The sequence below is a fragment of the Gymnodraco acuticeps genome, unplaced genomic scaffold (assembly GCF_902827175.1).
Source record: "Gymnodraco acuticeps unplaced genomic scaffold, fGymAcu1.1, whole genome shotgun sequence".
NCBI classification, from domain to species: domain Eukaryota; kingdom Metazoa; phylum Chordata; class Actinopteri; order Perciformes; family Bathydraconidae; genus Gymnodraco; species Gymnodraco acuticeps.
In genome coordinates this window covers 4,120,088-4,192,176 of record NW_022991064.1, presented here as the reverse complement: position 1 = coordinate 4,192,176, position 72,089 = coordinate 4,120,088, and the positions used below count along the sequence as shown (strand labels likewise).

The 72,089-nt window shown below is 40.4% G+C and overlaps 4 protein-coding genes across 4 annotated transcripts; 3 read left to right on the top strand and 1 right to left on the bottom strand.

The window, feature by feature from the left end:
• The first annotated feature begins 36,088 nt into the window (after positions 1-36,088).
• On the top strand, positions 36,089-40,579 carry LOC117559986 (glutathione S-transferase A-like). The gene is made up of 6 exons (XM_034236750.1): positions 36,089-36,355; positions 38,037-38,102; positions 38,239-38,344; positions 38,836-38,951; positions 39,040-39,128; positions 39,541-40,579. The coding sequence occupies exons 1-6, from the start codon at positions 36,188-36,190 to the stop codon at positions 39,671-39,673; spliced, it is 678 nt and encodes a 225-aa protein (XP_034092641.1). The 5' UTR covers positions 36,089-36,187; the 3' UTR covers positions 39,674-40,579.
• A 3,082-nt stretch (positions 40,580-43,661) lies between these two features.
• On the top strand, positions 43,662-46,762 carry LOC117559992 (glutathione S-transferase A-like). The gene is made up of 6 exons (XM_034236756.1): positions 43,662-43,915; positions 44,022-44,087; positions 44,303-44,408; positions 45,204-45,322; positions 46,248-46,333; positions 46,465-46,762. Exons 1-6 carry the CDS (start codon positions 43,748-43,750, stop codon positions 46,592-46,594), a joined length of 675 nt encoding a protein of 224 aa, XP_034092647.1. The 5' UTR covers positions 43,662-43,747; the 3' UTR covers positions 46,595-46,762.
• Positions 46,763-55,208: 8,446 nt separating this feature from the next.
• Positions 55,209-59,906, top strand: LOC117559966 (plasma kallikrein-like). The gene is made up of 9 exons (XM_034236709.1): positions 55,209-55,393; positions 56,206-56,362; positions 56,747-56,856; positions 56,953-57,115; positions 57,783-57,901; positions 57,992-58,124; positions 58,282-58,388; positions 59,119-59,278; positions 59,451-59,906. Exons 1-9 carry the CDS (start codon positions 55,333-55,335, stop codon positions 59,551-59,553), a joined length of 1,113 nt encoding a protein of 370 aa, XP_034092600.1. The 5' UTR covers positions 55,209-55,332; the 3' UTR covers positions 59,554-59,906.
• A 5,540-nt stretch (positions 59,907-65,446) lies between these two features.
• On the bottom strand, positions 65,447-69,683 carry heyl (hes related family bHLH transcription factor with YRPW motif like). The gene is made up of 5 exons (XM_034236713.1): positions 69,204-69,683; positions 67,147-67,213; positions 66,974-67,057; positions 66,789-66,870; positions 65,447-66,556 (listed from the first exon to the last, which is right to left on the bottom strand). The coding sequence occupies exons 1-5, from the start codon at positions 69,281-69,283 to the stop codon at positions 65,853-65,855; spliced, it is 1,017 nt and encodes a 338-aa protein (XP_034092604.1). The 5' UTR covers positions 69,284-69,683; the 3' UTR covers positions 65,447-65,852.
• Between the last annotated feature and the right edge of the window lie 2,406 nt (positions 69,684-72,089).

The window sequence follows — 72,089 nt, the reverse complement described above, 5'->3', positions numbered from 1 at the left end:
ACATCGGCATGTGACCCAAAGTCCTATGCGATGTGACCCAAAGTCATCCGTATAGGACTTTCTGTTTTCTTAATGCTTACCTGGTAGAGAATAGGTAAAGAAACAGAAGAAAACAAACCCTATTCTCCAATACTTACTTTGTGCAAACGTCGGCACATGATAAATTCCCTTCTCACATTTTGTAGATAGAGATGGTGCACGTCCTCAAGAAGGCAACATCCCGGCCAATGAGTTCTGTTTTCTTAATGAACTATCTGCCAGAGAGATAGTTAAAGAAACAGAAGAAAACTAAAATATATTATATACATTACAAACACTTCAATACCGTAGACATGACTGCGGAGCGATTTGTTGCTAAGGTGTCTTGCTCAAAGGACACATCGGCATGTGACCCAAGGTCCTATACGGATGTGACCCAAAGTCACATCCGTATAGGGACTTTCTGTTTTCTTAATGCCTTACATGGTATAGAATAGGTAAAGAAAACAGTAGAAAACAAACCCTATTCTCCAATACTACGTTGTGCAACGTCGGCACATGAACAATTCCCTGTCTCACATTTTGTGAGCAGAGATTGAACATTTGAAACATATTAATTTACAAACACTTCAATACCGTAGACATGCCTACTGGGAGCGATATGTGCTAAAGTGTCTTGCTCAAGGACCACATCGGCATGTGAGCCAAAGTCACATCCGCATAGGACTTGTTCTGTTTTCTTAATGCTTACCTGGTAGAGAATAGGTAAAGAAACAGAAGAAAACAAACCCTATTCTCCAATACTTACTTTGTGCAAACGTCGGCACATGATCAAATTCCCTTCTCACATTTTGTGAATAGAGATGGTCACATCTCAAGAATGCAACATCCACCAAGGAGTTCTGTTTCTGAATCAACTATCTGCCAGAGAATAGGTAAAGAAACCACAAGAAACTCAGAATATATATATTTACAATTACAAACACTCAATACCGTAGACAATGACTACGGGAGCGATTTGTGTTTAAAGTGTCTTGCTCAAAGGACACATCGCATGTGACCCAAGTCACATCCGCATAGACTTTCTGTTTTCTTAATGGCTTACCTGGTATAGAATAGGTAAAGAAACAGAAGAAACAAACGCCTATTCTCCAATACTTACTTGTGCAAAACGTTGGGACATGATAATTCCCCTTCTCACATTTTGTGGAGCAGAGATGAACATTGAAACATATTAATGTACAAACACTTCAATAACCGTAGACAATTCTATGGGAGCGATTGTGCTAAAGTGTCTTGCTCAAGGACACATCGGCATGTGAACCCAAAGTCAATATCCGATAGGACTTTCTGTTTACTTAATGGCTTACCTGTAGAGAATAGGTAAAGAAACAGAAGAAAACAAAGCCTATTCTCCAATACTTACTTTGTGCAAAAAACCTTTGGCACATGATAAATTCCCTTTCTCACATTTTGTGAGTAGAGATGGTCACGTCTCAAGAAGGCAACATCCGCCAATGATTTCTGTTTTTCTTAATGAACTATCTGCCAGAGAATAGGTAAAGAAACAGAAGAAACTAAAATATATATATTACATTACAAACACTTCAATACCGTAGACATGACTAGCGGGAGCGATTTGTGCTAAGTGTCTTGCTCAAGGACACATCGGCATGTGACCCAAAGTCCTATGCGGATGTGACTTTGGGTCACATGCCGATAGGACTTTCTGTTTTCTTAATGGCTTACCTGGTAGAGAATAGGTAAAGAAACAGAAGAAAACAAACCCTATTCTCCAATACTTACTTTGTGCAAACGTTGGCACATGATAAATTCCCTTTCTCACATTTTGTGAGTAGAGATGGTCACGTCTCAAGAAGGCAACATCCGCCAATGATTTCTGTTTTCTTAATGAACTATCTGCCAGAGAATAGGTAAAGAAACAGAAGAAAACTAAAATATATATATTACATTACAAACACTTCAATACCGTAGACATGACTGCGGAGCGATTTGTGCTAAGGTGTCTTGCTCAAGGACACATCGGCATGTGACCCAAAGTCCTATGCGGATGTGACCCAAAGTCACATCCGTATAGGACTTTCTGTTTTCTTAATGCCTTACCTGGTAGAGAATAGGTAAAGAAACAGAAGAAAACAAACCCTATTCTCCAATACTTACTTTGTGCAAACGTCGGCACATGATAAATTCCCTTTCTCACATTTTGTGAATAGAGATGGTCACGTCTCAAGAAGGCAACATCCGCCAATGATTTCTGTTTTCTTAATGAACTATCTGCCAGAGAATAGGTAAAGAAACAGAAGAAAACTAAAATATATATATTACATTACAAACACTTCAATACCGTAGACATGACTACGGGAGCGATTTGTGCTAAAGTGTCTTGCTCAAGGACACATCGGCATGTGACCCAAAGTCCTATGCGGATGTGACCCAAGTCACATCCGTATAGGACTTTCTGTTTTCTTAATGCCTTACCTGGTAGAGAATAGGTAAAGAAACAGTAGAAAACAAACCCTATTCTCCAATACTTACTTTGTGCAAACGTCGGCACATGACAAATTCCCTGTCTCACATTTTGTGAGCAGAGATGAACATTTGAAACATATTAATGTACAAACACTTCAATACCGTAGACATGCCTATGGGAGCGATTTGTGTTAAAGTGTCTTGCTCAAGGACACATCGGCATGTGAGCCAAAGTCACATCCGCATAGGACTTTCTGTTTTCTTAATGGCTTACCTGGTAGAGAATAGGTAAAGAAACAGAAGAAAACAAACCCTATTCTCCAATACTTACTTTGTGCAAACGTCGGCACATGATAAATTCCCTTTCTCACATTTTGTGAATAGAGATGGTCACATCTCAAGAATGCAACATCCACCAAGGATTTCTGTTTCTGAATCAACTATCTGCCAGAGAATAGGTAAAGAAACACAAGAAAACTCAAATATATATATTACATTACAAACACTTCAATACCGTAGACATGACTACGGGAGCGATTTGTGTTAAAGTGTCTTGCTCAAGGACACATCGGCATGTGACCCAAAGTCACATCCGCATAGGACTTTCTGTTTTCTTAATGGCTTACCTGGTAGAGAATAGGTAAAGAAACAGAAGAAAACAAACCCTATTCTCCAATACTTACTTTGTGCAAACGTTGGCACATGATAAATTCCCTTTCTCACATTTTGTGAGCAGAGATGAACATTTGAAACATATTAATGTACAAAACACTTCAATACCGTAGACATGCCTACTGGGAGCGATTTGTGCTAAAGTGTCTTGCTCAAGGACACATCGGCATCGTGAAGCCAAAGTCACATCCGCATAGGACTTTCTGTTTTCTTAATGGCTTACCTGGTAGAGAATAGGTAAAGAAACAGAAGAAACAAAACCCTATTCTCCAATACTTACTTTGTGCAAACGTCGGCACATGATAAATTCCCTTTCTCACATTTTGTGAATAGAGATGGTCACATCTCAAGAATGCAACATCCACCCAAGGATTTCTGTTTTCTGAATCAACTATCTGCCAGAGAATAGGTAAAGAAAACACAAGAAAACTGAAATATATATATTACATTACAAACACTTCAATACCGTAGACATGACTACGGGAGCGATTTGTGCTAAAGTGTCTTGCTCAAGGACACATCGGCATGTGACCCAAAGTCACATCCGCATAGGACTTTCTGTTTTCTTAATGGCTTACCTGGTAGAGAATAGGTAAAGAAACAGAAGAAAACAAACCCTATTCTCCAATACTTACTTTGTGCAAACGTTGGCACATGATAAATTCCCTTTCTCACATTTTGTGAGTAGAGATGGTCACGTCTCAAGAAGGCAACATCCGCCAATGATTTCTGTTTTCTTAATGAACTATCTGCCAGAGCATAGGTAAAGAAACAGAAGAAAACTAAAATATATATATTACATTACAAACACTTCAATACCGTAGACATGACTACGGGAGCGATTTGTGCTAATGTGTCTTGCTCAAGGACACATCGGCATGTGACCCAAAGTCCTATGCAGATGTGACCCAAAGTCACATCCGTATAGGACTTTCTGTTTTCTTAATGGCTTACCTGGTAGAGAATAGGTAAAGAAACAGAAGAAAACAAACCCTATTCTCCAATACTTACTTTGTGCAAACGTCGGCACATGATAAATTCCCTTTCTCACATTTTGTGAATAGAGATGGTCACATCTCAAGAATGCAACATCCACCAAGGATTTCTGTTTTCTGAATCAACTATCTGCCAGAGAATAGGTAAAGAAACACAAGAAAACTCAAATATATATATTACATTACAAACACTTCAATACCGTAGACATGACTAAGGGAGCGATTTGTGTTAAAGTGTCTTGCTCAAGGACACATCGGCATGTGACCCAAAGTCACATCCGCATAGGACTTTCTGTTTTCTTAATGCCTTACCTGGTAGAGAATAGGTAAAGAAACCGTAGAAAACAAACCCTATTCTCCAATACTTACTTTGTGCAAACGTTGGGACATGATAAATTCCCTTTCTCACATTTTGTGAGCAGAGATGAACATTTGAAACATATTAATGTACAAACACTTCAATACCGTAGACAATTCTACGGGAGCGATTTGTGTTAAAGTGTCTTGCTCAAGGACACATCGGCATGTGACCCAAAGTCACATCCGCATAGGACTTTCTGTTTTCTTAATGGCTTACCTGGTAGAGAATAGGTAAAGAAACAGAAGAAAACAAACCCTATTCTCCAATACTTACTTTGTGCAAACGTTGGGACATGATAAATTCCCTTTCTCACATTTTGTGAGCAGAGATGAACATTTGAAACATATTAATGTACAAACACTTCAATACCGTAGACATGACTGCGGAGCGATTTGTGCTAAGGTGTCTTGCTCAAGGACACATCGGCATGTGACCCAAAGTCCTATGCGGATGTGACCCAAAGTAACATGCGTATAGGACTTTCTGTTTTCTTAATGGCTTACCTGGTAGAGAATAGGTAAAGAAACAGAAGAAAACAAACCCTATTCTCCAATACTTACTTTGTGCAAACGTTGGCACATGATAAATTCCCTTTCTCACATTTTGTGAGTAGAGATGGTCACGTCTCAAGAAGGCAACATCCGCCAATGATTTCTGTTTTCTTAATGAACTATCTGCCAGAGAATAGGTAAAGAAACAGAAGAAAACTAAAATATATATATTACATTACAAACACTTCAATACCGTAGACATGACTGCGGAGGGATTTGTGCTAAGGTGTCTTGCTCAAGGACACATCGGCATGTGACCCAAAGTCCTATACGGATGTGACCCAAAGTCACTATCCGTATAGGACTTTCTGTTTTCTTAATGGCTTACCTGGTAGAGAATAGGTAAAGAACAGAAGAAAACAAACCCTATTCTCCAATACTTACTTTGTGCAAACGTCGGCACATGACAAATTCCCTGTCTCACATTTTGTGAGTAGATTTGAACATTTGAAACATATTAATGTACAAACACTTCAATACCGTAGACATGCCTACGGAGCGATTTGTGCTAAAGTGTCTTGCTCAAGGACACATCGGCATGTGAGCCAAAGTCACATCCGCATAGGACTTTCTGTTTTCTTAATGGCTTACCTGGTAGAGAATAGGTAAAGAAACAGAAGAAAACAAACCCTATTCTCCAATACTTACTTTGTGCAAACGTCGGCACATGATAAATTCCCTTTCTCACATTTTGTGAATAGAGATGGTCACATCTCAAGAATGCAACATCCACCAAGGATTTCTGTTTTCTGAATCAACTATCTGCCAGAGAATAGGTAAAGAAACACAAGAAAACTCAAATATATATATTACATTGCTAAAGTGTCTTGCTCAAGGACACATCGGCATGTGACCCAAAGTCCTATATGCGGATGTGACCCAAAGTAACATGCGTATAGGACTTTCTGTTTTCTTAATGGCTTACCTGGTAGAGAATAGGTAAAGAAACAGAAGAAAACAAACCCTATTCTCCAATACTTACTTTGTGCAAACGTTGGCACATGATAAATTCCCTTTCTCACATTTTGTGAGTAGAGATGGTCACGTCTCAAGAAGGCAACATATGCCAATGATTTCTGTTTTCTTAATGAACTATCTGCCAGAGCATAGGTAAAGAAACAGAAGAAAACTAAAAATATATATATTACATTACAAACACTTCAATACCGTAGACATGACTACGGGAGCGATTTGTGCTAAGGTGTCTTGCTCAAGGACACATCGGCATGTGACCCAAAGTCCTATGCGGATGTGACCCAAAGTAACATCCGTATAGGACTTTCTGTTTTCTTAATGGCTTACCTGGTAGAGAATAGGTAAAGAAACAGAAGAAAACAAACCCTATTCTCCAATACTTACTTTGTGCAAACGTTGGCACATGATAAATTCCCTTTCTCACATTTTGTGAGTAGAGATGGTCACGTCTCAAGAAGGCAACATATGCCAATGATTTCTGTTTTCTTAATGAACTATCTGCCAGAGCATAGGTAAAGAAACAGAAGAAAACTAAAATATATATATTACATTACAAACACTTCAATACCGTAGACATGACTACGGGAGCGATTTGTGCTAAGGTGTCTTGCTCAAGGACACATCGGCATGTGACCCAAAGTCCTATGCGGATGTGACCCAAAGTAACATCCGTATAGGACTTTCTGTTTTCTTAATGGCTTACCTGGTAGAGAATAGGTAAAGAAACAGAAGAAAACAAACCCTATTCTCCAATACTTACTTTGTGCAAACGTTGGCACATGATAAATTCCCTTTCTCACATTTTGTGAGTAGAGATGGTCACGTCTCAAGAAGGCAACATATGCCAATGATTTCTGTTTTCTTAATGAACTATCTGCCAGAGCATAGGTAAAGAAACAGAAGAAAACAAAAATATATATATTACATTACAAACACTTCAATACCGTAGACATAACTACGGGAGCGATTTGTGCTAAAGTGTCTTGCTCAAGGACACATCGGCATGTGACCCAAAGTCCTATGCGTATGTGACCCAAAGTCATATCCGTATAGGACTTTCTGTTTTCTTAATGGCTTACCTGGTAGAGAATAGGTAAAGAAACAGAAGAAAACAAACCCTATTCTCCAATACTTGCTTTGTGTAAACGTTGGCACATGATAAATTCCCTTTCTCACATTTTGTGAGTAGAGATGGTCACGTCTCAAGAAGGCAACATCCGCCAATGATTTCTGTTTTCTTAATGAACTATCTGCCAGAGAATAGGTAAAGAAACAGAAGAAAACTAAAATATATATATATTACATTACAAACACTTCAATACCGTAGACATGACTACAGGAGTGATTTGTGCTAAGGTGTCTTGCTCAAGGACACATCGGCATGTGACCCAAAGTCCTATGCGGATGTGACCCAAAGTCACATCCGTATAGGACTTTCTGTTTTCTTAATGCCTTACCTGGTAGAGAATAGGTAAAGAAACAGTAGAAAACAAACCCTATTCTCCAATACTTACTTTGTGCAAACGTCGGCACATGATAAATTCCCTGTCTCACATTTTGTGAGTAGATTTGAACATTTGAAACATATTATTGTACAAACACTTCAATACCGTAGACATGCCTACGGGAGCGATTTGTGCTAAAGTGTCTCTCTCAAGGACACATCGGCATGTGACCCAAAGTCCTATGCGGATGTGACCCAAAGTAACATGCGTATAGGACTTTCTGTTTTCTTAATGGCTTACCTGGTAGAGAATAGGTAAAGAAACAGAAGAAAACAAACCCTATTCTCCAATACTTACTTTGTGCAAACGTTGGCACATGATAAATTCCCTTTCTCACATTTTGTGAGTAGAGATGGTCACGTCTCAAGAAGGCAACATCAGCCAATGATTTCTGTTTTCTTAATGAACTATCTGCCAGAGAATAGGTAAAGAAACAGAAGAAAACTAAAATAGATATATTACATTACAAACACTTCAATACCGTAGACATGACTGCGGAGCGATTTGTGCTAAGGTGTCTTGCTCAAGGACACATCGGCATGTGAGCCAAAGTCACATCCGCATAGGACTTTCTGTTTTCTTAATGGCTTACCTGGTAGAGAATAGGTAAAGAAACAGAAGAAAACAAACCCTATTCTCCAATACTTACTTTGTGCAAACGTCGGCACATGATAAATTCCCTTTCTCACATTTTGTGAATAGAGATGGTCACATCTCAAGAATGCAACATCCACCAAGGATTTCTGTTTTCTGAATCAACTATCTGCCAGAGAATAGGTAAAGAAACACAAGAAAACTCAAATATATATTACATTGTTAAAGTGTCTTGCTCAAGGACACATCGGCATGTGACCCAAAGTCCTATATGCGGATGTGACCCAAAGTAACATGCGTATAGGACTTTCTGTTTTCTTAATGGCTTACCTGGTAGAGAATAGGTAAAGAAACAGAAGAAAACAAACCCTATTCTCCAATACTTACTTTGTGCAAACGTTGGCACATGATAAATTCCCTTTCTCACATTTTGTGAGTAGAGATGGTCACGTCTCAAGAAGGCAACATATGCCAATGATTTCTGTTTTCTTAAAGAACTATCTGCCAGAGCATAGGTAAAGAAACAGAAGAAAACAAAAATATATATATTACATTACAAACACTTCAATACCGTAGACATGACTACGGGAGCGATTTGTGCTAAGGTGTCTTGCTCAAGGACACATCGGCATGTGACCCAAAGTCCTATGCGGATGTGACCCAAAGTAACATGCGTATAGGACTTTCTGTTTTCTTAATGGCTTACCTGGTAGAGAATAGGTAAAGAAACAGAAGAAAACAAACCTTATTCCCCAATACTTACTTTGTGCAAACGTCGGCACATGATAAATTCCCTTTCTCACATTTTGTGAATAGAGATGATCACATCTCAAGAATGCAACATCCACCAAGGATTTCTGTTTTCTGAATCAACTATCTGCCAGAGAATAGGTAAAGAAACACAAGAAAACTCAAATATATATATTACATTGCTAAAGTGTCTTGCTCAAGGACACATCGGCATGTGACCCAAAGTCCTATATGCGGATGTGACCCAAAGTAACATGCGTATAGGACTTTCTGTTTTCTTAATGGCTTACCTGGTAGAGAATAGGTAAAGAAACAGAAGAAAACAAACCCTATTCTCCAATACTTACTTTGTGCAAACGTTGGCACATGATAAATTCCCTTTCTCACATTTTGTGAGTAGAGATGGTCACGTCTCAAGAAGGCAACATCCGCCAATGATTTCTGTTTTCTTAATGAACTATCTGCCAGAGCATAGGTAAAGAAACAGAAGAAAACTAAAATATATATATTACATTACAAACACTTCAATACCGTAGACATGACTGCGGAGCGATTTGTGCTAAGGTGTCTTGCTCAAGGACACATCGGCATGTGACCCAAAGTCCTATGCAGATGTGACCCAAAGTCACATCCGTATAGGACTTTCTGTTTTCTTAATGCCTTACCTGGTAGAGAATAGGTAAAGAAACAGTAGAAAACAAACCCTATTCTCCAATACTTACTTTGTGCAAACGTCGGCACATGATAAATTCCCTGTCTCACATTTTGTGAATAGAGATGGTCACGTCTCAAGAAGGCAACATCCGCCAATGATTTCTGTTTTCTTAATGAACTATCTGCCAGAGAATAGGTAAAGAAACAGAAGAAAACTAAAATATATATATTACATTACAAACACTTCAATACCGTAGACATGACTGCGGAGCGATTTGTGCTAAGGTGTCTTGCTCAAGGACACATCGGCATGTGACCCAAAGTCCTATGCGGATGTGACCCAAAGTCACATCCGTATAGGACTTTCTGTTTTCTTAATGCCTTACCTGGTAGAGAATAGGTAAAGAAACAGTAGAAAACAAACCCTATTCTCCAATACTTACTTTGTGCAAACTCTCGGCACATGACAAATTCCCTGTCTCACATTTTGTGAGCAGAGATTGAACATTTGAAACATATTAATGTACAAACACTTCAATACCGTAGACATGCCTACTGGAGCGATTTGTGCTAAAGTGTCTTGCTCAAGGACACATCGGCATGTGAGCCAAAGTCACATCCGCATAGGACTTTCTGTTTTCTTAATGGCTTACCTGGTAGAGAATAGGTAAAGAAACAGAAGAAAACAAACCCTATTCTCCAATACTTACTTTGTGCAAACGTCGGCACATGATAAATTCCCTTTCTCACATTTTGTGAATAGAGATGGTCACATCTCAAGAATGCAACATCCACCAAGGATTTCTGTTTTCTGAATCAACTATCTGCCAGAGAATAGGTAAAGAAACACAAGAAAACTCAAATATATATATTACATTACAAACACTTCAATACCGTAGACATGACTACGGGAGCGATTTGTGTTAAAGTGTCTTGCTCAAGGACACATCGGCATGTGACCCAAAGTCACATCCGCATAGGACTTTCTGTTTTCTTAATGGCTTACCTGGTAGAGAATAGGTAAAGAAACAGAAGAAAACAAACCCTATTCTCCAATACTTACTATGTGCAAACGTTGGGACATGATAAATTCCCTTTCTCACATTTTGTGAGCAGAGATGAACATTTGAAACATATTAATGTACAAACACTTCAATACCGTAGACAATTCTATGGGAGCGATTTGTGCTAAAGTGTCTTGCTCAAGGACACATCGGCATGTAACCCAAAGTCACATCCGTATAGGACTTTCTGTTTTCTTAATGGCTTACCTGGTAGAGAATAGGTAAAGAAACAGAAGAAAACAAACCCTATTCTCCAATACTTACTTTGTGCAAACGTTGGCACATGATAAATTCCCTTTCTCACATTTTGTGAGTAGAGATGGTCACGTCTCAAGAAGGCAACATCCGCCAATGATTTCTGTTTTCTTAATGAACTATCTGCCAGAGAATAGGTAAAGAAACAGAAGAAAACTAAAATATATATATTACATTACAAACACTTCAATACCGTAGACATGACTACGGAGCGATTTGTGCTAAGGTGTCTTGCTCAAGGACACATCGGCATGTGACCCAAAGTCCTATGCGGATGTGACCCAAAGTAACATCCGTATAGGACTTTCTGTTTTCTTAATGCCTTACCTGGTAGAGAATAGGTAAAGAAACAGTAGAAAACAAACCCTATTCTCCAATACTTACTTTGTGCAAACGTCGGCACATGACAAATTCCCTGTCTCACATTTTGTGAGTAGATTTGAACATTTGAAACATATTAATGTACAAACACTTCAATACCATAGACATGCCTACGGGAGCGATTTGTGCTAAAGTGTCTTGCTCAAGGACACATCGGCATGTGAGCCAAAGTCACATCCGCATAGGACTTTCTGTTTTCTTAATGCCTTACCTGGTAGAGAATAGGTAAAGAAACAGTAGAAAACAAACCCTATTCTCCAATACTTACTTTGTGCAAACGTCGGCACATGATAAATTCCCTTTCTCACATTTGGTGAATAGAGATGGTCACATCTCAAGAATGCAACATCCACCAAGGATTTCTGTTTTCTGAATCAACTATCTGCCAGAGAATAGGTAAAGAAACACAAGAAAACTCAAATATATATATTACATTGCTAAAGTGTCTTGCTCAAGGACACATCGGCATGTGACCCAAAGTCCTATATGCGGATGTGACCCAAAGTAACATGCGTATAGGACTTTCTGTTTTCTTAATGGCTTACCTGGTAGAGAATAGGTAAAGAAACAGAAGAAAACAAACCCTATTCTCCAATACTTACTTTGTGCAAACGTTGGCACATGATAAATTCCCTTTCTCACATTTTGTGAGTAGAGATGGTCACGTCTCAAGAAGGCAACATATGCCAATGATTTCTGTTTTCTTAATGAACTATCTGCCAGAGCATAGGTAAAGAAACAGAAGAAAACTAAAATATATATATTACATTACAAACACTTCAATACCATAGACATGACTACGGGAGCGATTTGTGCTAAGGTGTCTTGCTCAAGGACACATCGGCATGTGACCCAAAGTCCTATGCGGATGTGACCCAAAGTAACATCCGTATAGGACTTTCTGTTTTCTTAATGGCTTACCTGGTAGAGAATAGGTAAAGAAACAGAAGAAAACAAACCCTATTCTCCAATACTTACTTTGTGCAAACGTTGGGACATGATAAATTCCCTTTCTCACATTTTGTGAGCAGAGATGAACATTTGAAACATATTAATGTACAAACACTTCAATACCGTAGACAATTCTATGGGAGCGATATGTGCTAAAGTGTCTTGCTCAAGGACACATCGGCATGTGACCCAAAGTCCTATGCGGATGTGACCCAAAGTCATATCCGTATAGGACTTTCTGTTTTCTTAATGGCTTACCTGTTAGAGAATAGGTAAAGAAACAGAAGAAAACAAACCCTATTCTCCAATACTTACTTTGTGCAAACGTCGGCACATGATAAATTCCCTTTGTCACATTTTGTGAATAGAGATGGTCACATCTCAAGAATGCAACATCCACCAAGGATTTCTGTTTTCTGAATCAACTATCTGCCAGAGAATAGGTAAAGAAACACAAGAAAACTCAAATATATATATTACATTGCTAAAGTGTCTTGCTCAAGGACACATCGGCATGTGACCCAAAGTCCTATATGCGGATGTGACCCAAAGTAACATGCGTGTAGGACTTTCTGTTTTCTTAATGGCTTACCTGGTAGAGAATAGGTAAAGAAACAGAAGAAAACAAACCCTATTCTCCAATACTTACTTTGTGCAAACGTTGGCACATGATAAATTCCCTTTCTCACATTTTGTGAGTAGAGATGGTCACGTCTCAAGAAGGCAACATATGCCAATGATTTCTGTTTTCTTAATGAACTATCTGCCAGAGCATAGGTAAAGAAACAGAAGAAAACTAAAATATATATATTACATTACAAACACTTCAATACTGTAGACATGACTACGGGAGCGATTTGTGCTAAGGTGTCTTGCTCAAGGACACATCGGCATGTGACCCAAAGTCCTATGCGGATGTGACCCAAAGTAACATGCGTATAGGGCTTTCTGTTTTTTTAATGGCTTACCTGGTAGAGAATAGGTAAAGAAACAGAAGAAAACAAACCCTATTCCCCAATACTTACTTTGTGCAAACGTCGGCACATGATAAATTCCCTTTCTCACATTTTGTGAATAGAGATGATCACATCTCAAGAATGCAACATCCACCAAGGATTTCTGTTTTCTGAATCAACTATCTGCCAGAGAATAGGTAAAGAAACACAAGAAAACGCAAATATATATATTACATTGCTAAAGTGTCTTGCTCAAGGACACATCGTTATGTGACCCAAAGTCCTATATGCGGATGTGACCCAAAGTAACATGCGTATAGGACTTTCTGTTTTCTTAATCGCTTACCTGGTAGAGAATAGGTAAAGAAACAGAAGAAAACAAACCCTATTCTCCAATACTTACTTTGTGCAAAGGTCGGCAAATGACAAATTCCCTGTCTCACATTTTGTGAGCAGAGATGAACATTTGAAACATATTAATTTACAAACACTTCAATACCGTAGACATGCCTATGGGAGCGATTTGTGTTAAAGTGTCTTGCTCAAGGACACATCAGCATGTGAGCCAAAGTCACATCCGCATAGGACTTTCTGCTTTCTTAATGGCTTACCTGGTAGAGAATAGGTAAAGAAACAGAAGAAAACAAACCCTATTCTCCAATACTTACTTTGTGCAAACGTCGGCACATGATAAATTCCCTCTCACATTTTGTGAGTAGAGATGGTCACATCTCAAGAATGCAACATCCACCAAGGATTTCTGTTTTCTGAATCAACTATCTGCCAGAGAATAGGTAAAGAAACACAAGAAAACTCAAATATATATATTACATTGCTAAAGTGTCTTGCTCAAGGACACATCGGCATGTGACCCAAAGTCCTATGCGGATGTGACTTTCTGTTTTCTTAATGGCTTACCTGGTAGAGAATAGGTAAAGAAACAGAAGAAAACAAACCCTATTCTCCAATACTTACTTTGTGCAAACGTTGGGACATGATAAATTCCCTTTCTCACATTTTGTGAGCAGAGATGAACATTTGAAACATATTAATGTACAAACACTTCAATACCGTAGACAATTCTATGGGAGCGATTTGTGCTAAAGTGTCTTGCTCAAGGACACATCGGCATGTAACCCAAAGTCATATCCGTATAGGACTTTCTGTTTTCTTAATGGCTTACCTGGTAGAGAATAGGTAAATAAACAGAAGAAAACAAACCCTATTCTCTAATACTTACTTTGTGCAAACGTCGGCACATGATAAATTCCCTTTCTCACATTTTGTGAGTAGAGATGGTCACGTCACAAGAAGGCAACATCAGCCAATGATTTTTGTTTTCTTAATGAACTATCTGCCAGAGCATAGGTAAAGAAACAGAAGAAAACTCAAATATATATATTACATTGCTAAAGTGTCTTGCTCAAAGACACATCGGCATGTGACCCAAAGTCCTATGCGGATGTGACTTTCTGTTTTCTTAATGGCTTACCTGGTAGAGAATAGGTAAAGAAACAGAAGAAAACAAACCCTATTCTCCAATACTTACTTTGTGCAAACGTTGGGACATGATAAATTCCCTTTCTCACATTTTGTGAGCAGAGATGAACATTTGAAACATATTAATGTACAAACACTTCAATACCGTAGACAAGTCTATGGGAGCGATTTGTGCTAAAGTGTCTTGCTCAAGGACACATCGGCATGTGACCCAAAGTCCTATGCAGATGTGACCCAAAGTCATATCCGTATAGGACTTTCTGTTTTCTTAATGGCTTACCTGGTAGAGAATAGGTAAAGAAACAGAAGAAAACAAACCCTATTCTCCAATACTTACTTTGTGCAAACGTTGGGACATGATAAATTCCCTTTCTCACATTTTGTGAGTAGAGATGGTCACGTCTCAAGAAGGCAACATCCGCCAATGATTTCTGTTTTCTTAATGAACTATCTGCCAGAGAATAGGTAAAGAAACAGAAGAAAACTAAAATATATATATTACATTACAAACACTTCAATACCGTAGACATGACTGCGGAGGGATTTGTGCTAAGGTGTCTTGCTCAAGGACACATCGGCATGTGACCCAAAGTCCTATACGGATGTGACCCAAAGTCACCTCTGTATAGGACTTTCTGTTTTCTTAATGCCTTACCTGGTAGAGAATAGGTAAAGAAACAGTAGAAAACAAACCCTATTCTCCAATACTTACTTTGTGCAAACGTCGGCACATGATAAATTCCCTTTCTCACATTTTGTGAATAGAGATGGTCACATCTCAAGAATGCAACATCCACCAAGGATTTCTGTTTTCTGAATCAACTATCTGCCAGAGAATAGGTAAAGAAACACAAGAAAACTCAAATATATATATTACATTGCTAAAGTGTCTTGCTCAAGGACACATCGGCATGTGACCCAAAGTCCTATATGCGGATGTGACCCAAAGTAACATGCGTATAGGACTTTCTGTTTTCTTAATGGCTTACCTCATTTCAAACCTTTATTTATCCAGATAAATCCCATTGAGATCATTGAACTCTTTTGCAAGGGAGACCTGCTCAAGTAGGTTCCACATGAAACATAAAAACATTAACAGAACAACAAAAGGACATCTTACATCATCATCACAGGGATTACAATTTACATAACTATCCACATGTACAGGTACCAACAGCTTCCGATTGAGTAGCATCCAACCGAGCTTTAAAAACATTTAGTGGCACCAGATTGCTCAGTTTCCATTTCAGTTGCAGACTATTCCAAGACAGTGGCGCTGCACATCTAAAAGCTGTCTTCCCTAAGACAGTCCTAGCAGTTGGCACATTTAATAAAACTACAGCATGCAAGTAACATGGCTTTGTAAATAAAAATGTACCAGTGACTGAGCCTCCGTACAGTTAGTGAAAGCAAACCAGCCCTTGCATACAGGGTACAGTGATGCGTTAATGCTTTACAGTTTGTCACAAATCTTAGCGCGCTGTATACGCAGCATCTAACTTGATCAGGCAATTGTCAGGTGCATTCATATAAATCAAATCACCATAGTCCAGCACAGGTAAAAAGGTCACAGTGACTAGCCTTTTCCTGGCCTCAAGCGAGAAACAGGACTTATTTCTGTAAAAGAAACCTAGCCTAACCCTCAGCTTTTTAAGCAGGTTATTGACATGAAGTTTAAAAGTGAGACAATCATCAAGCCAGATACCAAGGTATTTGTAACAGGCAACAACTTCAAGTTTTGTTCCTTGTGTAGTTACAATATCTAAAACATGCTCTGGTGTCTTTTTAGCTTTAGAAAAGAGCATTACCTTGGTTTTCTCAATATTTAAAAGAAGCTTTCATTCAGAGAGCTGAGTCTGAATAATGTTAAAAACAGTCTGTAATTTAACACCAGTCTCCTTAATGGAGGGACCTGCACAGTACATCACGGTATCATCCGCATACAAATGAAAAGTAGCTTCATCCACATTTTCACCTAAACTATTGATGTAGATGGAGAATAAAAGTGGACCTAAAACAGAACCTTGAGGAACACCATTAGCAATATTTAACCACTCAGAAGACAGCCCATCAAAGTGAACACATTGGGACCTTTCAGAGAGGTAGTTTTCAAACCACCCCACTGCATGGCTGGACATGCCTATACTGGCTAGCCTCTGCTTTAAAATGCGATGATCGACGGTATCAAACGCTTTGGACAGGTCAATAAATAGAGCTGCACAACTCTGCTTATTGTCTAAAATACTCGCCACATCATTCACCACTTTCATTGTCGCAGTGATGGTGCTGTGTTGCTTTCTGAAGCCTGACTGATGTTTAGACAGGATGTCATTTGTACATAAAAACACCTTTACCTGCTCACTCACTAGGCGTTCGAGCACCTTAGCCAGAACTGATAATTTTGAGATGGGCCTATAATTATTTAATAAAGTGGCCTCCCCACCTTTTAGTAGAGGCAGGACATACGCTGACTTCCACAATTTTGGAATTGTGTTAGTGCTGAGGGAGAGGTTAAAAAGAGTAGTGAGCGGTGGAGCAATACAATCAGCAGCTATCTTTAAAAAGAAAGGCTCTAAATTGTCCGGGCCAGCCGGTTTCTTAGGATCTAACTTGGTTAAAACTTCACGAACAACATCAACAGTAAAAGGAGTAAAACTAAAAGGGTTTTCCAAAACACCTTTTTCAGAGTTACAGACTGTGGTGTTCACAGAAGCAGAGTTAGTGACAGAATCAAACAGAGAGCCACAAGACACAAAATGCTCATTAAAACAATTTAACATAGTGGCCCTGTCCGATATAGAGCCAGATGCTGTGGTAAGGCACGGAGGTAGCTCATTACGGATATCACCGGTGGATATCGATTTTATGGCTTTCCAAAATTTTCCAGGATTATTCAGATTCTTTGTGGTAACTGACAGATAGTACTTTGATTTAGCACTTTTGATTTGCGATGTTAAGCTATTTCTTAGCTGCCTAAAATGCAGCCATTCTACCTCTGAGCCTGATTTCCTAGCCTTTGCCCAGGCCTTGTTTCTCTCATATAGGAGACTAGACAGCTCAGCAGAAAACCAAGGATTGTCTCGTCCCTTCACTCTAAAAGTACGCAGGGGTGCATGTCTATCTATAATTTCCATAAAACCAAGATAAAAATAAGACCATGCAGTTTCTACATCAGGACACAGATCGATTTTACCCCAATCAAAATCAAACAGATCATGCACAAAACCCTGCTCCACAAAATGTTTTTTGTCTCTCTTACTGATAATGCGAGGTTTAACTTTTAGGACCTTAGTGTCCCTAATTGTGGCTACAACACAGTGATCACTCAGATCATTCGCAAATACTCCCACAGATGAGTATTTATGGGGAACATTAGTTAAAATTAGATCAATTAGGGAGGATTTATTTGGGGACTTACTGTTAAGGCGAGTAGGACTGTCAACAATCTGAGTAACATTCAAAGAGATACAAAGGTTTTTAAAATCCTCTGACACTGCAGTTAACCAGTCCCAGTTAAAATCACCAAGCAGTACTATTTCCTTGTAGTCTAGTTGAGATACAAGTTTTGCCAAAGAAGATAAAGAGTCCTTGACAGCTGAGGGGGGTCTGTAGCAGCCCACCACCATGACCTGTTGCCCCTTTGCTACTTCAATATTTAAAGCTAAAAATTCGAGTTGTTAACTAATAGATTTGGAAACCATCTTGGTTACACAAAACTTATTTTTCACATAAATGGCAACGCCACCACCTTTTTTAGTACGGTCGGTACGATATACACTATAACCATTTAAGTAGATGTCAGAGGCCAAAATAGATTTATCTAGCCATGTTTCTGATAAGACAATGACATCAGCATCAGTCGAGCTCCCCCAAATGCGGACAAAATCTAACTTGGGTAACAGACTGCGCACATTTAAGTGAATGAATCCCAACCCAGATCTAGAATTAAAATCAGCAGGAGTAGCGATCTGACTACTACTGCTGCTGGGCGGTCCAGGGTTTAGTTGTACATTCCCTGATAGTAATAATAACAAAAAAACCAAGCACTTTTTCCTCTTAACCGATATACATACATTGTCATCTGCTTTAAAGTCACCAGTAAACTCTGCGAAAGTGAGATTAGAGCTCAAGAAGCAGTCCTGAAGAACCATCATAGCAGGCAAGTGAGCAAGACAAACATTTGTCGAACTGAATGTCTGTGACAAGGCAACCAGTAATTGTCTGTGTAACACATCCGAACCTTTACAGGGGATGTCCACTGCGGGCGGTAGAACAGACCTGAATCCAGTCGACTTCTCAGGATAACGAGAGAACTTCTCATTGTCCAAAATATCTAACAGGCATAGCAGAATCACGATATGGGCCATTTCCCCAGACCAGAACAGCATCCGGATAGGCGCGCAAGCAGACCCGAAACGTGGAGGCGCTCCGGTCTCTCCGCGATATCCCCGTGGTAAAACGTCCTCGGCACCGTAGAGCACGACAGGTGGAGCAGGTGGATACAGGCCTCCGCTACAGCAGGTGTAAAGCAGGCCGCAGCCCGAACGCGAAGCCGCTCCGTCTCTCCGCGACTTCCCGGGGAAAAAACCTCCACAGCAGCACAGAACAGGTGCACAGGTGCAGACTCCATTAAACACACCGTTTCTCTCTCCGTCAAACTCTCAATCTGAGATACCTGGTAAAGAATAGGTAAAGAAACAGAAGAAAACAAACCCTATTCTCCAATACTTACTTTGTGCAAAGGTCGGCAAATGACAAATTCCCTGTCTCACATTTTGTGAGTAGAGATGAACATTTGAAACATATTAATGTACAAACACTTCAATACCGTAGACATGCCTATGGGAGCGATTTGTGCTAAAGTGTCTTGCTCAAGGACACATCGGCATGTGAGCCAAAGTAACATCCGCAAAGGACTTTCTGTTTTCTTAATTGCTTACCTGATAGAGAATAGGTAAAGAAACAGAAGAAAACAAACCCTATCCTCCAATACTTACTTTGTGCAAACGTCGGCACATGATAAATTCCCTTTCTCACATTTTGTGAATAGAGATGGTCACATCTCAAGAATGCAACATCCACCAATGATTTCTGTTTTCTTAATGAACTATCTGCCAGAGAATAGGTAAAGAAACAGAAGAAAACTCAAATATATATATTACATTACAAACACTTCAATACCGTAGACATGACTACGGGAGCGATTTGTGCTAAGGTGTCTTGCTCAAGGACACATTGGCATGTGACCCAAAGTCCAATGCGGATGTGACCCAAAGTCATATCCTCATAGGACTTTCTGTTTTCTTAATGGCTTACCTGGTAGAGAATAGGTAAAGAAACAGAAGAAAACAAACCCTATTCTCCAATACTTACTTTGTGCAAACGTCGGCACATGATACATTCCCTTTCTCACATTTTGTGAATAGAGATGGTCACATCTCAAGAATGCAACATCAGCCAATGATTTCTGTTTTCTGAATCAACCATCTGCCAGAGAACAGGTAAAGAAACAGAAGAGAACTCAAATATATATATCACATTGCTAAAGTGTCTTGCTCAAGGACACATCGGCATGTGACCCAAAGTCCTATGCAGATGTGACCCAAAGTAACATGCGTATAGGACTTTCTGTTTTCTTAATGGCTTACCTGGTAGAGAATAGGTAAAGAAACAGAAGAAAACAAACCCTATTCTCACAATACTTACTGAGTGCAAACGTCGGCACATGACAAATTCCCTGTCTCACATTTTGTGAGTAGAGATGAACATTTGAAACATATTAATGTACAAACACTTAAATACCGTAGACATGCCTACGGGAGCGATTTGTGCTAAGTGTCTTGCTCAAGGACACATCGGCATGTGACCCAAAGTCCTATGCGGATGTGACCCAAAGTCATATCCGTATAGCACTTTCTGTTTTCTTAATGGCTTACCTCATTTCAAACCTTTATTTATCCAGATAAATCCCATTGAGATCATTGAACTCTTTTGCAAGGGAGACCTGCTCAAGTAGGTTCCACATGAAACATAAAAACATTAACAGAACAACAAAAGGACATCTTACATCATCATCACAGGGATTACAATTTACATAACTATCCACATGTACAGGTACCAACAGCTTCCGATTGAGTAGCATCCAACCGAGCTTTAAAAACATTTAGTGGCACCAGATTGCTCAGTTTCCATTTCAGTTGCAGACTATTCCAAGACAGTGGCGCTGCACATCTAAAAGCTGTCTTCCCTAAGACAGTCCTAGCAGTTGGCACATTTAATAAAACTACAGCATGCAAGTAACATGGCTTTGTAAATAAAAATGTACCAGTGACTGAGCCTCCGTACAGTTAGTGAAAGCAAACCAGCCCTTGCATACAGGGTACAGTGATGCGTTAATGCTTTACAGTTTGTCACAAATCTTAGCGCGCTGTGATACGCAGCATCTAACTTGATCAGGCAATTGTCAGGTGCATTCATATAAATCAAATCACCATAGTCCAGCACAGGTAAAAAGGTCACAGTGACTAGCCTTTTCCTGGCCTCAAGCGAGAAACAGGACTTATTTCTGTAAAAGAAACCTAGCCTAACCCTCAGCTTTTTAAGCAGGTTATTGACATGAAGTTTAAAAGTGAGACAATCATCAAGCCAGATACCAAGGTATTTGTAACAGGCAACAACTTCAAGTTTTGTTCCTTGTGTAGTTACAATATCTAAAACATGCTCTGGTGTCTTTTTAGCTTTAGAAAAGAGCATTACCTTGGTTTTCTCAATATTTAAAAGAAGCTTTCATTCAGAGAGCTGAGTCTGAATAATGTTAAAAACAGTCTGTAATTTAACACCAGCCTCCTTAATGGAGGGACTTGCACAGTACATCACGGTATCATCCGCATACAGATGAAAAGTAGCTTCATCCACATTTTCACCTAAACTATTGATGTAGATGGAGAATAAAAGTGGACCTAAAACAGAACCTTGAGGAACACCATTAGCAATATTTAACCACTCAGAAGACAGCCCATCAAAGTGAACACATTGGGACCTTTCAGAGAGGTAGTTTTCAAACCACCCCACTGCATGGCTGGACATGCCTATACTGGCTAGCCTCTGCTTTAAAATGCGATGATCGACGGTATCAAACGCTTTGGACAGGTCAATAAATAGAGCTGCACAACTCTGCTTATTGTCTAAATTACTCGCCACATCATTCACCACTTTCATTGTCGCAGTGATGGTGCTGTGTTGCTTTCTGAAGCCTGACTGATGTTTAGACAGGATGTCATTTGTACATAAAAACACCTTTACCTGCTCACTCACTAGGCGTTCGAGCACCTTAGCCAGAACTGATCATTTTGAGATGGGCCTATAATTATTTAATAAAGTGGCCTCCCCACCTTTTAGTAGAGGCAGGACATACGCTGACTTCCACAATTTTGGAATTGTGTTAGTGCTGAGGGAGAGGTTAAAAAGAGTAGTGAGCGGTGGAGCAATAAAATCAGCAGCTATCTTTAAAAAGAAAGGCTCTAAATTGTCCGGGCCAGCCGGTTTCTTAGGATCTAACTTGGTTAAAACTTCACGAACAACATCAACAGTAAAAGGAGTAAAACTAAAAGGGTTTTCCAAAACACCTTTTTCAGAGTTACAGACTGTGGTGTTCACAGAAGCAGAGTTAGTAACAGAATCAAACAGAGAGCCACAAGACACAAAATGCTCATTAAAACAATTTAACATAGTGGCCCTGTCCGATATAGTGCCAGATGCTGTGGTAAGGCACGGAGGTAGCTCATTACGGATATCACCGGTGGATATCGATTTTATGGCTTTCCAAAATTTTCCAGGATTATTCAGATTCTTTGTGGTAACTGACAGATAGTACTTTGATTTAGCACTTTTGATTTACGATGTTAAGCTATTTCTTAGCTGCCTAAAACGCAGCCATTCTACCTCTGAGCCTGATTTCCTAGCCTTTGCCCAGGCCTTGTTTCTCTCATATAGGAGACTGGACAGCTCAGCAGAAAACCAAGGATTGTCTCGTCCCTTCACTCTAAAAGTACGCAGGGGTGCATGTCTATCTATAATTTCCATAAAACCAAGATAAAAATAAGACCATGCCGTTTCTACATCAGGACACAGATCGATTTTACCCCAATCAAAATCAAACAGATCATGCACAAAACCCTGCTCCACAAAATGTTTTTTGTCTCTCTTACTGATAATGCGAGGTTTAACTTTTAGGACCTTAGTGTCCCTAATTGTGGCTACAACACAGTGATCACTCAGATCATTCGCAAATACTCCCACAGATGAGTATTTATGGGGAACATTAGTTAAAATTAGATCAATTAGGGAGGATTTATTTGGGGACTTAATGTTAAGGCGAGTAGGACTGTCAACAATCTGAGTAACATTCAAAGAGATACAAAGGTTTTTAAAATCCTCTGACACTGCAGTTAACCAGTCCCAGTTAAAATCACCAAGCAGTACTATTTCCTTGTAGTCTAGTTGAGATACAAGTTTTGCCAAAGAAGATAAAGAGTCCTTGACAGCTGAGGGGGGTCTGTAGCAGCCCACCACCATGACCTGTTGCCCCTTTGCTACTTCAATATTTAAAGCTAAAAATTCGAGTTGTTAACTAATAGATTTGGAAACCATCTTGGTTACACAAAACTTATTTTTCACATAAATGGCAACGCCACCACCTTTTTTAGTACGGTCGGTACGATATACACTATAACCATTTAAGTAGATGTCAGAGGCCAAAATAGATTTATCTAGCCATGTTTCTGATAAGACAATGACATCAGCATCAGTCGAGCTCCCCCAAATGCGGACAAAATCTAACTTAGGTAACAGACTGCGCACATTTAAGTGAATGAATCCCAACCCAGATCTAGAATTAAAATCAGCAGGAGTAGCGATCTGACTACTACTGCTGCTGGGCGGTCCAGGGTTTAGTTGTACATTCCCTGCTAGTAATAATAACAAAAAAACCAAGCACTTTTTCCTCTTAACCGATATACATACATTGTCATCTGCTTTAAAGTCACCAGTAAACTCTGCGAAAGTGAGATTAGAGCTCAAGAAGCAGTCCTGAAGAACCATCATAGCAGGCAAGTGAGCAAGACAAACATTTGTCGAACTGAATGTCTGTGACAAGGAAACCAGTAATTGTCTGTGTAACACATCCGAACCTTTACAGGGGATGTCCACTGCGGGCGGTAGAACAGACCTGAATCCAGTCGACTTCTCAGGATAACGAGAGAACTTCTCATTGTCCAAAATAGCTAACAGGCATAGCAGAATCACGATATGGGCCATTTTCCCAGACCAGAACAGCATCCGGATAGGCGCGCAAGCAGACCCGAAACGTGGAGGCGCTCCGGTCTCTTCGCGATATCCCCGGTCTAGAACCTCCTCAGTACAGCAGGATAGGCGAAGCAGGATAGGCGAAGCAGGCCCAGCTCGAGGCGTAGAGGCGCTCCGGTCTCTCCGCGATATCCCCGTGGTAAAACGTCCTCGGCACCGTAGAGCACGACAGGTGGAGCAGGTGGATACAGGCCTCCGCTACAGCAGGTGTAAAGCAGGCCGCAGCCCGAACGCGAAGCCGCTCCGTCTCTCTCCGCGACTTCCCGGGGAAAAAAACCTCCACAGCAGCACAGAACAGGTGCACAGGTGCAGACTCCATTAAAACACACCGTTTCTCTCTCCGTCAAACTCTCAATCTGAGATACCTGGTAAAGAATAGGTAAAGAAACAGAAGAAAACAAACCCTATTCTCCAATACTTACTTTGTGCAAAGGTCGGCAAATGACAAATTCCCTGTCTCACATTTTGTGAGTAGAGATGAACATTTGAAACATATTAATGTACAAACACTTCAATACCGTAGACATGCCTATGGGAGCGATTTGTGCTAAAGTGTCTTGCTCAAGGACACATCGGCATGTGAGCCAAAGTAACATCCGCAAAGGACTTTCTGTTTTCTTAATTGCTTACCTGGTAGAGAATAGGTAAAGAAACAGAAGAAAACAAACCCTATCCTCCAATACTTACTTTGTGACAACGTCGGCACATGATAAATTCCCTTTCTCACATTTTGTGAATAGAGATGGTCACATCTCAAGAATGCAACATCCACCAATGATTTCTGTTTTCTTAATGAACTATCTGCCAGAGCATAGGTAAAGAAACAGAAGAAAACTCAAATATATATATTACATTACAAACACTTCAATACCGTAGACATGACTACGGGAGCGATTTGTGCTAAGGTGTCTTGCTCAAGGACACATCGGCATGTGACCCAAAGTCCAATGCGGATGTGACCCAAAGTCATATCCGCATAGGACTTTCTGTTTTCTTAATGGCTTACCTGGTAGAGAATAGGTAAAGAAACAGAAGAAAACAAACCCTATTCTCCAATACTTACTTTGTGCAAACGTCGGCACATGATACATTCCCTTTCTCACATTTTGTGAATAGAGATGGTCACATCTCAAGAATGCAACATCAGCCAATGATTTCTGTTTTCTGAATCAACCATCTGCCAGAGAACAGGTAAAGAAACAGAAGAGAACTCAAATATATATATCACATTGCTAAAGTGTCTTGCTCAAGGACACATCGGCATGTGACCCAAAGTCCTATGCAGATGTGACCCAAAGTAACATGCGTATAGGACTTTCTGTTTTCTTAATGGCTTACCTGGTAGAGAATAGGTAAAGAAACAGAAGAAAACAAACCCTATTCTCCAATACTTACTGAGTGCAAACGTCGGCACATGACAAATTCCCTGTCTCACATTTTGTGAGTAGAGATGAACATTTGAAACATATTAATGTACAAACACTTAAATACCGTAGACATGCCTACGGGAGCGATTTGTGCTAAAGTGTCTTGCTCAAGGACACATCGGCATGTGACCCAAAGTCCTATGCGGATGTGACCCAAAGTCATATCCGCATAGGACTTTCTGTTTTCTTAATGGCTTACCTGGTAGAGAATAGGTAAAGAAACAGAAGAAAACAAACCCTATTCTCCAATACTTACTTTGTGCAAACGTCGGCACATGATACATTCCCTTTCTCACATTTTGTGAATAGAGATGGTCACATCTCAAGAATGCAACATCAGCCAATGATTTCTGTTTTCTGAATCAACTATCTGCCAGAGAACAGGTAAAGAAACAGAAGAGAACTCAAATATATATATCACATTGCTAAAGTGTCTTGCTCAAGGACACATCGGCATGTGACCCAAAGTCCTATGCAGATGTAACCCAAAGTAACATGCGTATAGGACTTTCTGTTTTCTTAATGGCTTACCTGGTAGAGAATAGGTAAAGAAACAGAAGAAAACAAACCCTATTCTCCAATACTTACTGAGTGCAAACGTCGGCACATTACAAATTCCCTGTCTCACATTTTGTGAGTAGAGATGAACATTTGAAACATATTAATGTACAAACACTTAAATACCGTAGACATGCCTACGGGAGCGATTTGTGCTCAAGTGTCTTGCTCAAGGACACATCGGCATTTGACCCAAAGTCCTATGCGGATGTGACCCAAAGTCATATCCGTATAGCACTTTCTGTTTTCTTAATGGCTTACCTCATTTCAAACCTTTATTTATCCAGATAAATCCCATTGAGATCATTGAACTCTTTTGCAAGGGAGACCTGCTCAAGTAGGTTCCACATGAAACATAAAAACATTAACAGAACAACAAAAGGACATTTTACATCATCATCACAGGGATTACAATTTACATAACTATCCACATGTACAGGTACCAACAGCTTCCGATTGAGTAGCATCCAACCGAGCTTTAAAAACATTTAGTGGCACCAAATTGCTCAGTTTCCATTTCAGTTGCAGACTATTCCAAGACAGTGGCGCTGCACATCTAAAAGCTGTCTTCCCTAAGACAGTCCTAGCAGTTGGCACATTTAATAAAACTACAGCATGCAAGTAACATGGCTTTGTAAATAAAAATGTACCAGTGACTGAGCCTCCGTACAGTTAGTGAAAGCAAACCAGCCCTTGCATACAGGGTACAGTGATGCGTTAATGCTTTACAGTTTGTCACAAATATTAGCGCGCTGTGATACGCAGCATCTAACTTGATCAGGCAATTGTCAGGTGCATTCATATAAATCAAATCACCATAGTCCAGCACAGGTAAAAAGGTCACAGTGACTAGCCTTTTCCTGGCCTCAAGCGAGAAACAGGACTTATTTCTGTAAAAGAAACCTAGCCTAACCCTCAGCTTTTTAAGCAGGTTATTGACATGAAGTTTAAAAGTGAGACAATCATCAAGCCAGATACCAAGGTATTTGTAACAGGCAACAACTTCAAGTTTTGTTCCTTGTGTAGTTACAATATCTAAAACATGCTCTGGTGTCTTTTTAGCTTTAGAAAAGAGCATTACCTTGGTTTTCTCAATATTTAAAAGAAGCTTTCATTCAGAGAGCTGAGTCTGAATAATGTTAAAAACAGTCTGTAATTTAACACCAGCCTCCTTAATGGAGGGACCTGCACATTACATCACGGTATCATCCGCATACAAATGAAAAGTAGCTTCATCCACATTTTCACCTAAACTATTGATGTAGATGGAGAATAAAAGTGGACCTAAAACAGAACCTTGAGGAACACCATTAGCAATATTTAACCACTCAGAAGACAGCCCATCAAAGTGAACACATTGGGACCTTTCAGAGAGGTAGTTTTCAAACCACCCCACTGCATGGCTGGACATGCCTATACTGGCTAGCCTCTGCTTTAAAATGCGATGATCGACGGTATCAAACGCTTTGGACAGGTCAATAAATAGAGCTGCACAACTCTGCTTATTGTCTAAAATACTCGCCACATCATTCACCACTTTCATTGTCGCAGTGATGGTGCTGTGTTGCTTTCTGAAGCCTGACTGATGTTTAGACAGGATGTCATTTGTACATAAAAACACCTTTACCTGCTCACTCACTAGGCGTTCGAGCACCTTAGCCAGAACTGATCATTTTGAGATGGGCCTATAATTATTTAATAAAGTGGCCTCCCCGCCTTTTAGTAGAGGCAGGACATACGCTGACTTCCACAATTTTGGAATTGTGTTAGTGCTGAGGGAGAGGTTAAAAAGAGTAGTGAGCGGTGGAGCAATAAAATCAGCAGCTATCTTTAAAAAGAAAGGCTCTAAATTGTCCGGGCCAGCCGGTTTCTTAGGATCTAACTTGGTTAAAACTTCACGAACAACATCAACAGTAAAAGGAGTAAAACTAAAAGGGTTTTCCAAAACACCTTTTTCAGAGTTACAGACTGTGGTGTTCACAGAAGCAGAGTTAGTGACAGAATCAAACAGAGAGCCACAAGACACAAAATGCTCATTAAAACAATTGAACATAGTGGCCCTGTCCGATATAGTGCCAGATGCTGTGGTAAGGCACGGAGGTAGCTCATTACGGATATCACCGGTGGATATCGATTTTATGGTTTTCCAAAATTTTCCAGGATTATTCAGATTCTTTGTGGTAACTGACAGATAGTACTTTGATTTAGCACTTTTGATTTGCGATGTTAAGCTATTTCTTAGCTGCCTAAAACGCAGCCATTCTACCTCTGAGCCTGATTTCCTAGCCTTTGCCCAGGCCTTGTTTCTCTCATATAGGAGACTGGACAGCTCAGCAGAAAACCAAGGATTGTCTCGTCCCTTCACTCTAAAAGTACGCAGGGGTGCATGTCTATCTATAATTTCCATAAAACCAAGATAAAAATAAGACCATGCAGTTTCTACATCAGGACACAGATCGATTTTACCCCAATCAAAATCAAACAGATCATGCACAAAACCCTGCTCCACAAAATGTTTTTTGTCTCTCTTACTGATAATGCGAGCTTTAACTTTTAGGACCTTAGTGTCCCTAATTGTGGCTACAACACAGTGATCACTCAGATCATTCGCAAATACTCCCACAGATGAGTATTTATGGGGAACATTAGTTAAAATTAGATCAATTAGGGAGGATTTATTTGGGGACTTAATGTTAAGACGAGTAGGACTGTCAACAATCTGAGTAACATTCAAAGAGATACAAAGGTTTTTAAAATCCTCTGACACTGCAGTTAACCAGTCCCAGTTAAAATCACCAAGCAGTACTATTTCCTTGTAGTCTAGTTGAGATACAAGTTTTGCCAAAGAAGATAAAGCGTCCTTGACAGCTGAGGGGGGTCTGTAGCAGCCCACCACCATGACCTGTTGCCCCTTTGCTACTTCAATATTTAAAGCTAAAAATTCGAGTTGTTAACTAATAGATTTGGAAACCATCTTGGTTACACAAAACTTATTTTTCACATAAATGGCAACGCCACCACCTTTTTTAGTACGGTCGGTACGATATACACTATAACCATTTAAGTAGATGTCAGAGGCCAAAATAGATTTATCTAGCCATGTTTCTGATAAGACAATGACATCAGCATCAGTCGAGCTCCCCCAAATGCGGACAAAATCTAACTTAGGTAACAGACTGCGCACATTTAAGTGAATGAATCCCAACCCAGATCTAGAATTAAAATCAGCAGGAGTAGCGATCTGACTACTACTGCTGCTGGGCGGTCCAGGGTTTAGTTGTACATTCCCTGATAGTAATAATAACAAAAAAACCAAGCACTTTTTCCTCTTAACCGATATACATACATTGTCATCTGCTTTAAAGTCACCAGTAAACTCTGCGAAAGTGAGATTAGAGCTCAAGAAGCAGTCCTGAAGAACCATCATAGCAGGCAAGTGAGCAAGACAAACATTTGTCAAACTGAATGTCTGTGACAAGGCAACCAGTAATTGTCTGTGTAACACATCCGAACCTTTACAGGGGATGTCCACTGCGGGCGGTAGAACAGACCTGAATCCAGTCGACTTCTCAGGATAACGAGAGAACTTCTCATTGTCCAAAATAGCTAACAGGCATAGCAGAATCACGATATGGGCCATTTTCCCAGACCAGAACAGCATCCGGATAGGCGCGCAAGCAGACCCGAAACGTGGAGGCGCTCCGGTCTCTTCGCGATATCCCCGGTGCAGAACCTCCTCAGTACAGCAGGATAGGCGAAGCAGGATAGGCGAAGCAGGCCCAGCTCGAGGCGTAGAGGCGCTCCGGTCTCTCCGCGATATCCCCGTGGTAAAACGTCCTCGGCACCGTAGAGCACGACAGGTGGAGCAGGTGGATACAGGCCTCCGCTACAGCAGGTGTAAAGCAGGCCGCAGCCCGAACGCGACGCCGCTCCGTCTCTCCGCGACTTCCCGGGGAAAAAACCGCCACAGCAGCACAGAACAGGTGCACAGGTGCAGACTCCATTAAACACACCGTTTCTCTCTCCGTCAAACTCTCAATCTGAGATACCTGGTAAAGAATAGGTAAAGAAACAGAAGAAAACAAACCCTATTCTCCAATACTTACTTTGTGCAAAAGTCGGCAAATGACAAATTCCCTGTCTCACATTTTGTGAGTAGAGATGAACATTTGAAACATATTAATGTACAAACACTTCAATACCGTAGACATGCCTATGGGAGCGATTTGTGCTAAAGTGTCTTGCTCAAGGACACATCGGCATGTGACCCAAAGTAACATCCGCAAAGGACTTTCTGTTTTCTTAATTGCTTACCTGGTAGAGAATAGGTAAAGAAACAGAAGAAAACAAACCCTATCCTCCAATACTTACTTTGTGCAAACGTCGGCACATGATAAATTCCCTTTCTCACATTTTGTGAATAGAGATGGTCACATCTCAAGAATGCAACATCCACCAATGATTTCTGTTTTCTTAATGAACTATCTGCCAGAGCATAGGTAAAGAAACAGAAGAAAACTCAAATATATATATTACATTACAAACACTTCAATACCGTAGACATGACTACGGAGCGATTTGTGCTAAGGTGTCTTGCTCAAGGACACATCGGCATGTGACCCAAAGTCCAATGCGGATGTGACCCAAAGTCATATCCGCATAGGACTTTCTGTTTTCTTAATGGCTTACCTGGTAGAGAATAAGTAAAGAAACAGAAGAAACAAACCCTATTCTCCAATACTTACTTTGTGCAAACGTTGGCACATGATACATTCCCTTTCTCACATTTTGTGAATAGAGATGGTCACATCTCAAGAATGCAACATCAGCCAATGATTTCTGTTTTCTGAATCAAACCATCTGCCAGAGAACAGGTAAAGAAACAGAAGAGAACTCAAATATATATATCACATTGCTAAAGTGTCTTGCTCAAGGACACATCGCATGTGACCAAAGTCCTATGCAGATGTGACCCAAAGTAACATGCGTATAGGACTTTCTGTTTTCTTAATGGCTTACCTGGTAGAGAATAGGTAAAGAAACAGAAGAAAACAAACCCTATTCTCCAATACTTACTGAGTGCAAACGTCGGCACATGACAAATTCCCTGTCTCACATTTTGTGAGTAGAGATGGACATTTGAAACATATTAATGTACAAACACTTAAATACCGTAGACATGCCTACGGGAGCGATTTGTGCTAAAGTGTCTTGCTCAAGGACACATCGGCATGTGACCCAAAGTCCTATGCGGATGTGACTCAAAGTCATATCCGTATAGCACTTTCTGTTTTCTTAATGGCTTACCTCATTTCAAACCTTTATTTATCCAGATAAATCCCATTGAGATCATTGAACTCTTTTGCAAGGGAGACCTGCTCAAGTTGGTTCCACATGAAACATAAAAACATTAACAGAACAACAAAAGGACATCTTACATCATCATCACAGGGATTACACTTTACATAACTATCCACATGTACAGGTACCAACAGCTTCCGATTGAGTAGCATCCAACCGAGCTTTAAAAACATTTAGTGGCACCAGATTGCTCAGTTTCCATTTCAGTTGCAGACTATTCCAAGACAGTGGCGCTGCACATCTAAAAGCTGTCTTCCCTAAGACAGTCCTAGCAATTGGCACATTTAATAAAACTACAGCATGCAAGTAACATGGCTTTGTAAATAAAAATGTACCAGTGACTGAGCCTCCGTACAGTTAGTGAAAGCAAACCAGCCCTTGCATACAGGGTACAGTGATGCGTTAATGCTTTACAGTTTGTCACAAATCTTAGCGCGCTGTGATACGCAGCATCTAACTTGATCAGGCAATTGTCAGGTGCATTCATATAAATCAAATCACTATAGTCCAGCACAGGTAAAAAGGTCACAGTGACTAGCCTTTTCCTGGCCTCAAGCGAGAAACAGGACTTATTTCTGTAAAAGAAACCTAGCCTAACCCTCAGCTTTTTAAGCAGGTTATTGACATGAAGTTTAAAAGTGAGACAATCATCAAGCCAGATACCAAGGTATTTGTAACAGGCAACAACTTCAAGTTTTGTTCCTTGTGTAGTTACAATATCTAAAACATGCTCTGGTGTCTTTTTAGCTTTAGAAAAGAGCATTACCTTGGTTTTCTCAATATTTAAAAGAAGCTTTCATTCAGAGAGCTGAGTCTGAATAATGTTAAAAACAGTCTGTAATTTAACACCAGCCTCCTTAATGGAGGGACCTGCACAGTACATCACGGTATCATCCGCATACAATGAAAAGTAGCTTCATCCACATTTTCACCTAAACTATTGATGTAGATGGAGAATAAAAGTGGACCTAAAACAGAACCTTGAGGAACACCATTAGCAATATTTAACCACTCAGAAGACAGCCCATCAAAGTGAACACATTGGGACCTTCAGAGAGGTAGTTTTCAAACCACCCCACTGCATGCTGGACATTGCCTATACTGGCTAGCCTCTGCTTTAAAATGCGATGATCGACGGTATCAAACGCTTTGGACCGGTCAATAAATAGAGCTGCACAACTCTGCTTATTGTCTAAAATACTCGCCACATTCATTCACCACTTTCATTGTCGCAGTGATGGTGCTGTGTTGCTTTCTGAAGCCTGACTGATGTTTAGACAGGATGTCATTGTACATAAAAACACCTTTACCTGCTCACTCACTAGGCGTTCGAGCACCTTAGCCAGAACTGATAATTTTGAGATGGGCCTATAATTATTTAATAAAGTGGCCTCCCCACCTTTTAGTAGAGGCAGGACATACGCTGACTTCCACAATTTTGGAATTGTGTTAGTTGCTGAGGGGAGAGGTTAAAAAGAGTAGTGAGCGGTGGAGCAATAAAATCAGCAGCTATCTTTAAAAGAAAGGCTCTAAATTGTCCGGGCCAGCCGGTTTCTTAGGATCTAACTTGGTTCAAACTTCACGAACAACATCAACAGTAAAAGGAGTAAAAACTAAAAGGGTTTTCCAAAACACCTTTTTCAGAGTTACAGACTGTGTGTGTTCACAGAAGCAGAGTTAGTGACAGAATCAAACAGTAGCCACAAGACAGCTAAAAATGCTGTCTGTCCGATATAGTGCCAGATGCTGTGGTAAGGCACGGAGGGTAGCTCAATTACGGATATCCACCGGTGGATATCGATTTTATTGGCTTTCCAAAATTTTCCAGGATTATTCAGATTCTTTGTGGTAACTGACAGATAGTACTTTGATTTAGCACTTTGATTTGCGATGTTAAAGCTATTTCTTAGCTGCCTAAAACGCAGCCATTCTACCTCTGAGCCTGATTTCCTAGCCTTTGCCCAGGCCTTGTTTCTCTCATATAGGAGACTAGACAGCTTAGCAGAAAACCAAGGATTGTCTCGTCCCTTCACTCTAAAGTATGCAGGGGTGCATGTCTATCTATAATTTCCATAAAACCAAGATAAAATAAGACCATGCAGTTTCTACATCAGGACACAGATCGATTTTACCCCAATCAAAATCAAACAGATCATGCACAAAACCCTGCTCCACAAAATGTTTTTTGTCTCTCTACTGATAATGCGAGGTTTACTTTTAGGACCTTAGTGTCCCTAATTGTGGCTACAACACAGTGATCACTCAGATCATTCGCAAATACTCCCACAGATGAGTATTTATGGAGAACATTAGTTAAAATTAGATCAATTAGGGAGGATTTATTTGGGGACTTAATGTTAAGGTGAGTAGGACTGTCAACAATCTGAGTAACATTCAAAGAGATACAAAGGTTTTTTAAAATCCTCTGACACTGCAGTTAACCAGTCCCAGTTAAAATCACCAAGCAGTACTATTTCCTTGTAGTCTAGTTGAGATACAAGTTTTGCCAAAGAAGATAAAGAGTCCTTGACAGCTGAGGGGGGTCTGTAGCAGCCCACCACCATGACCTGTTGCCCCTTTGCTACTTCAATATTTAAAGCTAAAAATTCGAGTTGTTAACTAATAGATTTGGAAACCATCTTGGTTCCACAAAACTTATTTTTCACATAAATGGCAACGCCACCACCTTTTTAGTACGGTCGTACGATATACACTATAACCATTTAAGTAGATGTCAGAGGCCAAAATAGATTTATCTAGCCATGTTTCTGATAAGACAATGACATCAGCATCAGTCGAGCTCCCCCAAATGCGGACAAAATCTAACTTGGGTAACAGACTGCGCACATTTAAGTGAATGAATCCCAACCCAGATCTAGAATTAAAATCAGCAGGAGTAGCGATCTGACTACTACTGCTGCTGGGCGGTCCAGGGTTTTTTGTACATTCCCTGATAGTAATAATAACAAAAAAACCAAGCACTTTTCCTCTTAACCGATATACATACATTGTCATCTGCTTTAAAGTCACCAGTAAACTCTGCGAAAGTGAGATTAGAGCTCAAGAAGCAGTCCTGAAGAACCATCATAGCAGGGCAAGTGAGCAAGACAAACATTTGTCGAACTGAATGTCTGTGACAAGGCAAACCAGTAATTGTCTGTGTAACACATCCGAACCTTTACAGGGGATGTCCACTGCGGGCGGTAGAAACAGACCTGAATCCAGTCGACTTCTCAGGATAACGAGAGAACTTCTCATTGTCCAAAATAGCTAACAGGCATAGCAGAATCACGATATGGGCCATTTTCCCAGACCAGAACAGCATCCGGATAGGCGCGCAAGCAGACCCGAAACGTGGAGGCGCTCCGGTCTCTTCGCGATATCCCCGGTGCAGAACCTCCTCAGTACAGCAGGATAGGCGAAGCAGGCCCAGCTCGAGGCGTAGAGGCGCTCCGGTCTCTCCGCGATATCCCCGTCGTGTAAAACGTCCTCGGCACCGTAGAGCACGACAGGTGGAGCAGGTGGATACAGGCCTCCGCTACAGCAGGTGTAAAGCAGGCCGCAAGCCTATCCGAACGCGAAGCCGCTCCGTCTCTCCGCGACTTCCCGGGGAAAAAACCTCCACAGCAGCACAGAACAGGTGCACAGGTGCAGACTCCATTAAACACACCGTTTCTCTCTCCGTCAACTCTCAATCTGAGATACCTGGTAAAGAATAGGTAAAGAAACAGAAGAAAACAACCCTATTCTCCAATACTTACTTTGTGCAAAGGTCGGCAAATGACAAATTCCCTGTCTCACATTGTGTGAGTAGAGATGAACATTTGAAACATATTAATGTACAAACACTTCAATACCGTAGACATGCTATGGGAGCGATTTGTGCTAAAGTGTCTTGCTCAAGGACACATCGGCATGTGACCCAAAGTCCTATGTGGATGTGACCCAAAGTCATATCTGTATAGGACTTTCTGTTTTCTTAATGCCTTACCTGGCAGAGAATAGTTAAAGAAACAGAAGAAAACAAACCCTAATCTCCAATACTTACTTTGCATGCAAATGTGCAGGCTAAATGTTCACAATCTGTTGTTCTCTCATTACTGAAGAAGCCTATTTCACAGTGTTAACAAAAAGGAAGAAAATCATCAGCCTCCCCATGTCATTTAAATCCCTCCAAAATGTAGCACTATCTTGCAAATAGTCCACTGCTGTGTCATGCCAAACCTGCTAGTTTCCTTCATAATTAAAAATCCTCATCTTACTTAAAAAAACTCTCAAAGGGATCACACTCCTACCCTCCTTGGCCTCCCCCTGTCCAAATGAAGGGGAGGACTGATCAGCCTGGAACTTATAGTCTGTCCCAACATTCCAGCATTCCAGAATGCCAAAACTCCAAAGCACATTCTAAATGACCATGGCCAACATTCTAAATTACCATTATGGGCAACCTCCTAAATGATATCCCTTTCCTCCCTCTGATAAGGCTTCCTTCACATCTTCATCACATCATGGACCTCAATAAATAACATTAATTCGGAGCTAACCTTTTCAACACTCTATATTTCAACTCAAAGCGTTCCACAGATACAGTATCTTCAGTGGTTGAAGAAGTAGTCATATTTCCAAAAAATACTGTCCTGCATTCTGCATTACTGAAGTAAAAGTACCTGTATCATTTTAACTCTATCTATATGTTGTAATACCTCCTCCCCACCTGCAGGTGGCAACGTGAGCTTATATTATAGCTTGAGTCCCCATTAACTGTCGAAAGAGTAAAACATAAATTCCGTTTTTCTTGCGCATTTGTCTGGTGGTCTCTCTTCAGTAGCAACAGAAGCTGACATCATGGCCGAGAACATGACCCTGCTGTGGGGCTCCGGCTCTCCGCCCTGCTGGAGGGTGATGATCGCTCTGGAGGAGAAGAACCTGCAGGGATACAACAACAAACTGCTCTCCTTTGAGAAAATGGAGCACAAGTCCCAAGAAGTGTTAGATATAAATGCCAGGGGACAGGTATGGAGTAGCCTAAATCCATTGTAACCTGCAAAATATACAATTAGATAAGACTAACACTACCCTATTTTAATTTCCCTCACCCAAAATAACGCATACTATCGGTAACCGCTTGTAGTCATTGCAAAACGCTAGCTACACTTCCTCCATTTCCTATTACCCTGATGAACAACCTCCAGCCAAACTCCATTAAAAAAAAAAACATACCTATTTAATGTGTTCCTATGTACCAGGATACGAGAATATATTCTTACTGAAACTTAACGGGATGATTAAGAACAATAGTGTGGATGTGCTTTTTAATTCGGCGTATATGAATGTGCTAAAAGCTTTTGTATCTGGATCATTGTAACGTTACGGTTTATTTTGCCTACTAAGTGCCTTTCACATTTTTGGACCATAGAGGGCAGTAAAGACCAACCTAAAACAGATATTTCTACAATGCGCATACTGTAATGTCTGCTTCCAGCACGCCGACGTTATCATAAAGTAAATCAGGGTTGCCAACTCTCACGCATCTGGCGTGTGACACACGCTTTCACTCTCAATCTACGCTCTCACGCTGCCCAAACTATTCTCACACCAAAAACAAGATGAACCGGCGATCGTTTTTTGGTGGTTATTTACAACGTTGAGTTGACAGCTTCTCAAGCTGTCGATCCGCTTCCTCCCCCGTCCCCACCACTCTTAACAACGTTAACAGACAGCAGAGCAGTGGGAGCCGGTTGGTCAATCCCCAACCCGTTATTGCGCATGCGCAGATTTAAGATCCAGTAGAAATGATAAAAAGTAAAAGTCTGCTGTTATTGTTCTACTAGGCCAAAAAATAGAGTCAAAGAGTATATGAGAGTGAGAGTGCGTTAATTAATATATGTTATGCTAAGGTCCCGCTACTGACACGATAGCAGTCATTTAGTGCGCATATGTGTAATTAAACCCATGATCTCAAAATCTCACTCCAGCCAGGTACCCAAAGTTGGCAACCCTGTTTATGTGTCACTTGAAGTCTTAATTATTTGTTTATGTGGTATTTATTTACCGGCAAAATAAGATGAGATTTAATTGACTTTTTTAATGAAGGTAGTTTGGAGTTAACCGTTCTTCTGAGCTACGCCACTTCAGTTGAGTGTAGGAATACTAAATAATGTTACAAGTAACCCAGTAAGTCCTGCAATCAATGTTATTGAAGTAACAGTACAAAAGTATTAGAATCAAAATATAATTAAAGTACCAAAAGCAAAAGTACCCATCATACAGATGGTCCATTTCAGAATAATATAAATTCCATGTTCTTATTATTATTGATGCATTAGTGTTATCAAAGCTGGTAAAGGTGCAGCTAATTATTGTTAATATATTAAAGTTATTACAAAATAAATGTTGTGGAGATCTCAACATTTTACTTAAGAACAGTACATGAATAAAGACATGATCCAAGGCACTTGCATTAAAAACAGGTCACATACTGTAATAAAGTCAGCTAACCTAACCAACATGTTTTGTTAAAACCTGAGCGTATGCAGCAGTTGTTCCCCAAAAGTCGTTGAAATGCAGCTCAGCAGGTTGTCTTAATTTGCTCTCTGTGGCTGTATCATTAAAACAGGGTGGATGATGATTAGGCTATCTTCATCTCTTAAATCATCTGTCTTGCTCACGTTATAACCTGTTTTGTTTTTTAAAGCTTCCATCTTTCAAACATGGAGACAACAACGTGAATGAATCCTATGCAGCTTGTTTTTACCTGGAGGTGAGAGAGCCTATGCACAACTATAAAATATCAATTACAGAGGACATTATACAAATAGCTAAGGCATGCAATACACACCAATTTCAACATTATGATGTGTGGCATCGACGATGTGTCTTTTCTCTCTGAATGGCAGAGTCAGTTTAAGTCTCAGGGAACCAAACTGATCCCAGACGGCGCTGCAGAACAAGCTCTGATGTACCAGCGCATGTTTGAGGGTCTCACATTCTACGAAAAACTCAGTAAGACCCACATTTAATCCCTTTCAATACAAGCAACGATAATAGTTTCTGGCAGATTTAGCAAAGTAATATTAGTTGTATTATCCAGCCTATTTTTTTATTTGTCAGAAAATCCACAACAAAAGACGTTTAATTGTTAGGATGAACATGGGCACATTGTTTATTTTGAGGCCCGTGTACTTCTCCATGCTGAGAATACTCCCTGCAACAAATGTGTGTTAAACCATGGACACAAATTCTTCTTCTAACACTTATTTGAGTAAAGTTTGTTAAAAATGTTTTGCCCAGCTGTTTAAGAAAAATGAAGTGAACTTAAAAAACAACAACTATAATGTTGATTGGATATATTGACAATAAGAACTTTATCTTTTAAACAATACATTTTTGGTGTTTGCAAATGCTACACTTTTTGCAATACTCGAGGGAAATAAGCTCATACACCCAGAAAAGCTCTTTTCCTTTCATATGTATGTGTTTTTCTTTTTTTCTAGATGCAGTTATCTACTACACCTGGTTTGTCCCTGAAGAAGAGAGGCATGACTCAGCTCTGAAGAGAAACAAGGAAGCTCTGACTGCTGAACTCCAGCTCTGGGAGGACTACCTGCAGGTAGAGCGTGCACAGTACACACACCAACAAACGAAATAAAACATGCATAGTCTCGTTGAAACATGCCATCTGCCACCTCTCTTTCTAGCTGGGCTCGGCCTCTAACCTGGCAGGACCTTCCTTCTCTCTGGCCGATGTGACAGTTTTTCCAACTGTTGCTACTCTGTTCCGGTTTGGGTAAGTGGGAAAACGCTGTTGCATTTATCTAGGTTGCACAAACCACTAAAAGTGATCAGAAACAGGTTTATTACCAGGTAGCTTTACACGTAAGAGGAATTTGACTTGGTGTCATGGTGCATAAAAACAAGAATTAAAAACACAGGTAGAAAACTCGAAAAATATAAAAAATAATAATAAATATAGTAAAATATAACAGTATCTACTTTGCAATGGAGTGGAATAGAGGAATAAAATATGGAATAAAAATCAACTGTAATACAAAATATTGTTGTACATTGTGTGCATTAATGTAATGCATAGTCTATGATGTGGCTGAGGTAAAGTGTCAGTGGGGGGGGGGCGGGCCTTGTTTAGGAGGCGGAGCGGAGGTAGCATTAGATTTTCAACTTATCTTCTTTCTGTTCTGCAGGCTGTCTGCTGAGCGTTACCCCAAACTGGGAGAGTACTACGCTCTGCTGAAGGACCGCCCCAGCATCAAAGCCAGCTGGCCTCCTCATTGGCTGGAGAACCCCAAGGGACAGGACACACTGAAAGACATCTGAGACCCTCACACACACTCCTCAGTCACGTCTGATTGTGATGCTTTTGCTTTTTGCAAGACAACCCTTTCATTTTTCAGAAAATAAACAGTGTTGAGGTTACGATAAAAGATTTGTATGTTCCAAATATATCAGTGTTCCAATAGCAGAAACCTTTTTTTGTTAATCTAGCTTTTACATTGAATTAAAAGGCTGTGTTTCTGTTAAATCTTGGACAATAAATCAGTTGGAAAACACAGGCATAATAAGCATTTTTTTGTATATCAGTTACTCACCCTGTGCTACCTTGAATTCTTGAATATAACTTGTTTTCTCGTCACAATGAACGCAAAATCTAAAATCTGGGAAAATGTTGAATTCATTGAAGTAAATGGGCGCTTGTTCAATGTAATCCAACTCGGATCAGCCATGCAATGCAAGAAAAACAATGTGTGTTTGTGAATTTAAGGTAAAACAGGATCAGATATTGATAGTATTAATTTAAACTGCAAAATGTTATGATTGCAGGGTAAGTCCTTCACCATTCAACATTGGGATATTATTTAGCGTTGCTTGTTGCCAAGTTAGAAGGTGTGTTTGACTAACATCAATATCAGTTTACTAATGCCTTTACACGCCACTATAAGAGTACTTTAATGCATTTTTGCTTATGAAGCTAGTTCTTTAGGTTGATTGGGTTTCTACCAATTTTGCACTAAATATCCTCCGCTAAATCTATATGTCTTGCATGCTGTTTGTATGCAATGCAATTTAAAACCATATATTGGCTCTACAATTCCACTGGGGAAAATAAAAATCAATATGTGACTGCTGGAGATGTGATGTCTAAGAGTAAGGATGTATTAATGTTTAAACCTTACTGTTGCTGAACATTGAATGAACCCAATAAATACCACTGTTCAAGGTCAAGTCTGGAATAGTTATTTAATCTCACACATCAATAAATAAAGTAGGCCGCCTCTACAAAACCATGACCCAGTTTATTTCATTGCCCACGCTCTGAACAAAGGAGTGAAATGCTGTGTTACTATGACTTTGCATACAAGATATTCAATCGTTTGCATAACATCCAAATGATATCACTTATGTAAAGTGCACACCTTAAAAAAAACATAGCTGTGCCTCTTCTTTGTTGAGTGGTTTTTATTTGCTTATAAACTTTGGTTCAGGTCCTGAAAACTCTACCACAGGAACAGCAGCTGGGGATCAGAGCTTCCTCTGTTATCAGCTTTGTCATTTTATTTGAAACTGATAAAAATTACTTTACTGGCTCCAGCACACTCTGCTGCCTCTGCGACATGATGCACTGCATGCTTCTGGTTGTGAGAACATAAGAAATACTCTGGTAATATGGGTGTATCTGATCTGAAGTCTTTATTTGCCATTGGAGGATCAGTGTTTAGAAACCAAAGTGAAAAGAGTAACACATGAATCAGTATCCTACACTGAACAAAAATATAAATGCAACACTTTTGTTTTTGCTCCCATTTTTCATGAGATGAACTCAAAGATCTAAAACATTTTCTATATACACAAAATAACCATTTCTCTCAAATATTGTTCACAAATCTGTGATAGTGAGCACTTCTCCTTTGCCGAGATAATCCATCCCACCTCACAGGTGTGGCATATTAAGATGCTGATTAGACAGCATGATTATTGCACAGGTGTGCCTTAGGCTGGCCACAATAAAAGGCCACTCTAAAAATGTTCAGTTTTATCACACAGCACAATGCCACAGATGTCGCAAGTTTTGAGGGAGCGTGCAATTGGCATGCTGACAGCAGGAATGTCCACCAGAGCTGTTGCCCGTGAATTGAATGTTCATTTCTCTACCATAAGAGATTTGTGAACAATATTTGAGAGAAATGGTTATTTTGTGTATATAGAAAATGTTTTAGATCTTTGAGTTCATCTCATGAAAAATGGGAGCAAAAACAAAAGTGTTGCATTTATATTTGTGTTCAGTGTAGGATCTTTTAAAGGTCTAAAGACACTGCCACTCTTCATTGATAATGAATATTGATGATATTCAGCCTACAACAGAAAATAAATCCGTCATGAGGACACATTTTCGGACTTAAATTCAGGTCAGGTCAATCCCGTAGGCCGAGGGCTGTTTGGGCACTTTGATGACATCACAATCCTCTCCAAACATCCCAATCAGCCGCCAGTCTCATGCACTCCACCACCCGGACACCTCTTTATGTCTCCATTCTCCCTCTTGGCCTTCCTGCACCTCTTCTCCATGTATTGCACCGTGCATGATGGTATTTGCTTGGGACCTGTTTGATCTTCTCTATAATGCCTCCGTGTCAGCGGTGGCCGTCGATCCATTCATCCCAATCTCATGAAAGCAATATCAGGAACGCCTTGAGGGAATCTCTTTGGAACAAACGTTCACTAGCATACCACCACGAGGCTGTTATTCTAGTTTTTCATTTCCATGAGAAGAATACATACATGTATTGGCAAAATAACTTTGCAAATGACGGGCTTCACGTGTGTTGTCGTGTTTGCGGTTATTGTATTTGAAAAATGTCTCCTTCCAAACCTAAAACACAGTGCACGAACCCAGTAGAGAGTAGGCTACTACAACCACTCATTTATTTATCCTTTGTACAGAGTGGGATCAGTCGTCTCTATGGCATGTACAGGACACAAGCCAACATACTAAAAGTGCTCTACATGTAGTTACATGTAGAGCAGAACCATTGTGCATTACCAAATATAAAACTGTTGTATTGTAAACACCATTCCCTTTATTATTACTCTGGGTGTGTTTTTTCTAAAGAAACTGTTTGCCATGCTAGCAAAGCAAAATGAAGAGAATGAGCTGACACATGCACACACAATAAAGACAACCTGCATACTGAAGAAGAAATGTTATTGTCAAGAATTTTACAAATAAGATGAGATGATATGAAAAGTTGGAATGTCACCAGTGCACTCACTTAAAGTCACGCATGCCGTCATGAAATATGGAGAAACGGATGCTGTCACATGATATTAGGGATTTTTTTTTGCAGCTTTGCAAAGTTATCTTGTGAATGCAGGCCATGTTCAGACCAAACTGGTGGAGATAGTGATTTCCAAATGTTTAAATATATGACTCGTCATGAACAATGTGTTGATACTGGCAAGTACACATTGTTTAGAGTTCAAAGACTGGCTCAGAGAAAGAGAGAGGCTCAGACAATCTGCATATTATGTGAAAATGTGAACAGTGGGCGCTCTCTTTTGATATCACACTCAAATGTAGGGTTAATTTGAACAGGTGCTGTGTTTTCATCCAGTAGCGACTTCATTGTTTAGATTAGATAAAGTGCCTGAGCCGGTTTCCTCTGTGTGTGCAGGGCTAAGTGAAAAGTGCTGAGTCACCATGATATTTCAACAGTCAAATTTCAGGATGATGAAACGAGCACTATGGGTAGAAGAGAAGTAAATCACTGCAAGAATAAAACAACAACAATGAACCAAGATTATATTTTATTATTTACTATTTTAACTTAAGTAATGCTTGCTAGAATGCTAGTACAATTACTTTTTATTAGAACATACTAAGTTCACTGACTATGGCTATTGTGAATTACATTTCCAGTTTATAGGTGTTATTATTATCGGTGCCACAACATCTATTGTTATTATTTCAGTGTTTAATTCAAGTTTTTCTTTCCTTTTTTTCCATCATGTCATTGTCACGTCTGCAAAACTGGGATCAAAGAGTATTCAGGCAAGCAAGAGAAGTATCCCCTCCTCATATGTGCCTGTGAATATAATTAACTTAAAGCATGATCCACACTACATTAGTTTAATGCAGCTACTGAAATATGCAATATTATAATATGACATCACGTTGTATTGACCTAACAGGTTAACATACTTGGATAGGGTGTGAACCATCTTAACTTTCTTGAGTCGCAGATCTTTGGTGAGAACACAAAAATGGGATGGGCCATAACTCCACCAATGGATGCAAAGGAGTGGAGCTTGTTATATAAGCATGCATCTGACACTCTCCACATACAACTTCTCCCTCCACTTTCAGCTTCAGGTGTTGCAGTCCACTCTTAAACCATGGCCAAGGAAATGACTCTGCTGTGGGGCTCCGGCTCTCCCCCCTGCTGGAGGGTGATGATCGTCCTGGAGGAGAAGAACCTGAAGGGATACAACCAGAAAATGCTCTCCTTTGAGAAAGGGGAGCACAAGTCAAGTCAAGTCATGGAAATGAACCCCAGGGGACAGGTATGTTTACTAAACATTACCTAGAGATAATGCACATTCTCCTATAGTGTCAGTCTACACTGTATCTTTTTTTTATAACAATGTATTGTTCCATTCTTTCTCTCAGCTTCCTGCCTTCAAACACAACAATCATGTCCTGAATGAGTCCTACGCTGCCTGCTTTTACCTGGAGGTAAGAAACTGGTCCCATTGTTCATCTTGCACCCCTACTTAATTGTTTATGAAGACATATAACACCAAGGAGTTAACATGTAGGAAGGGTCCCTTGTGCAGTGTTCAACAATGCCTCAAAGACAAAGAGTCACCTTACACCTCCAGACGGAGAGAAACCGGAGCGCCTTGCATCTGTGATCATAATGGTCGTTCTTTCAATGTCTCCTACAACAGAGCCAGTACCAATCCCAGGGAAACAAGCTGATCCCTGAGTGCCCAGCTGAGAAGGCCATGATGTACCAGCGTATGTTTGAGGCTAACACGCTCGGCCAGAAAATGGGTATGTTGATCCTGACATGCAAAGCAGACAGTTGACCCTGCAAATCCTGCAAATGTATAATAACAATAATCGTTGCCATTACATTTTGAGCCAATTGGACTTAGTTTAATGTCTAACCAGGCTGCTACTGCTCTTTCTCAGTAATATCTTTATGACTTACCTGATGTAGTTAGAGTGGTGCCTTATGGGACTTTGAACTGGGTTGCTCTTGGCAACAAACCCTGTGCTCTGTGGCCTTCAGACCTCTGAGACTTCATGTCTTCAGTGAATCTCCGAGGGAGCTCAACTTCAATGAAGCCCCCACCCAAAGGACCTGACTAATGAGCTGTGTATTCACAAAATGTAGCCATTGTATCGTGCATTCATTGTATGTGGTGCACCCCTTTTTTTTAAAGAGCCAAGAGGTCATAATAGTAATCCTATAAAGGATCACATGTACCTCAGACTGGCTTGCATGCGGAGCTCAAGTCATGAGACATTCAGTTTTGGGGGAGGGGTGAAAAATAAAGGAAGCTGCACTCCTAATAATTTACATTCAAGTTGGGCATACATGGTAAATACAGTTTAGTGCTGTATAAGTGGGCTGCTGCAAACTTTATTTCCGACTTTTTTTACAGTTTTGAAATTGATGTTGCGCAATCATGTCCTTACGCCACCTTTAGCTGTCATGGGACAGGAAAACAATCATCACAATGTGGGTGTTTGCACAATGAGTGTTTGTTTAAACATTACTGTTATCGCTCATATGTCCGAGAGCCACCCTCACGACTGAATGCCTGTTTTTACATTTTTCAGCTGACGTTATCTACTACAACTGGAAGGTCCCGGAGGCAGAGAGACACGACTCTGCTCTGAAGAGAAACAAGGAGGCCCTGACTGCTGAGATCAAGCTGTGGGAGGGATACATGCAGAAGGTGAATAAATAGATACTGTACACTCAAACACACCTGACAAAAGTTACAGAACTGCAGAGGAGAAGTTATATATGCTCAGCTTTGTTAAAACAAACTAAATTACATGTTGAATGCAAGGAATGTTGCTTTGTTAGAGCAGCAGCAAATCTTTTGAAGATGGATTCATACCATCAACAGCAGAGAGAATAGAGAATTAGAGGGATGAAACCCTCTTTAATGGTCATAAAATGGGCACATGCAGAGTACACGGCACACACAGTGAAATGTGTTCTCTGCTTTTAACCCATCCTAATACCAGGAGCAAATGGTTAGCTTAGCAAAAAGAGTAAACACATAGAGAAAAAGGTAACTTGTTCCTGTTCAAATGTAAAATAAACAACTACCGCCACCTCTAATGATTGTTAATTAACACTATATATATATATATTCAGATCAAATTTGTAAAACTAAGAATATGTGGTTCAGCCATGCTAGCTGTTCCCCACTGGTTCCAGTTAAGCTAAGCTAAGCTAAGCTAACTGACTACTGGCTCCAGCTTCATAGTATCTTGACATTAGAGTAGTTTCAATATTCTGTAAACAAAAATCCATTAAATAACTGAATAGACAGGCAACCAGGAAGTCACTGCTTCTAGCGAATTAATAGTCAATCACCCACAAGTAACCCTACATCTTCTTGCTATAACTTTACTGATTATACATGCTAATAGGTAAGCTTTAGAGATGCTGGTTGTTACATTTAGGTGCCTGTGGATAGAGCCAGGCTAGCTGTTTGTTGTTGTTAGCTTCATAGCATAGAGAATTGTAGCCTAAGGGTAATTGGATCAAATTGGTAGCCCATTTTGGCAGCTTTCATGAGTATCAGTATCAGATCTGCCCTTCAGCACATGCATCTTTCCCTAACTACTTTTTAATTTGTTTTCTAGGCATCAGGCCCTTTTGTGGCAGGAAAGAACTTTTCACTGGCGGATGTGATGGTTTTTCCAAGCGTCGCTTATCTCTACCGCTTTGGGTATGTGCATTAAATCACTGAAAATGACTTAAAACTGCTTGACAATATGAATGCATGGATAACCAAGTATAACATACAAAGAGAAAACATCTGTAATTTGAAGTTAACACCATCTTGTATTCCTTCTTTAGGTTTTGTGAAGAGCGTTACCCAAAACTGGCAGCTTACTATAACTCTCTGAAGGACAGATCCAGCATCAAAACCTCCTGGCCTCCGACCTGGCTGGAGAGCCCAGTACAGGACCTCCTGAAAGACATCTGAGACTGAGATTTGGCACCACTCCTTGCCTTGCACTTATCTAGCTGCTGCATTTTTAGGAAATGTGCATTGCTCCTACTGTGGTTATTCCTTTACATAATGTGCTTGACTTAAACTGTGGATACTGTTGTTGTGCTTATAACGAAAACAATAAAAAATTGATTATTGAAAGTTTCTGTGCTTTTATTATTCAGTTTACACGGAGCCAACTTGATGCCCATGTTTGACTGGAATATGTTTTACAGAAGTCTGTGTCTCGGGGAGCTATATAGTATGTTTCTACCGGTTTCGACACAAAGATATTTGATCATATTAAATCTAGTGTCTCACTGGAAGTTTGAAGGTTTGCCAGCAGATGGTGCTAAACCCAAATTAACAACTGCTGCTTTTACAGTCCTTTGACTTGGCTTTGCATTTCGCTGCCTGACCCTGCAGATGTTCTGTCTTTCCCTGTCCAAAGGTGGCAACACACTAGGCTTGTTTGAGACACATTGCGGCTCGCCTCGAAAGTAGACGAGAGTAGCCGATCGCAGCCGGGGGAGGTGTCAAAAAGCTCGTCTTAAGTCGGACAGCTCGGAGTCGGAGTCGGCTTGACTGGCTGGGTTTGCAATGGCGGAAATTGCGTTGGCGTTTTTCGTTGCAGATGAAGTGGATGCAATAGAAATCCCACAACTATTATATCACTACAAATGAATGACTCAAGTGTCAGTTCATTTTGAAACAAATCAGTACAAGGGGGGTTGAATACATGTAAAAGACAGAACCACTTATTACTTTTCAAAACTACTTCCGTCAGTGGTCTTGACAAGTTTGCATTTATAAAGAATGCACAAATGTGTATATTCGTTAATGTCAGATATGTACTAAGTAAATGCATTTGTTCCTGCTCAAGATTAGATTCAACTTTATTGTTATTGCACATATTACAGGTACTGAGACAACGAAATGCAGTTTAGCTTCTAACCAGGTGCAACAAGCAGTGACGTGAAAAGTAATGTACACAACCTACAGAATAAAAATGAATTGAATGATGAATAAACAGTGAGGGGTATGAATACACTAGATATCAGCCTGTGAGCAGCATGAACAGTGTGTATGAATATGCTAAGATATATAAAGTATGAAAACGGTAAGCAGTATAGTATACAATATATAGATATTAATTTCATGATGATAAACATTGTGGAACAATGATGAAAAATGGGAATGGATGTGGCGACGTAAAACTGACACAAAACAACAACAAACTTTTGCCAGCCAATTGGAGAGTTTCATCAGCAGCACGTGGTAAAAACCACCAATGAGCGCTCAGCTCGAGATACCAGCGAGCCGTTTCCCATCAAGCATTTCGCTTCTGCAGCCCGTGGAGAGCAACTGCGCCAACTCACCTCGCCTCGCTCTCAAGGCTGCGGGCGTCTTTGTCCCGCGAAATTTCAAAGTCTCATGTGGGCGGGCCTCCAGAGCAAGTCGGACAAAATGACTAACCATCATGCAACGCACTAGCAAGACGTTGATCGCAACTGCACAGGTCTGCGCAGGTCTTGCTTGTCTCAAACAAGCCTAATGTAAAAAGATAATTAACCTTCAATGTTTTCATTTAAAAACATTGATAGACTCTCATCGCTTTTTATGGCGTTTTTTTTTTCAGAAACACTTTGACAATATACTGAGGTCAAAGTATCGGTTTTAAATGTGGGCTCGGGGTTAAGCACCCAATAATAACATAGTTTGTCTTTGGCTATGCTCAAAGTCCTTTTTAATCTTTTTAGGTCAACTGAGCAAAAGGAAACATTTACATATTGTGAACTCAGCGATGTTACATGTTGCTGAGTTCAATCAATGAACCAAAAGCATAAATTAATGTACACAGAATCTTAAACCATGTTTGACCTCTGACCAAGAGCCACTGCCTATTTGTCCCAACTGCAGGAATATATGACCCAGTCCATAGTTGATTCAAAGACATTAGAGGCTTCTCAATTCTTAAATTTCCCCGACTCGACTCCTCGGTCCTCCGGTATAGTGAGTGACCCAGAAATGATCATCTCATTTCCTAAATGCACTTCGAGGATCGAGCATCGAGGAGGCTCTCTAGGAGGAGCTATAACCGAGGATACACTGATGCATCCTGATCCTCCACGGCTCCTCCGCGGATGCATTTCCGGGAACGGTGGAGGCAATTGGACACACCGGACTTATCTAAGCTAATGACAGCTCTGCATGCATCCCCTGAATATTATTTTAGTAACTGCTTTCATCGCGACGCGATGTTTACAGTGAGAACAGCTATGAGGTCTGTGCAGAAAGCAGTGTGTAAAAATATATATCACTCAGTATTTGTATGCTGTAGTTTAGTAGATAACTACAAACAAAGAGTCGATATGTTTCTAAGACCATTTAGTGCTTCACATAATAAAATACACAACGGGTGTAGCCTGATTATGCTTTGGAGCTGTAGGTGTGTGTGGTACAGTGTGTAGATGCGGCGGACAGACGGGTCTCTCATACTTTAAATTGTATATATTTATATAAATATATTTGTGTGTGTCCCCGCATCTGTAGCCTGTTATTGTCTTGTTATACCGCAATGAATTAAAAGTAAATATATAAGTCGTCATGAACACATCTGTCCATCAGACAGACGGCTGCTGTGCCTCCTGTCACCATTGATAAAATGACCGCTCAGAGGAGAGGAGTTCTCATTTCTCTAACCGCCTGCTGCTTCCGCTCCTCTCTCCTCGGTTCCCTTCTCAGTCCTCCGCTCGCATCTCCTGTGGGCGGGACTAAGTCTCGAGGATAGGAGTCGAGGAGGGGAGTCGAGGAGGGGAAATGTAAGAATTGAGAAGCCTCTATTGCTCTAAAGAAATGGTAGCTTGGATGAAGAAGCTCTGTGAACACCCCTTGGGTTTTAAGGAAATGGCACAGTCCAATCAGCCACAGATCTACAGATAGATAGGTGCGATTCAGCAGCAGTCTTTTGGCGGGAAAAAGGTGAGCTGCAAAACACTGACAAGAAACGGGTTAAAACTTCACAATTTCTAATTTGACCAGATTGTTTGCACTCAGTCCAGTAAAATAAAGTGTGTTAAAGTGTTAAACAGTGACAGAAAGCAGACCCGGTGCCAGAACAAATATAAAGGGAGGGCATATGATTTGCATGGGAGGGCACACAAAACCGTCATGTGCAGCGGGCCTGCAGCACAATATATATAAAACAGCAAGGCCAACAGCATTGCATAAAGACACACACTTATCGCAAATACATACACAAATAAAGGGCAACATAGAAACCACTTTTGAAACATTGTGTGCGTGGCAGCACAAACACTGGTAAATCACGAGCAAGGCACACTGGTTAAGGATGGCAGCTTCCTCATCGCTGCGCTCGGAGAGAAATAGTAGAGACAGAGACGATGAGCTGTTTAGCCCGCCTTGGGCATGGTTTATTTTCTATGCACTGCACTCGGACATGTTGAGTGAATCGTGGTCACCTCAGGGAGTTGGTTGACAGCTAAAAAAGCTATAATATCAACGACAGCTGACACGTAATAACGGTTCCGTTAATTGTTTCCTCGCGTATCTCTCTCCACAAACTCTCACATGAAATGTGTTCTTTTGATGCGGCATGCCTTAGCAGTCCTTTATCAGTCTGTAACAGAGACGTGCACAGTAGTGATGTGTCGGTCGCGAACGAGCCGGCTCAAAGAGCCGGCTCTTTTAAGTGAACGACGGGAGCCGGCTCTTGCCCGCGAACGAGCCGGTTTTTTTGTTTTTTTTTGCGGAGGGATCTAGATCGGCTTGAAGGCACATTATGCAATGTGTGCACTGTGAACATTATCCCGCTTATTACATGGCCACATTCTCAACAAAGTAACGACATGACTCCCAATATTAATTTAAATTATTTTATGGATTTAGAAAATGATTTTATTGATTTAAAAAATAGTTTTATGTATTGATTTAAATTGACATGCATCCGCTAAGAAAAGTAGTCCGTTGTTACTGTTTGAACTAACGTAGCAACGGCAGGAACTGCTTCGATAGTGTTTTTGAGGAGCTTTTTGATTACAGATTTGAAAACATCGTTGCTTGCTTTAAAAGTAGCACAATTCATGATGTCAAACCTTGGAAAGTATCTAGATATCCCTGCCCTAATGCCAAAGTAACTGGCAACTGAATATGTGTCGCCGTTTGATGTCTATCTGGGCCGCTGCGTAAAAAGGAGGGTTTCTGCCCCATTACTTCTCTTCTTACTTCGATAAGAATAAAACACGGAGGACGTCGGAGATCTCTTTTTCTCCCCCTCTTCTGACAGCCCAGCAGCTGATCTCAAAGCACGCTCCCCTCTCCTACAGGGGGGCGTGGTCAGCTGCAGCTCACAGAATCAGCCCCTAAAAAACAGCACTGGAAAGAGCAAATAGAGCGAAATGAGGCATGGCTAAAATGCAGGATCTTTTATATAGGTCGATACAGTAGCCCCTTTTTTAAAATAGTTTTTATAGGTGTTGCTATCTGTTTTGTGTAGCGTGGTTCTACAAGCAAGTCAATGCATTCATTGGGTGGTATCGGAGAGTTACACGGGTCTGTAAATGCAATTGGCCACAGCAAATCATTTATATTAAACATGTAATTTTTACTTTTGAATACTTCAGTACAAAGGTTGTATTGAATAATTTAAGTGATATATGTGTACACATATAATTAGTCAAAACAGGGCTACATTTGATTTAATTAAAAGATATAATATGTGGTAAACTGAAGAGCCGTTTGGGAGCCGAAAGAGCCGGCTCTTCTTGGTGAGCCGAGCCAAATGATCCAGCTCACCAAGAAGAGCCGGAATTCCCATCACTAGTGCACAGGTACGGGCTAATGTTGCCCGGGCAACGGCCCGTTTGGCCTTTTTGGCTGACCTGCCCCTCTGGAGAGAGCGAGAGTTTGTTTTTCTTTTTTCTGTTGTGGCCAAATCAACATGATAAGCCCACAATTAATATTGTAGCGTCTCGCTGCGGGAAACACACTTTGTCAGCGCTGTCATCTACGCTGCGTTAAAGACCACCTAGTGTCGGATTTTGGATACTTAGGCGCTTTCACACTGCGGTACTTTTCCCACAAAGGTTCATGTGAACTTAGTTCATGTGAACTCTTTTATCGCGTTCACACCAAAAAGAGCCGGTACTAAAATTAGTTCATGTGAACCTTTTTACCCCCTCGAAAGTCCCTGCTAGAGAGCAGGGACTTTCGAACGGCTCTTTTGTGAGAAAAGAGCTACATTTCTGATTGGCTGGAAGGATTGCAAACCACGCCCCGTAAAACTCCCAAAAAGTTTTGTGAAGCCGCCATTTTATTATCCTCGCATTAGCATTATTAGCATTAGCATTAACCCAGCGCAGAAATGCAGAGAGACTAACTTATGGCAACACAAAATAAAACATGGGAGTGGTGGAGATGAGGAGGTGTCGGCTTTCTGGCGATTTACTCGGAAGGCTTCAGTAGAAGCTGCTGGGAGTCCCAGCAGCTTCTACTGAAGCCAGTCCCTAACTCCGGGGACTTCCGGCCGGGGACTTTGGGCGGCAGTATACGCCGTGAAGTGGTTTGCGGCCTGCCAGTAAACCCAAAGCAGAAGAAGAACAAGTGACGTCAGCGGCTTCATTTGCCTAATCCACCCCCAGGGACTTTTTCCAGTGTGAACGCGATCTGTACTTAGTTCATGAGAACTAAAGAGTTCTCATGAACTAAGTTCACATGAACCTTTGTGGGAAAAGTACCGCAGTGTGAAAGCGCCTCTTGATTTTGAGTTGTCTCATGGCAGTTAGGGTATAAGGGACAAACCGGACTTTACTTCCTCTTGATACCGGCGGTTATTTACAAAAAAACACCTAAATATAGCCTACTTGTTGTTATTGTGCTTCTGTCTTTCTGTGTCTTTTCATCTGTCAACTCCCTCAATGGGGCCGCTCGCTCTCTTTTCTTGATCGCCCTCTCACGGGTGAACAGTTCAATGTCCCGCTTCATTGTAGGATTTCTGCCATGTCTCTACCACTTTAGTTTGACCATCTCCGTTATTAAGTTATGGAATACTAAATAAATAAGTAATTAGATACCTTACCGTTACTGCGCTCATAAAGAATGATAAGAATAAGAATAATGCGTATTGAACTGATTTAATTAATTAGTGAGTTTATTTAAGTTTCGTTGCCCTGCTCCGCTCTGTGGGGGGGGGGGGGGGGGGGCAAGAGTCTGTCAATGGGGATCAAAGCTGTCCGGTCCCACATGCTAAGTGCTAGCCAGATATGCTATCAAGAACTGTTTTACAATCAATAGTGTGTGTGTTTAAGTTTCCAACCCTGCTTCAAAGGTCCATCATACAAGATAGGGGATCTATTGGCAGCTGCTGATAATAACATTCATCATTATGGTTAACTAATTGTTGTCTTTTTGACCTCTAGGTTGCACTGCCACATCTACAGTAGCGCAGAATGGACAGAGGAAACATGATTGGGCCTCAAGTTTTTTGCAGCCAATATACATTCTCCTACAAACTTGGGATAGGAGGGTGAGTGAACAAGTTATCCATTATTTGGAACCTACATCCCCATTGTTAGACGTACTAAATCCTGCACACTGCTCCTTCAAATTGACAATGTTATATATTTTCAGTTGAGAATGTTTCAAAGTAATCTTAAAAAATTAAACTTACTTTTTGTTTCTACTGTTTATAAGCAGATGTTTCAATATGAAATGCTGTATTTATTAATGGTTGTATAATTCCACAAATATTTTTATATTTTAAGTTTTAAAATTGTTATAGTAATTGTTCCCTACAGAACATTTTGTGCTGTCATTTTATTGAGCGTGTTTGATTGGAAAATGTTAGAAAAAGCTGTAAAATATTAATTGTACCCGTAGAACTTTAGGTTCTGTATTTATTTTTGTGTTTGATCATAAAAATCTAATAAACAAAAAGGTAAAAAACAGTTTTTCTCATCAGAACTTTATTTAAGGTATTTGAATGTAACATTTTAAGACAATGGATTTTGAAAAGAGAGGAAACATCTGTAACATTACAGTGTTTTCCTGTAAAATCTTTATGGACAATTCCCGTAAATTAATGGCTTTTGCACTTTATTTCAGTTAAAGTATTTTACTTTAATTTCAGGGTTTTTGAATTTTTGTTTTGTTTTTGTTTGTTTTTGATTTGACCCAACTGGACTCACAGGTGAGATGCTTTTTGTGCATTTGTGCTTGCTGTATGTGTATAATAGTATTTGACAGGAAACCAATGTATGAGCTTCCTCCAGGAAGTACCGGAGCTGGGGACTACAGTTATGCACGTCTATCATTGTAATTTCACAGTAAATTACTGGCAATTCATCTGCATTACTTTCACAGTACACCTTGTAAATTCACAGTAAATTACTGGCAACTCCTGCATTGCTTTCACAATAGAAATGTAAAAGTACAGGCCCTTGTTGTAATGCATGTACAACAAAATGATGTAATTCCCCAGTAACATACTGTAATATCACAGTAATTCCTTAGTCATTGAAGCTGTGAAGTTACAGTATACAGTTTTACCTTTACAACAATGCATTGTAATATCATGGATGTGAAATTACAATACATTGCTGTGAAGACATTCCCAGTAAATTGCTGTGAACCTTACTGTGAAAGTCATGCAAAAAGTTGCCAGGTATTTATTGTGAATTCACGGTGGATATTTCTACAGTGTGTGTGATGTTAAACAGTGACAGAAAGGATGTCATTTAAGGTGTGTTATCTGTTGTGAGACTTTTAGTTACAGCCTTCATAAAATAAAAAAAGCTAATAGACTTTCAGGGAACATTTCAGGGACTGACTTTAAAATCAATGATGTGCAACTTTGATGATTAGCCTACTAAACATTCCTTTGGCCAAAGTACAGTTCCAAACGAACTATTTAACTGCAGTTAAATGGAAACAAACATAAAACACATTTTAAAACGTGCTGCTTAAGCATAACATGTGGCAGGGTTCTGCATGCCATAACAAAAAAAGCATACCTCCTGCTAAATTATGAACCATCCAGATCTCTCAGGTCTTCAGGGACTGGTCAGCTTTCTGTCCCCAGAGTCAGAACTAAACATGGAGAAGCAGCGTTCAGTTATTATGCTCCAAATATCTGGAACAAACTCCCAGAAACCTGCAGGTCCGCTGCAACTCTGACTACTTTTAAATCCAGGCTGAAGACTTTTCTTTTTGTCGCTGCTTTTAATTGAACTATTCATATCTTAGACTGCACTGTAACTTTTATCCATGTACTTTTTTTTCTTTTAATGTTTAATTGACTGCCATGTATTTTTTTCTTTTAATGTTTCTTTTATTAGCTTTTCTTTTTAATGACTGATTTTAAATGCCATTTTCTTAATCTCTTTCATTTTTTGTAAAGCACTTTGAATTGCCTTGTGTTGAAAAGTGCTATATAAATAAACTTGCCTTGCCTTACTAATTATAAAACAGCAAAATCACATTTGCTGTAAATTGTAAAAAAAAAAGCAAGGAAAAGGTAAACTGAGGAAAAGTAAACAGTGTTACATTTGATAGTGATTCTGGACATTGAAAAAGCTAATCGACTTAAAGGTTCATAGTTCGTGAACAGCCTTTAAATAGTTCATTTGCAACTTGGATGATTACTGCAGTTGCAGAAACAGCTGTTTCACTGCAGTTGTGCTTCAAGAATCTGTATTGGTTTCCAAACTGAGAAGATGGAAACACATTTGATTTTGGTTGGTCTGCTGTCTCTCTGCAGCCTCTCCTTAAGTCAAGGTAATTACCCTACATTATATATATTGTAATTTGACCTTTCATGTGTGGCACACAGTGTTGTGCTAGTTACTGAAAACCAGTAACTAGTTACCATTACTAGTTACTTCATTTCAAAAGTAACGCAGTTACTTTACTGATTACTTACACCAAAAAGTAATGCGTTACTGTGAAAAGTAACGTTTTTGTTACTTAAAAAAAGGGCTCCCATTAATGCCCTTATAGCCTTCATTTCAGTACTGTTATTGCATTGGAGAATAATACAATCTGTTGATCAACTTGACATGCATTATATGCAATCTGGATTGCATCGATATTAGCTGGCTTTCCATTTGTGTATATTCTTTCTCCAGGTAGTTGGAAAAAGTTTTCCGTCCCATATACCGTGTGCCGCCCGGACATGCTATCATGCTAACTAGCTCCCTGAAAGCGGGTGACTCCACTGTAGCAATAGCCTGCATGTGTTCTACAACATACCGTGCAATGGCTTTATCGACTTTTCCCTGGCTAGCAGTCCCTTGGTTAAAATCCAGCCGCTGTTGCTTAGGTGGAGGTGGAGTGGCGTCGGCTGAGTCTCTGTGGTCTTAGCTACTAGCTTCGTCCCAGCATGTTGTTTTTGCAGATGTTTTAGGAGATTTGAATTTGTGAACGCAGTAACGGAGTAACGCACCATGTAGTAACGGTAACTGAGTTGCTGAATCTTAAAAGTATTGCGTTAGAGTACTAGTTACCGCCAAAAATAACGGCGTTACAGTAACGCGTTAGTCCCAACACTGGTGGCACAACATATTTACTATGTATGTACATTTCTTTAGTTTGTAACACACAGCTTCTGGAGAATGTGGATTTCCCAGGAACGGACATCAAATTTGAATACTCTCCAGATGTTGACCACTGTCAGCAGCTTTGCACCCAGCACCCTTCCTGTCTCTTCTTTACCTTCATACGCCCTGACTGGACAGGAGTTTTGAGGTATGGCAAGCAGTACACAAGTAACTAGAAATACATTAGTAAGTTATATTTTCTGTGAATTTTGACTTCTCTTTCAGAAAACAGTGAGAATCATTTTTACCTCAGAAACTGGAACTGGAAAATTGGACCAATAATTCAAACCCAACTTTTGTATCCATTTCAAGCTTTTTTTCTAATCTCAATGCTGAACTCAATGTAAATGAAAAACAAACATGCGGATTATTATATTAGCTCTTTCAGAGCCCTACATTATAGGTATTGTCTTTAAAAATGGCTCTATTTGCTCATTGGGTACGTTTTGTGGGTACTAGTTATTTTTTACTATCATTGGTGTCTGTTGGATTTTTAAAGGTTTTAAGTAAAAAGACCCAATCATCTCTGCAGGCATTTCTACTGCTACTTAAAGACCACTGCTTCTGGAAATGTTGCAGTTCAGAAACTAGTAGAGGGTGTCACCTCTGGGTTTTCTCTCAAAGCCTGCACCCCAGAATTACGTAAGCTAAAAAAAACAGTTTATAACCAATATGAAGAGCATTAGTTAATAAGCTATATGTGATAACACTCATTTACTCTCTGTCTCTGTCTTCTAGAGCCTTGTCTGCCTAAGGTGTACCCCGATGTGGACTTCTTGGGGGCCGACTACACTGCTTTGTTCACAGCGGACCATGAGGAGTGCCAGAGAGCCTGCACTCAAGACCCTGGCTGTCAGTTCTTTACTTTTGTACATGAAGACTTTGGAACGGAGACTATCAGGTAAACCGGGATCACATAATGTAACATTGCTGTAGAAAAGTGCCTTTAACCATGCTCTTAAAGGTAGGGTAGGTAAGAATGGAGAAAACAGCTCGAGTAAGCTAGAATTTGAAAGTACACAACCGGAAAAAATCTGCCCCTTCCTTGAGACTTCCTTACAGAGCCCCTCCTCCAATACACACAAACGCGCACATGACCAATGAGGGCACGAGATAAGTTTGTACAAGAGATGGAACTCGGCAAGTATGCTGACAGGCAGGTAGGCCATTCAGTTATTTTAGCCAGGCCGGCTCAGATGATTGGTCGTGCTTTTTATAGCACCACGGCTTCCACAGATGACATTTTTGTATGTATTTATTGTCAAAGCATTTCATATATTCATTGATATCGGGATGTTAAGAGCATTCCATGGAATATAACAAAAAGTGTTTCTGAAGTGAATTACCTACCCTACCTTTAAACGGCCAGAAAGGCTATGGCTTCAAAAACCGTAGCCCACAAACCAGTGGGTGACGTCCAACTGACTATGTCCACTTCTTATACACAATCTTGTGATAATGATACCAGGATGGTATCAGAGTGAACATGTTGCTCTTGCACCAGAAGGTTGGCCACATGTGATAGGCTCTACAATTCCCTAAATATGTTTTTTCATGTGTTGTTTTAGGTTCAAGTGCTACCTTAAATATAGCCCGTCAATACCAGCTCCTCCGACTGTGAGAAGAGAGACTGGTGTAGTATCTGGATTCTCCCAAAACGTGCATCTGCCTCAACAGTCTACCACAGGTACACAAGCAGTCATATCAAAACCATTAGGTAAACGTCCTGTAAGTTTCTAAGCATGTTTTTTTAATGTGTTACTCGTGTTTCTTACAGCATGTGAGGGCAAGCTTTTTCCATCCATAAGCGTCCCGCAAAGCAACCTGAAGACTCTTCCTGGTGTCTGTCCTGATCACTGTCGGGCGTTGTGCTCTGCCCATCCAGCCTGCACCTTCTTCTCTTTCGACAGGTATTTCTTCTTTCCTATGTATCCATAAGAACATGCATTGAGGTATCATAGAGTGTCTATTATTACTAGCCAATGTGTTGTTTTAGAAAGTATCTTAACTCTCCTCTCTGTGATTTTTTAATTTTATTAAGGGTTTGATTTGCTTTCTTTCATGCAGTAATGAATTTAAATGTCACCTGAAGAACAACAAAGACAAAATGGAGACAATAGCTAAAGAAGGATCCACAACTGGTTTTCCTGAACGCTTCTGTCAGCTGGATGAGAGTATGTATCACTGATCAACACTAAAACTGTCAGATAGGGAAAGCTTTCAGTGCAACACCTAGAGTAGACCATCTGCAATAGCTTTGGTTTGATGATGGACTCATTCAAACAATTGAATGTAGATGGTGTGAAATGTAGATTCGTTGAACAGGGGTTGAATGTGGTGCTTATGCATATTCAGCAGAGGTGAAAAAAGTACTCGGATCCGGATTTCTTTTAAGTAAAAGTAGAAATACTATGGACTGAAAATACTTATTGCAAGCAAAAATCCAGAATTCAAAGTAGAAGTACAGATTATCAGCAAACTGTACTCAAAATATGCATGGGGAGCCTATTTGACATACTTATAACATAATATGGAGCACTGGCTGCCAATATATAAGAAGAACCCAGTATACTCATAAGTGTATCACATAATCTCAAAAGTAACTATGAGTGTTAAATAAATGTAAAAAGTCTATATTTGTCTTCAAAATGTATATTAGTAACATTAAATGTAAATGCTCATGTAAAGTACAATCATGTATAAATAGTACTTGTGTATTGTACTTAAGTAAATGTATTTAGTTAGATAGTCATTGTGTTGCATACAGGCACCCCTGTTTAAAGAAATAGAGTAATACAGTATGGGCATACATTTATTAGTCTCCTCTAAAAACTAATCAAAATGTATGTATTTATGTGGTTTAGCCTGCAGTAGAAGTTTAACCCTGGTTCTCTCTGTTTACAGATTGGCTTACGGTTGCTCACGATGGAGTGACTCTCCATGGTTCTGATATCCGTTTTGAGCTGGTGGACGATGCAGACTCCTGTCAGAGGAAATGTACTGAGGATCCTCTCTGCCAGTTCTACGACTACCTCACTGAAGCCTTCAGTGACCGAGATTTCTGGTATAGTAGTCTTAATACATGCATGCAAAAGTACAGAGAATCACATTTTGTATTTTAAAAATACCATTGAGGTAATCTTTTAACATTAAATCCTCATTGTAACACACTTTATAATTGTATTACAGCTGTATTTCTGGTGCATAATTGAGATTGTGTTGATTGTGTGTTCTAGGCGTCACTGCTATTTCAAGCGTACCATCACCATGTCTGCTCCGCCTAAAATCACGAAAAAAGAGAAGGTTACATCCGGCTTCCAGCTGAGGTCCTGTGTGTAGACTGCTTCACACACACACGTCATGTAGATGTAAACAGCACCGTTTGATTTCTGTTTAAACTGCAGAGGATTATTTTTGTGTGTAACAAGAGTAATAATACACACAGACAGTGGCAGAACTTCAGTGTTAGTATTATTAGATCTCAGTGCTGCGTTTTACACTGTTGACCACAGCATATTACTAGTCCGACTAGAAAACTGGGTGGGACTTTCGGAAACTGTTCTAAATTTTGAATCCTACTTAAAGGACAGAAACAACTTTGTTTCTATAGGTAAATACACATCTGAGTTGACAAATATGACATGTGGGGTACCTCAAGGCTCCATCTTGGGGCCTCTTCTTTTAGGTTTAGGCCCAAAATACATTTCTGACCTCCTGCTAAATTATGAACCATCCAGATCTCTCAGGTCTTCAGGGACTGGTCAGCTTTCTGTCCCCAGAGTCAGAACTAAACATGGTAAAGCAGCGTTCAGTTATTATGCTCCAAATATCTGGAACAAACTCCCAGAAACCTGCAGGTCCGCTACAACTCTGACTACTTTTAAATCCAGGCTGAAGACTTTTCTTTTTGTCGCTGCTTTTAATTGAACTATTCATATCTTAGACTGCACTGTAACTTTGATCCATGTACTTTTTTCTTTTAATGTTTAATTGACAGCACTGTAACTTTTATCCATGTATTTTTTCTTTTAATGTTTATTTTATTAGCTTTTCTTTTTAATGACTGATTTTAAATGCCATTTTCTTAACCTCTTTCATTTTTTGTAAAGCACTTTGAATTGCCTTGTGTTGAAAAGTGCTATATAAATAAACTTAACCTTGCCTTGCCTTGCCTCTTCTCTTTAACGTCTACATGCTACCACTGGCTCAGATAATGAAGAACAAAATAAGTTACAGTACCATAGCTATGTAGATGACACACAAATTTACGTAACAATTTCACCAGGAGACTATGCTCCAATTCAAACACTGAGTAAGTGCATTGAACAAATCAATGACTGGATGTGTCAGAACTTTCTCCAATTAAACAAAGATAAAACTGAGGTAATGGTTTTTGGAGCGAAGGCAGAACGTATAAAAGTTAGCGCTGAGCTTCAGTCTGCAATGTTCAAAACAACAGATAGAGCCAGAAATCTAGGTGTAGTCATGGACTCTGACCTGAGTTTCAACAGTCACATTAAAACAGTTACTAAATCAGCCTACTATCACCTAAAGAATATATCTAGGATTAAAAGACTAATGTCACAGCAGGATTTGGAAAAACTTGTCCATGCTTTTATCTTCAGTAGACTCAACTACTGCAATGGTGTCTTCACAGGTCTCACTAAAAAATCTATTAGGAAGCTGCAGCTAATTCAGAACGCTGCTGCTCGAGTCCTCACTAACACTAAGAAAGTGGATCACATCACTCCTGTTCTGAAGTCTTTACACTGGCTTCCTGTGTGTCAAAGAATAGATTTCAAAATACTGCTGCTGGTTTATAAAGCACTGAATGGTTTAGGCCCAAAATACATTTCTGACCTCCTGCTAAATTATAAACCATCCAGATCTCTCAGGTCTTCAGGGACTGGTCTGCTTTCTGTCCCCAGAGTCAGAACTAAACATGGTGAAGCAGCGTTCAGTTATTATGCTCCAAATATCTGGAACAAACTCCCAGAAACCTGCAGGTCCGCTGCAACTCTGACTACTTTTAAATCCAGGCTGAAGACTTTTCTTTTTGTCGCTGCTTTTAATTGAACTATTCATATCTTAGACTGTACTGTAACTTTGATCCATGTACTTTTTTCTTTCAATGTTTATTTTATTAGCTTTTCTTTTTAATGACTGATTTTAAATGCCATTTTCTTAATGTCTTTCATTTTTTGTAAAGCACTTTGAATTGCCTTGTGTTGAAAAGTGCTATATAAATAAACTTGCCTTGCCTTGCCTAATAAAACAGAAAGAAAACCAATTTGCTTTCAGCCTGCTTTATTCAACTAAAAGCAAACTAATCACACAATCACTTTACAGAATTAATCGAGATTTTGAGGAAGATGTATGACAAAGAAAACTGTCTAATTTCGTCAGTTTAGCCTTTACATCTCCTTGTTCTCTCTTGTCCTTTCTCTTTTGAGCGCCGCTCTTGTGCTTTGCTTTGCTGTAGGCCTACATTATAAATGCAAGCTATTCAATTGTTTATAATGCTGCCAAACTTGCTGCTTCTAGCTACAGTACCTATAACTTTTGAGGTTGATGAAACGGTAGCTCGGCATGCAAGGTATCACATGACATGAAAGGGAGCAAGGTCATTGGACAGACTAATTATAAATTAATTTAGGTTAATTGGTTACTTTGAAGACTGCGTGAAGCGAAATATATATATATAATATATATATATATATATATGGGCCCCTGGCCGGCTGCACCGTCGATAGTTCACTGGTATGAGGCGAGCAAAGATATTAAAATAGTCCTTAGTGATTCTACACCTATATTTAGAAATAGTGCGCTGCTTGGGATTGAGAATAATAACACCTAGATATGTTATCACACTTCAACACAACTTCACAATGTTATCATGGTTTCGTTTTTATTTGATATGCCTCCAGTAATATTGACCTCACTATTACCTGTTGTGTGCAATATTTGACAGCTGAAAACTCACAGTGACTCAGCACTTTTCATGTACCTCTGCACACGTAAAGTAAACCAGCTCTGGCAATCATTAAACTGAACAGACTGCGACTGTATAATGCATCCATGACGTGTTTACATATCATTTGCACTTTCTTTGTATCTTTCTCTGATTCAGTGTTTGAACTCTAGAGTTTGAGTTGAGTAGCTGCCACTATCAAAGCTGTCATGTCTTTTGATGCATGAATCACAATTCATTCATTCAGGATCATTCCAAGTTATCTAGGAGGCTGTGGCTCAGTGAATAGTGTGCTGGACTTCGAATCAGGGGATAGCAAGTTCGAGTCCCACTGCAGTCAGCATGTTGTTGTGTCCCTGGGCAAGACACTTCACCCCAAATTGCTCCTGTGGCGATTGTCCACAGTACTGAATGTATGTAAGTCGCTTTGGATAAAAGCGTCTAACAAATTACATGTAATGTAATCTAAGATTTGAAAAAAAGATTGGGTCGTTTGATTGCACCGATGACATTCCACCTATTCATATTGTTTCATTGCATTCCTAAAGTTCCAATGTTGTCTTAATTGGTATGCAGGCTGTCTTTAGTTAAAAGTGTTTGTCCTGGTTGTACCTTGAGTCCTGCACTTTTGTAGATTTGACAGCAGAGGGCTCTGAACTACACGTCCTGACATTCAATTCCTCCAATGTACACCAAAACAGGAACTCCAATGTTTTGCAATGTATATGACTTCCCCAGTGAGACTCTTTCAGAAGGTTAAAGGTCACCTATTATGCAAAATCGACATTGTCATGTCTTTTATACATAAAAGTGTAAAAAGATTCAGAAAGTTTCAGGAAAAAAGATTCTCTCTCTCTTTGTCCTGATCCATTTATATAAAAACCTGTCTGAAAATGAGCTGATCAGATTTTGGCCACTTTATGATGTCATAACGATGTGTTGGCTTGTGTAACCATTAGCCAATAACCAACCAAGGTAACCCCCCCCCCCCACCTTATCACCTGAATCTCCTCCTAGAGCACCATTGTGTTCTTTTTAACCAAATCTCTCTCAGAGGGGCGTGGGGAGGGGCTCCTTATTTTCATCTAAAGTAACAGACAGAGAATCAGCACTTTGGAAACAGGGCTGAAACAGAGGGGATTATGGGATGCTGCAATGATCTGTTTGGTGTTTGGAGCCAAACACTTCAGAGACATGTTTTGTATATATCTGAGACCTATGATATATTGATGAAAAACAATATAATAAGAGACCTTTATGGACCCTTTTATCAACCCAGTGATGAACAGTTTTTTTACCCATATCTTGTAATTTACCCTGGGATTCAAAGGCATACATCATTACTGTGGAAAAGCTGCTTCTCCCTGCGTTGTTGTTTTAGTCTGTCATGTTCCAGAGTGCCTGTAAAGGCCAGCGTCGTCAGAGATGTGACGGATGAAAACAATGCTCAGGTTCTCTCATGCCACAACTAGTGGACCATGGCACTATACAAAAAGCTTCCTAGTAGAATAAGAAAACTCTTAGTTATGATGTTTTTCTAAGAATTTCCCCTTATACTTGCAACAAGATCCAGATCCTTATTCAATGCCACTACAAAACTGGCGTGTCTTCTTGAAGAACTAAGTGCTTTATACCAATGGTAAAAAAAAAACTACACACATATAGAGTGTATTTGCACACCGGTGCTTTTCAGGCTCTAGCTCCGAACTGGCCCTGGAACCGCGTTGGTGTGAAAGGGGCATCAGAGGAGGACTTTCTCTTACTTCCGGATTTCAGACTTTTTTTTCTCCCTTCTGCCTCCTCGCTGCATCTATTTCCTCTTTCAGCTTGAACAACAGTGTTAGTCTATGGCGTACACCCTCCCGTCACAAACACATGCTCACTTCCCTCCTTCTTTCTGCATCGGTCCCTCCCCTCCTTCCTCTCTCCTCCCCTCCTGCCTCCCCTCCCCCGTGGGAAACCCAGTTCAGTGTGACTGTGGTTGTCCTTCCTGGAAGCTGTGGTGGTGACTCTGGCTCCTCCACTCAGAGGATAGAAAAGTGCCAGCCAGCCCGTGTGTGTCTATGTCTGAGAGTGTGTGTGTCTATGTGTGTGTGTGCACGCACCCTCCACAAACATTCCACCACCGTACCGTCCGTCCATTCGACCGCCGTCCGGCCTCGCACGAGAGCCACCCCGCCACCGCGGTTCAGTCTTGACGCCAGCCCTGAAGACTCACATTACACACACACACACACACAAACTCACACACAAGACATGTGTGCGCACAACACCGCATAAACAAAACACTTGGCAAGACACACACGCACACACACATGCACAAGGCAGCGAGCACACAAGACGGGCTTAAGCACACACCAGCACACTCACTCAAATAAACAATATGCACTTTGCAGAACACACACATTTTGGGGCCGCAGACCACAGACATTGCATCCTGAAGTAGATCAAAGCGTTCTCCAGCAGTAAACACACACAAGGCTCTTCTCTGCTCTCTCATCCCCGCGGAGCCGTTCTGGTGAAGCACGGCACAATTATGCTGATCCTCTTGAGGAACAACTCGTTGTCATTAATCATTGTTCGGGGGGTTTTCCTGTGCACCCTGTACGCGTTGGCAGACTCTCGGTGATTCACACTATTCCTCTCCCTTTCCTTTTTAAAACTTCACGATCCTTCTCATTTCTCCTCCACTCTGTCTCCTGCCTTCCCACCACCCTGTTATTGAACGTCTACGCCAAATCAGTCACCCAACCGCAGCCCTTCAGATCTTTTCCCTTTTGTTTTCCCCTTCGCTCAGTCTCTCCATCCTCCCTCTCGCCCTCTCCTTCACTGTCTGTCCATTGTTGAGGAGACAGTGGCGCAGACAATCGGAGAGAGGAGATATCCGCTGGTGAACCACAGGATTGGAGAGAAAGAATGGCAGGGAGACAGCAGAGTAGAGGAAGATACATAGACTGATATGAGGGTAAAGTTAATTACAGGGGACTGCCAATTAGAGGGCACATTGATGGGTCTGTTTGCCTCGCCGCGGCATCCCAAAAACATCACCAGCTCCCACCATGTTTATCCTCTGCAGCCACAAGACCACAGCTCCCATCAGCCATCACTGGAGACAGCGTAGATACAGATGGGGTTACGGCTGGAGAACATGCAAGCAGTGTTTGCAGACATGTAGCTTTCAACCATTGCATAGCAGATCGTGTGAAGCTGCATGTGGCCATTTGTTTAAAGTTGAAAAAACACGCAGAGAAATACATGAACAAAGGTAAAGGCACTTAGTCTTTATAGAGATTTTGTCAAACATTCTTGGAAAACATTATCAAATGTATAAATGATTTGGGGAAACAACACATATCACAGTTCATCAGTAAAAACTCAACGTCACTCTGTTGAGCGTTATATATGGCTCTGTTAGACACCGTGCATTCGTCAAGCATGATCATAAACAGGAATTTATTCAAATCTTCTTTCACATTCCTTCATTTTCATTATATATGATTGTTTGTGATTATCTGAAACTCCACCCACAGTCTCATATGGCTTTTAGAGTCCCTCAAGGGCAGAGACAATCATCAAAGGTTGAGTCATCTTTCTCCGACGGGTTCCTATTTGCTACGTGGTGAACATGGATAGCTCCATGTCCAGAGTTCATTTGGAAACCAGACCCTCAGAAAGCTCCGATCTCAGTCCCCCACCCCTGGCCCGACTTGGCCGGTCCGCTCAAGCCCCTGCGCTGGGCTGTAGGAGACCCCAGAGGTGCGAAGGGCCTGAAAGAGACCTGCATTGGAGCAGAAGATGAAGAAGTAGAAGTAGAGGAGGGGGTAGAAGGAGAGGAAGAGGAAGGGGTGGGGAGGGGAAGAGGCGAGGCCCTGGTGGCGCTGTGAGGGGAACGCTGGGTCGGTCTGGAGGGGGCCATGGAAGCAGAGGGGGCCATGGAAGCAGAGGCTGCCAGGGAGGGCAACCTGTGGATGGTGGCCAGGGCGGAGGGGGCATGGAGCTGGGGAACGCCCGGATGGCAGCCAGCCAGGGGGCCGAGGCGCAGGGAGGCGTGCGACGGGTAGCTCCCCAGCAGCGCCATGTCCCTCCGCCCGCTGGGGAACGGTGAAGAGGAGGAGACCGGTGAGGCGGCAGAGATCTGAGGGAAGGACGCGAAAGGCCAAGGTGGAAAGGGCAAGGCGGCGGCTGGCGGTGACTGCATGAGGAGGGGGTCGAGCTCACTCGCACAGTGGGAAAGGTGGGAGACCAGGCGCGCTCCTATAGGGTCTGGGGACTCCCCGTCCAGGGAGCTGAGGTACCGCACCACCTCCCCAACACACTCCCTGAAGCCCAAGGTCCTGTAGTCCACTGCCAGGGCCCTCGCATCGAAGTAACCTTAGAAAGAAAGGAGATGTCATATATTGACTAACATGGAATGGAGTAATGGAATACAGTTAGTCATGGCAACCATAATGAATCTACTGTGTGCTTTCTCTTTTCCAAAAAGGGTACAATAAATAATTTTACTTGGAATTGGTTTTACATATTTTCCAGCATTATTCCAAAGGGCCTTTCGTGTCCATATTCCAAAAGACAAAAGAAGAAGCAACAAACTCAGAAATCTCACCTTTTCCTCCCATGGCGTGCAGGAGTTTGAGGTGGTCCACGGTCATCTGCAGGATTTCTGCCTTCTCCAGCTTCGATGAACCCTGCATGGAAATGAACAACATGTTACCAAGTTGCAGCAGATTTTATTTAGCTGGTTATTTTTTCTTGAATTGTTTAAAGAACATTTGATTTATGAGCAGTCACCTGTTTCTCAAAAGCACTGGGCACCAGCCTCCTGAGCTCCGACAGGCTGTGGTTGATCCGGTCTCTGCGCCTCTTCTCTATGACCTACACAACAAGAAGAGCAGAGAGACTGTCAGGGCCAAACTAAATGACAGGACTCAAAAGATTAAGATCCAAGGCCGTAATCCACTCACCCCTCGTCTCTTCTTTCGGGCCATGATCTGCGAGGCGCTACCAGGAGACATGGACCCGGTGACTGGGCTGTACCATGGAGATAGAGAAAAACAGGGATGAGGGAAATGGAGAGATGGTATTGGCTGAGAGAGTTCACTTTGATTCTCCTGCATATTGTTAGTATTACCCTGCTTAATATGACACAGAGGCGGGATTGCACATCAGCTCCCTACAATCGAATTAGTTTTTTGGGCACAGTTGAGCAGAGGAGTGCCCGGGAGAGGAGGGAAGACGAAATTGTTTTTGGTTTGATGCGTTTCTGAACATTAGTCTCAGTGAAATGACATGCTGTTCTCCTTTCCATCTGAGCAAAAGCACTTTTAGAAAGATGATTATATAGCCTCGGGGCGATGCTTTCGCTCGCATGGGGCTCCAGCGTGCGGATCTGAGTTTCTCAGAGTACAGTCTCTCAATATGGATCGTGTTTGTTTGTGTGCTTCATCTTGCAGGCCTGAGAGTCGCTGACAGCTTGGAGTTTGCTTCAAACTGCCTCATCAAAGACTTACTGCGTTTCTATTAGATTTTAACATGAAGGCTGCCAATTTAGCTGTGTGTTTTTATTTAGGTTTACCTTTGATGGGCTGACTTGAAAAGACGGCACTGTCTTCTGTTTGCATGTCACATGACAATTTGATTTATCCAAACCGTCTTTAGTGGTACTGGCTGGCTGGATGTCTGTGATGTTACCAGTGTTGCTTGGAATGTGTTTTCTATATATACTGATGGATGTTCCTTTTAATCCACATTAAAAGACGAGGATTTCTTTTTTTAAATGTGCCTATAAATGACGTGTAATGTCGGGAGTCATTTTAATTACTCAGACATTTTTCAAGACGCTGTATAAAGTTATATATATAGTTTTGAGTTATACATCTTGGTGTAGAAGTAATATTTGCATTTAAACATATGTTTTGCAAATTAAATAATAAGTATTTTACTTTCTAATTTGCATTTTTGGAAATTGTCTTACTTTATATATTTAATGATATTATCAAACTATTATTTATTTTGAGACACAAGAATACTATATGTCAAATAATAACCTCAATAAAACTGTAAATAAATTGTCCTTTAGTCCCTCAGAAATCTATATTTTTTATATTTAAATAAATGGAAGTTTTATAAAAACAAATTAAAAGCTCACACAAAGTGGGCCTCAAATATTCTTATGATTTAAAATGTGATGTGCGATTGTCTCTCTCTCTAGCTTTTGTGTTAATTTTAAAGTTCAGTTTTAATTTGTTATATTAATATATATATATATATATATATATATTGAACTGGAAATGTATACAAATCGAATATTTCTACATCACAGTCAGCAACAATAAGATATTAATTAAAACATATTTGATGGAAAAAGTAAATCTTCACTCACAAGACTTTAAAAAATTACTTTGATGGAAAGATGATTCCTAAATTAAATGCATTTATTTCCAATCATACAGTGTCATACAGGAAATTCTTATTCAAGCCGTTTCCGCAGTTCAGACATGACAGGCCTATACGTATTGTAATGCATGTCATGCGTGCAATGACGACTACCAAACTTTTACTGACATGGGAATAAAAAGGATCAGACATGACACTGTTTCATTTTGAAGGGAAATGCAATTAATTTATATTTCATTGAATATATCAGGCATTTGATGCAAGAGGCCTAAAGTTTTAACTTTTAACTGACAGCTCAACTTTGTTCAAAGGTGTGTAAAACTCGTTTATTACATCTGTCAGAAAATAGTGAATGCATAAAAACAGTAGAGTAGGAATATTTTTTTTGTCAATGAATTGGTTTATAAACAAAATCAGTTTCTGAGACTTAAAAACTAAAAATGTTCCTGTCTCTTTTTTTAACTTTTAACTCTGCAATATTATGCATGGCAGCATCTAAGTTTCAAAATGCCAATATGCTTTGAGCAGATTTGTATTTTGATACTAATATCCTCATTATGCAATTTTCCTTTAAAGTGTGAGGTCATATGTTTGGACCCTGCAGGTGTGTTTGGAGGATGCTCACCAAAAGCCGTCTTCTTGTCCCGGGTCAATGAACTCGTCTGTGTCCGAGTCCGGGGAGCTGTAGTCGTGAGGTCTCTTCATGTCTGAGCTGGATGACGGATGGACGGAGGGATTTGGGGGATCCTGTCGGCCGCTCTCTGCTGCGTGGAGGCACTGAAGGCGTATAGCTCTCACCCTGTGTGCCCCTCACTCTCACTTTCTCTTGCGCTGTTACTTATAAAAGCCTTGTTGTCCTTAGTTACTTCTTGTCACTTGGTTTAGTTTTTTTGTTGTTTTCTTCACGTGTCTTCTGTCCTTTTCCTCTGTGAGTCAGCGGAGCCACTTGTTCGACCCCCGAGGGCCCATGACAACTGCGAAAATTCACAAGCTGCTTTGGTCTCTCTACTCTGTCACTGGCATCCAATCATGACTCTCGCTCCCTCTGTGTTATTTCTCTCTTGGCTGCCTCTCTCTCTGTCACAGCCACCCAATGACAAAATAGGACTTTGGCAGCTGGGGCAGGATTGCCAGTTTCTGCTCCCCCGCCTCTTCTCCCTGTCCCTCCTCCCTCCCTTTAATCTGGCCTTCCCCAGCTTGTCACCCTCCCTTCCCCCCCAGGCCCCATCTTTCCACCCCTTTGCTCAGTCATCCTCAGTCAATTAGCCTCCAATCTTCTCCTGCTCTCCTTCCTTCCTTCCTTCTCTCTCTCTATCCTTTCTTTTCTATTTCTGCTCCTTTCATTACACTGCTGCGTAGAACAATGGCAGCGGGAGGGAGGGAATAAGAGAGGTGAGGAGTGTGGGAATTATGCACTGTGAAACCACTCCATCATTCGCAGGGGAGTGTGTGACAGTGCATGAAGCTCCACTCTCACACAATTACACAGGTGACTCAGAGAATGGAGTCATTGAGCAGCGTTTTGGTGGTGGGAGTGAGAGAGAAACACAGCAGAGATTTATAAAACATGACTGCAGTTATACAAAGATGGATAACACGCGATGACCTTTAGGCATCTGTCAGTGATCAGCAAAGAACCACAGTATGAAGAAAAGAAAAGAAGGATACACATATTTCCTGTCTACACTATAAAACATACTTCATATTGTTATAATGTGTTAATAGTAAAACGTCAAATCAGTTTTCAAAACAGTCAGGCGTACCCCTACAGTCCTGTCAGATGAGCTACCACTTAATCTGTTGTCCGAGCATTATTTATTTACATAAAAGTGAATTTGCTACAACAAAAACACTTTTTTTGTTAAGGTACAGTTTGCCTTTCACATTTTTGCCACCATCATGTTTACATATTGTACTTTAAGGGACAGAAGCTAGACATTTTAATCATATTATCCAGCTATTATAACAGTTTATCCATTTTGTTTAGATACTATTTCCACTGGTTTGCTTATTACTTTTAGCTACTGTTTAAACATGTATTCCAATTTTGTTTAATGTTTCAACTGGATGCATTAACAGTTAACCATTTAAATTGCATGCTTATTTTAGCTAACTATTTCAACTGTTTATAGATTACTTTCAGCCTACTTCTAATGCATCAAAAGACCAATGTGCATGATTTGGCGGCAGATTGCAACGACTTGAATATTGCCTCAATCACCTCTCGTTTTTCAAGCGTGTAGTAAAGGTATGGTGGCCTTCAGGTAGCGTAAAAAAAAAGCCAAAAGGCCATCTCTAAGGCCGCGTATAAAGGACATGCTTCCTAGATAGTAGATATGAATATGAATTAACAGCAAAAAAAATTAACAAAAATGTTTTTGTTTGAAAAGATGATCTATTATTAAAACCCAGCTTTATATATTATATATAATTGTTTTCCCAATAAAACGTTCTAAATCTCACACTGGTTGTTTATTTTTTAGCTACCTTTAAATTACAATATAACAACTGTTTATTTGTTAACGTAACATTTGATGTTAGCTTTTCCATCTTTATTTGCATTACTTTTAACTAACAATTGCAACTAGCATTACATACTGCGTTATATTTCAATTGTACAAAAGAAGCTTCTCTTGGTTGGGAATCACAGAATAATATCATTACGATGAAAAGATGACTTTAGACACAGATTTGGCAGTGTGTTTTCGGAAATCCTCACAGTAAGACATCTTTCTAACTTTTTGTTGAGCTCAGATGGAGATTTATAGACCTAATTTCTTCCAAACGTGTGTGTGTCAGTGTGTGCAAGAGGGCAGGTACTGAGGGGTCAAGAGAGGAATCATCCTAGTGAGTGTCTGAACATCTGGGCTCTTCATTGGACAAGATAGCGCTCTCTGTACGCTCACACACACACACACACTCCCCCACACACTCACACACATACGGTTACTTAGCGCTCGGTTCCGCTGCCACCGTGGGAAGATTGCTGGTACAGATTGCCATGGAAACACGAGGCCCAGGCGCCCGTTGTCAGGAGCGATGCCTGACTGACCCAGTGGTGTGTGCATGTGTGTGTGCATGTGAAAGACGGAGAGAGGCCAAGTGGCATGCCTCCTTCACACAATGCCCAGCTGAGTGTGTCTCTTCCTGCCAGGCAGACTGGAAGGGTGTGTTAGTTTAAACATACTACAATGCACAAGATGTGTGTGTGTGTTTTGAACATGTATTTTTGTATGCACTTTTGTAGGTCCTGGAAGTAGCAAGAAGCCTTGTATAGAAACACAGGTATATTTCATTTCTATTACTCCAGATGTTTCTTTGTCTCTTTAAAATATTAGCGCGTATTTTCACATCTTTGTTTTCCTCTTGTATTAGTTGAGTGTTGATCCTGAACTCATACGGATAAAGTAATATAAAACATGTGCGTGTGTTTGTAATATCCAAGTGTCAGTAATCAGTGGGACCATCACCAGGGGGCTTAAAGTGCGGTGGTTATGAGTCAGGAGCAAAA

What these genes read in the sequence shown, in the direction of transcription:
- LOC117559986 (XM_034236750.1), top strand. Translation starts at nt 36,188, where the DNA reads ATGGCCGAGAACATGACCCTGCTGTGGGGCTCCGGCTCTCCGCCCTGC. An exon ending in ATATAAATGCCAGGGGACAG is followed by an intron (nt 36,356 to 38,036) that starts GTATGGAGTAGC and finishes TGTTTTTTAAAG; the next exon opens with CTTCCATCTTTCAAACATGG. An exon ending in CAGCTTGTTTTTACCTGGAG is followed by an intron (nt 38,103 to 38,238) that starts GTGAGAGAGCCT and finishes TCTGAATGGCAG; the next exon opens with AGTCAGTTTAAGTCTCAGGG.
- LOC117559992 (XM_034236756.1), top strand. Translation starts at nt 43,748, where the DNA reads ATGGCCAAGGAAATGACTCTGCTGTGGGGCTCCGGCTCTCCCCCCTGC. An exon ending in AAATGAACCCCAGGGGACAG is followed by an intron (nt 43,916 to 44,021) that starts GTATGTTTACTA and finishes TCTTTCTCTCAG; the next exon opens with CTTCCTGCCTTCAAACACAA. An exon ending in GCTTATCTCTACCGCTTTGG is followed by an intron (nt 46,334 to 46,464) that starts GTATGTGCATTA and finishes TTCCTTCTTTAG; the next exon opens with GTTTTGTGAAGAGCGTTACC.
- LOC117559966 (XM_034236709.1), top strand. Translation starts at nt 55,333, where the DNA reads ATGGAAACACATTTGATTTTGGTTGGTCTGCTGTCTCTCTGCAGCCTC. An exon ending in TTTGGAACGGAGACTATCAG is followed by an intron (nt 57,116 to 57,782) that starts GTAAACCGGGAT and finishes GTGTTGTTTTAG; the next exon opens with GTTCAAGTGCTACCTTAAAT. An exon ending in TTCAGTGACCGAGATTTCTG is followed by an intron (nt 59,279 to 59,450) that starts GTATAGTAGTCT and finishes TGTGTGTTCTAG; the next exon opens with GCGTCACTGCTATTTCAAGC.
- heyl (XM_034236713.1), bottom strand. Translation starts at nt 69,283, where the DNA reads ATGAAGAGACCTCACGACTACAGCTCCCCGGACTCGGACACAGACGAG. An exon ending in CCAGTGCTTTTGAGAAACAG is followed by an intron (nt 66,871 to 66,973) that starts GTGACTGCTCAT and finishes ATTTCCATGCAG; the next exon opens with GGTTCATCGAAGCTGGAGAA. An exon ending in GCACGCCATGGGAGGAAAAG is followed by an intron (nt 66,557 to 66,788) that starts GTGAGATTTCTG and finishes TTTCTTTCTAAG; the next exon opens with GTTACTTCGATGCGAGGGCC.